The sequence below is a fragment of the Muscardinus avellanarius genome, assembly GCF_963383645.1.
Source record: "Muscardinus avellanarius genome assembly, chromosome: 10".
NCBI lineage: Eukaryota > Metazoa > Chordata > Mammalia > Rodentia > Gliridae > Muscardinus > Muscardinus avellanarius.
The window spans coordinates 68070904-68142992 of NC_137796.1; the positions used below are offsets into that span (position 1 = coordinate 68070904).

At 40.3% G+C, this 72089-nt stretch overlaps 3 protein-coding genes across 3 annotated transcripts in view; 1 reads left to right on the top strand and 2 right to left on the bottom strand.

Annotated features, from left to right (window-relative positions):
• Positions 1-15964: 15964 nt before the first annotated feature.
• LOC308268667 (vomeronasal type-1 receptor 1-like) lies at positions 15965-30958 on the bottom strand (the record flags this gene model as incomplete). The annotated part of the gene is made up of 2 exons (XM_080703777.1): positions 15965-16587; positions 30682-30958. The coding sequence occupies 2 exons, from the start codon at positions 30956-30958 to the stop codon at positions 15965-15967; spliced, it is 900 nt and encodes a 299-aa protein (XP_080559903.1).
• Positions 30959-38522: 7564 nt separating this feature from the next.
• LOC308267747 (RNA-binding protein 4-like) lies at positions 38523-39553 on the bottom strand (the record flags this gene model as incomplete). Its single annotated transcript, XM_080702640.1, is given in 2 exon segments — positions 38523-38560; positions 38563-39553. Coding segments are annotated over 2 exon segments (1029 nt in total).
• An 18517-nt stretch (positions 39554-58070) lies between these two features.
• The window catches only part of LOC308268668 (vomeronasal type-1 receptor 1-like), a gene marked incomplete at both ends in the record, with an annotated part of 21008 nt that continues 6989 nt past the window's right edge, over positions 58071-72089 (top strand). Inside the window, one exon of the mRNA XM_080703778.1 lies at positions 58071-58282. Within this exon, the coding sequence (XP_080559904.1) occupies positions 58071-58282 (212 nt within the window). The remainder of the gene's footprint in view (positions 58283-72089) is intronic.

A 72089-nucleotide genomic window follows, 5' to 3' on the forward strand; every position in this document is an offset into this window, starting at 1 on the left:
AAGCACAAATATAGTTTTTCAGTTATACAGGAATTAACTTTCACTTTTGAAGTGAAATTTAGATTCTAAGGCTTAACATAACCATAGAAAACAGGACAGTACTCCGGGCGTGGTGGTACACGCTTGTAATCCCTGCTCTTGGGAGGCGGAGACAGGTGGATCCTACAGGTTCAAAGCCAGCCGTGCTGGCTTAAGAGACCCTGTTTCCAAAACTAAAAAAATAAGTCTGGGAGTGTAGCCCGGATATAAAAGGGCTTCCAGGAACTCCAGTACCACCAAAAAAAAAAAAAAAAAAAAAAAAAAAAAAAGAAAGAAAGAAAGAAAACAGAGACAGTAGAAACCACAGGAAATTATCTTAATAGAACCTCATTTAAAATCCTGTGAATGATTTTTATGTATAACTATCTTTATCACAAATGCACTATTCCTGTTTTAAACTTCTTCCTCCACAAATATTCTGCAGTGTACTCAAATTTTCCAGTTTAGTTTTAGCCTTATGTTTTTACCCTTATCCTTCCTTTCCCATTTAAGACTATGACAGGATAAACTTTATGATACTGGGTCTTTATTTCTAAAATATTTTTTCTTTTTATCTTTTCTTACCAAAACTTTTCATACTCATGTACCTTCTTTATATTTTTCTCTCATTCCTACATACTAATTTCTTTCTGCCATAATTCCCATCTTGCCTTTACCTTTTGAAACATTTTATAAACTTTTTGTTGTGGTGGTGGTGGTGGTACTAATGATTGAATCCAGGTGCATTCTACATCTGAGCTTCTTCCCTAGCCCTATTTTTTATTGTTTATTTATTTTTTATTTTTTATTTATTTATTTATTTTTGGTGGTACTGGGGATGGAACCCTTCTACCTCTGGGGTATGCTCCCAAACCTATTTTCTATTTTTATTTTGGAAACAGGGTCTCTTAAGCCAGCAAGGCTGGCTTTGAACCTTCGTGATCCTCTTGTCTCTGCCTCCCAAGCACAGGGATTACAAGCGTGCGCCGCCACACCTGTCATACATTTTTTAAAAGCCCAGTTTTCTTAGCCCTATTTATTTTGTCTGAATTCTGTGGCCTATATGTGGAGTATAGCTCCCAAGTGGGCACTGCCATGTCCTGAGTGACTTCTGCGACAAAGGTTGGTTAATGGTTTACTTTTTTTTTTTTTTTGGTGGTACTGGGGTTCCTGGAAGCCCTTCTACCTTAGGGATACACTCCCAGACCTATTTTATATTTTTTTAATTTGGAAACAGGGTCTCTTAAGCCAGCACGGCTGGCTTCAAACCTGCGCGACCCTCCTGTCATCCGCCTCCCAAGCATGGGGATTACTAGCGTGAGCCACCATGCCCGGCTAATGGTTTACTTTTAGGTCTGGCCACTCTGAGTGGATTTATGTCAGCACTTTTCCACAGTCCGAGATCAGTGGCTCATTGCTGTGTGGTGACAAGGTGACCTGATTCAACATATCTATACCTATACATATATATATATGTATATATATGTATATATATGTGTATATATATATATATATATATATATATATATATATATATATATATATATATATCTTCTTTAGCTGTATACAAGAGTTCTCATACAGTAAGCCTGGTGTTGGTTCTTGGACCAGAATCTGGATTGCTGTCTTCCTTCTTTCTGAGACAAGGTGAAAAGCATTTAGCAGTTTCTTTTTAAGTTATTGAAAGGCTGTTGTTCTTTTTTCCCACATAAGGGTGTGTCTTTACTTTTCCCCATTGTGGGTTTGTAAAGGGGTTTTGCTTCAACAGCAAAGTTTGTAATCCAATGTGACAGGCCCCTACCACTCTCAGAAATTCCCAGGGGGGGGAGGCTCTTCAGTTGGCAGAAATATTTTGGACTCCTTCCCACAGAGACTACTAAGGACATAAATAGTTTTACTGGTGAATTCTACAAAAATAAAGGGAACAATAATACATTATTTTTTATTGTGGGGGATACTAGGGATTGAATCCCCAGTCCTATTTCTTATTCTTTATTTTGAAACAGGATCCAAATTGTGGAGGCCTCATTAAATACCCGAGGCTGTCCAGGAACCTGTGATCCTCCTGTCTCAGCATCCCAAGTAATTGTAATTGAGATTAAAAAACATGTGCTGCCACACCTGGGTGAACAATAATACATTTTATTTATTTATTTATTTATTTATTTATTTATTTATTTATTGTACTGGGGATTGAACCAAGGAGCATTCTACCTCTAAGCTGTATCCCCATCCCTGATTTATTTATTTTTGTTTTGAAACAGGGTATTATCAGGTTGTTGAGAATCTGTTTTTGTTGCTGAGTCTATTCTCAAACTTGTGCTCCTTTTATACTTTTAATACTGGGATTACAAGTGTTTATCACTTGGCTATTCCAACTCATGACATCAACGTGACCTTGATATAAAATCCTGATGAGGTGGATAAATATGTTGACTAGTGACAGAGCATGATTTTAGCATACTGGACAACATGGGTTTATCTCCAGTACCACAAAATAAAAAAGCTAACAAGTACAAGAAAAAATTACAGAGCTGTATTCCTATTTAACAGTAAAAAAAAAAACCCACTTTAACTAAACATATAGAAAATCAAATTTGGACAAAACATAATATGAATACATTTTATCAGAGAAAAATCACCTATTGGTTTGGAAACTAAATAGCCAGTATTCACTCCTGCTATCTTTTTTCTTTCCTTCAGCCACACTGATTTTTTAAGAACTGTACCAGAGCACCTCCCTGCTTAAGAGTCCATATTTATCTCAGCACATCTCCAGTTGAACTGAATGTAATGCAGACCTACTATCTCTTCCCTGAATAGGTGGCTCCAGGAGGCCTGTTCTTTAGGGCCTCTAATTGGCAGAAAGCTCCTTGACATTGGCCACATCAGGCAAGGGGTAGTCATGCTGCTGGTCAACATAGCTAGGGAAAGAATATTGGTCACCTTTAACAACACAGTGTGGAAATGGCTTGCTTGCTGATTAAATACCCAGATAGCCAACATTCCAGGCCATCTCTTCTGCCCCTGTCATGATGCCATGATGGCCCTCTGTGCCTGGACTGCCCATAATCAGAGGAATCAGGCCATGAACAGAAGAGTATGGCAGACAGTAGAAGAGGGAAGCTGCACTCTTGTACCCTGTCATGCTGAGTTGGGCAGCTTAGATATGTAAATTTTGAAAAAGAAAAAAAACTAATATGACAACATTGGAATAAAGTAAAATTTAAGGGCTTGTAATTTTGCTATTAAACAATATTGGATATATAGTAGTCTGTGCAAGATGGTGACTAAGGGACAGATCTCAGTCACTGTAAAACTTGAAATTCAACCACCTTGAATGCAGTAGCTGTTTGGCAAGAGAAAACAAAGTAGCAAAAAGTTTAAAAAAGCAAGGAAAAACTGAACTGTGGTGGAACAAAATCCAGAAATCAGAACAGGGGATAGCAAAGTGAGTCGCATGTGCCTCACCTGGGGAATGCCACTGGTAGCAGCCAACAACACCATCTTGGCCTGTCCACTCTGTGCCAGGACTGCTAGCACTGTTGCTTCTAGAAACCCTATGGCAAAGAAGCCAACCATTTGATGTGAAGCATCTGTAAATCTTTATCATTGTAAGTGGTCAGCACCTTGCTCCAAGTTCAACAGAGATCTGAGCAGAAGACTGTCCAACACAGTCTCAGTGACTCACATGGCAAGCGATAGACTCATGAGGTCTGAGACTTTGTAGTCCACACTTATGAAGGTTGGGATGGAGGTTGCTGCTGAACACAGGAGAGGTATAGGAGAAGCCCATAATACCCAGTGTGAAGTGCCTGTACAGGGCCTTTGGAGACTGCCCCATGGTTGCATTGGTCACTTGCCATTAGTTTAGGGAGGGAGGAAGGGAGGGAGGGAGAGGGGGGGGGTCCCAGGGCCTGTAGAAAGTTCAAAGTCCCACACATGGAGTCCACTTCAAGTGATACCTTCTGCCTGCATAGACAGAGCGTGGCATAGAAGCCCTGTGGAGAGTTTGGAGACCCAAACATGCCGTGGGAAAGGCACCAGCAGTGCTTTCACTGACATGGAGAGACACCATATCCGCGTCCTAATTATTGCAAAAGACCCAGAAGTGGGACTGCAAACTGACATCACTACTATAGGTTACTGAGCAACTTAGAAAGCTTGGAGCATGCTCGAGAACCTACCATAGCGAGTAGATATTAAACAGCTAAAAGTATCCACACAGACCAGGAGGCCTGCAGAGGCCAAGTCTGCCTTGTACTTGTATATTTGCAGGGTTATTTTGTTATTTTCTGTGTTTTCTCTCTTCCCCATTCCTTATACAAGCATCCTCCCTCTTTTCTCTCTTCCCACCAACCATCTTTTATTTGTCTTATATTAAATTGATATGTCACTATACTTAAATACTCTACATTGACTCTTAGAATCATCCTATATATTTACTATGTACTATATATTACCTTAATACACTCAAACTCTCATTCTATTTGATCACATCCTCTATTTTATCTTATTCTTGCACCTATCACTTCAGCTCCTCCCCCTCACACAACCTTCACCATTGAATACAACACAACTTTCCCTTGTATATACTAGTTGATATCTCTAATACTGCTGAAATTGGATCAGAAAGGTGAACCACTGGAAAGAACTGCCAAAAATTAACGATAAACTAACGACAGCTCACAGAAGGACATTCCCAACAACTTGCACATTGAGTTTTAAAAACGCATAGATCACAAACTGTCCTTCTCACACCTCTGAACCAACACTCTAAAATGAAGGTGACAGATAAGATCCTGGACCTTAACACCTGAAACTCATCAACACCATTGCAGACGGCAGAAGGAACCCCGGAGTAACAGTAATTCAGTATTGATGATCTACAGGTAGAACAACAGTGGGTGATAGTAGGCAGTTTTCACGGTTAGTATTAAAGAGTGATAAATTAAAAACAAAGAATAACCATATAGCAGAGGCTACTCAATTGTAAGGCATAGCTGGTGATAAATATCTACCTCAATATTAAGATACTATTAAGAACAAATAGACATAAGAAACCTACAAACTGAGAAAAGCTGTCATAAGCAACAAAGTTATAAATTTAAGAAACTGGAAACCATGAGAAGGAAGAATAGCAAGGAAACAATGACCCCATAACCCCACAATAATAGAACCCACCAACACAGAATTTCAGAGATTTCCAGAAAGATAATTCAGAACATTAACAGTAGAAATAGTACAGGACTTGGGAAAAGATTCAGAGAGCCTAAAAGAAAGGAACGAACAAATATAGAATCTTACATCCTTAACAGGAATCAAAAGGAAGCTTGAATGAAGTGAATCATTGACGTGAAGGCATCAATACAAACTATAATCAGTGGGCTAGACCACACAGACAATAGAATCTCACTCTTAAGAGATGACTACTCCAAGCCGGGCATGGTGGCACATGCTTGTAATCCCCGCCCTTGGGAGGTGGAGACAGGAGGATCGCACAGGTTTGAAGAAAGCCGTGCTGGCTTAAGAGACCCTGTTTCCAAATAAAAATATATAAAAAAATAAACACGTAATATAGAATTTAGAAAAAAAAAACAGGTCAACAACATGAATTGGGCACTGAAGATATCTAAGCCAATTTTAAGAGTTAACTTAATAATAAGCATAGAAGAGGGACTAGAAGCTGCAGCAAAGGAATCAGCAATATTCAAAGAAATAATATCAGAAAAATTTCCAGGCCCTGTGTCCCAGAAGGCCTGGTCTGGGTGGGGGGCAGGTGCCCTGTGACCCGGAACACCAGTCCTGGACAGGGGGCAGGTGCCCTGCTCCCTGGAAGGCCCCGTCCCGGGAGGGGGGCATGTGCCCTGCGAAGGCCCAGTCCGGGTGGGGGGCAGGCACCCTGCTCCTCGGAACTCATCCCGGGTGGGGGGCAGGCGCCCTGCTCACCAGAATTCCCAGTCAGGGCAGGAGGCAGGCACCCTGCTCCCCGTATACCCATCCCAGTTGGGGGAAGGCGCCCTGCTCCCCGGAAGGCCAGGTACTGGGCGGGTGACTGGCACCTGGCCCGCTCCTGGGAAGGTCTGGTGCCAGGCGGGGAGCAGGTGGCACTGCTTCCCAGAAGGCCAGACGCTGAGCCATGTGTTTGGAAAGAACTCAGCGCTGTTGCGCCGCACCATGCCCACATAATAACAGAGTCGCCAAGTAAACAACCTAATGACACATATCAAGGTACTAGAAAACCTGCAACAATCTAATCCCAAAGCCAGCAGAAGGCAGGAAATAATTAAAATCAGAGCAGAATGCTGCCACCGTGCATGATCAGGAATGTTGGATAACATGCTGGGTGAAAAGGGTGCTTGGATCAGAGCCTGCCAAGGGGTGAGGCTGGTGCAAGGGACAGCGAGGCTGGGATCAGACCCTGCCATGAGGCAAGGCCAGTGCAGGGGCCTCTGAGGCTGGGATCAGAGCCAGCCAAGGGGTTAGGCCGGTGCCGGAGCCAGCAAGGCCGGGATCGGGGCATAGTGTGAGGCTAGGCAGGAGCTGTGGCCTCCAAGACCAGAATTGGAGACTGCTGAGGGGTGAAGCTGGTGCCTGGGCCAGTGAGGCCAGGACCAGAGCCTGCTGTAAGGCTAGGCCGGTGCTGGAACCTCCGAGGCCGGGATCGGAGCCTGCTGAATGGTGAAGCCAGTGCCAGAACCAACGAGGCCGGGCTCAGAGCCTGCCGTGAGGCTAGGCCAGTGCAGGGGCCTTTGAGGCTGGGATTGAAGCCTGTAATGTGGATTAAAAAACACAATCCAAATATATGCTGCTTGCAAGAAACTCACCTTACAGCCAAAGACATTCATAGGCTGAAAGTCAAAGGATGGCAAAAGATAAATCATGCTGTTGGAGACCAAAAATGGGCAAGGATAGCAATGTTGATATCTAACAAAATAGACTTTAAGCTAAAACACATCAGAAGAGACAAAGCAGGGCACTTTCTTTTATTAAAAGAAACAATTCACCAAGAAGATAAAATGATAGTAAATGTTTATGCCCCAAATGTGGGTTTTTAAAACAAACCCTTCAGGATATAAGATCTCAAATTGACTCAAATACAATAATATTGGGAGACTTCAACACACCTCTCACACTACTAGATTGATGTTCAAGGCAAAAGATGAGTAAAGACTTTTCAGAATTAAAGAAAACTATAAACCAAATGGACTTAATAGACATATACAGAATATTTCAACCAGGATCAGAAGAATAAACATTCTTCTCAGTAGCTCATAGAATCTTCTCCAAAATAGATCACATCCTGGGCCACAAAGCAAGCATCAGAAATTCAAAAGCTGTAATATGATTCCCCTCATCTTTGCAGACCACAATGGAATGAAAGTAGAAATCAACAACAGGAAGACTAAAAGAAACTATTTAAATACATGGAGATTGAATGATACACAACTTAATGATGTGTGGGTAATATCAGAAATAAGTGGAGAAATAAAGAAATTCCTGGAATTAAATGAAAATAGAGACACAACATACCAAAATCTATGGGACACTTTGAAGGTGGTGTTAAAAGTTTATAGCACTGAATGCCCACATAAGAACAGAGAGTCGCCAAGTAAACAACCTAATGACACATATCAAGGTACTAGAAAACCTGCAACAGTCTAATCCCAAAGCCAGCAGAAGGCAGGAAATAATTAAATCAGAGCAGAAATAAGTGAAATAGAGAATAAAAACAATTCAAAGAATTGACAAAACAAAAAGCTGGTTCTTTGAAAAGATTAATAATATTGACAAATCCCTGGCCAACCTAACCAAAAAAAAAAAAAAAGACTCAACTCATATAATTAAAATCAGAAATGAAAACAGAGACATCACCATAGACAATGGGGAAATTCAAAGGATTATCAGAAAATATTTTGAAAATTTATACTCCAATAGACTAGAAAACATGGGGGGAAAGGGTAGATTTCTAAGCACATATAACCTACCTAAATTGAACCAAGAAGCTATAGCAAGTCTCAATTAACCAATAGTGAGGAAAAAAATAGACATAGTAATAAAAATTCTGCCATCAAAGAAAAGTCCAGGCCCTGATGGGTTTCCAGCTGAATTCTATAAAACCTTCACTGAAGAACTAATCCTAATACTTCACAACTTGTCCCATGAAATTGAAAGAGATAGAATTCTCCCAAACTCCTTCTACAAGGCCAGTATCACATTAATACCAAACCTAAATAAAGATACCTCAAGAAAAGAAAATTACAGACTAATATTCAACATATGTAAATCAATAAATCTTATTCACCACATAAATAGAACTGAGAACAAAAAACACATAATCATATCAATAGATGCTGGAAAAACATTTGACAAAATCCAATACCATTCATGTTAAAAACTGCAGAAAATTGGAAATTGGAATAGAAGGAATATATCTCAACATTATTAAGGCAATATATAATAAACCCAAAGCCAGCATTATGCTGGATGGAGAAAAACTGCAAGAATTTTCTCTAAAATCAGGAATAAGACAAAAATGCTCAGTATCACCATTCCTTTCCATTGAAGTCCTTGAGACTCTTGGCACAGCAATGAGACAAAGAACGATCAAAGAAATTCAAATAGGAAAAGAGAAATTAAAATTATCCTTGTTTGCAGATGACATAATCCTTTACCTAGAAGACCCAAAGAACTCAACCAAAAGACTACTGGAGATGATTAACCAATTCAGCAAAGTTGCAGGATACAAAATCAACCTAAAGAAATCAGTTGCTTTTCTATATGCCAACATTGAATTCACAGTTAAATAAATAGATAAATAAATAAATAAATAAACAAACAAACCAATTCCATTCACCGCTGGGACCACGCCCGCCCTGCCTGCCACTTTTTCACTGGACCACCGCTCCGAAACCGCTGCCACCCGGAAACTGCCACGGCTCCAAAACTGCCACCACCCAGAAACCTCCACTGCCCTGAAACCGCCACCGCCCCGGAACTGCAGCCGTCCTGCCGCTGCCCCGTGCCCGCCTGAACCGGGGACTGAGAGCCACCCTTTTCTGGCCCCACGTCCTGTGGCCATAGCTCCATGCCTCTCCACCTAGGCCCAACCTTCAGCATAGCTGGACAAGCGCCAAGTTCCTTTACACCTAGACTCGGGCCCTCCCGCCCACCCATATCAGACTCTGGGCAAAGGGAACTCTGGCCCAGACTCAGGATTACCCATCCAGCCTCAGCCCGGACTCTAGACCTTCCACCCTACCGTGGCCCTGACTCTGGCCATCCTGCCCTCCCAGTCAGACCCGTGGGGGCACATGCCACATGGCCCAGCCTCAGCGTTTGGCAGGCGCATGGCAGCCATTTTTTTTCTCTCCATACCGTGAACCCCATAACCACACCGTCCAATAGGCAGCTTGCCCTGAGAGCTGGCAGCCATCTTCCCCAGCTGCATGCTTGCCCTGGGAGCCGGCGACCATCTTATGCAGTCAGACACTTGTCCTAGGACCAGCTGGCAGCCATATTACCCAGTCAGATGCTCCTCCTAGGATCAGCCAGTGGCCATCTTGACTTCCATCCAGCCCAGAAACTTCCATTTGGCCCAGAGCACCAGTTGCCATCTTAGATTCCACCTGGTGGCCATCTTGACTTCCATCCAGCCCAGAGAGCCAGCCACAGTCTTAGATATTACCCAGCCAAGCCACGGCATCCATCTTGAATTCATCCAGCCCTGATTCCACCCAACAGTTCCACAGCATGCCCCCAGCTCTGCAACCTCTCAGCACTTCAGTTCCAGTCGGCACTAGCTGATAACACTACACTGTGGTAAGCTTCCCCTTCCTTGGGCAAGCGGGTTCTGGCTTTTAGCTTCTTCTGGACTTGGTCTCACAGCTGAAATAAAACCAAATATTTGGTTCCCAAGTTCTCTGGGGGTAGCCAGGCTGCCCTACGGTTGTGTAAAGGGAACAAAGACGTCCTTCTCAAACACAACCACGTTGTTTCCAGAGGTTAGGCAGGATCTTGAGATGCCAAATTCCTGTTTTAATCCTTGCCTGCTGACTAGTCATGGGGGAAAGCCAGCCATCAAAGGTAAACTCCCAGTCTGCACTAGGCTGTGTTCTGGTTAATCTCCAGACTCTAGGTTTATCTGGGGAACTGTGCCCCAAGTGGCTTATTTTTTTCTGCACAAAGGTCTGGACCACTTATGAGTTGGGTAATGGTTCTCGGTGGCCTGATGGGTACATTAGATCTTAAAATGTTGACTGATCTCAGTAACTTTTGCAAAAGGGCAGGTAATTGGTCAGAAGTTCTGTACATACAGACTTTTCTGTGCATGCGTTCCCGGTTTTCCCTTTTCACCCCTCCTGGCTCTACTGCTCAAGTCATGCTGGCTGGAGATTTCCGCCAGCTGCAGCCACCATCTTGGTCGCCATGTGGCAACTCACAGGTGCCACCTGCTGGTCTTTCTGGGTCACAAGCCTGCAATTCTGCTGACTCACGGTCACCATTTTGTGATGGCACGTGAATGCTGGAGTCTGACCTGGCCAAGTTACTGGCCCCATTTCCTGACAACCTTGACCCACAAGACCTCTCCTTACCACTGCAGTCATCATCTTATTCCGGGGCAGCCTCCCACTCTAACCCACTCCTTTCTCCTCCGCCTTCCTCCCTTAAGGGACCAACCCTTACCTCCCCCTCACCTACCCCTGTAGGTCACCATACCCATTCCAGAGACCCTACTTCTCTCTTGGTCCCGCTTCGTGAGGTGGCTGGTGCAGAAGGCATGGTCTCTGTCTATGTTCCTTTTTCCCTTCCTGACCTTACTCAACTTCAAAAGAGACTGGGTTCTTTTTCTACCAATCCCTCTGGTTTTATTAAGGAATTCCAACATATTGCACAAGCATATGATTTAACTTGGTGGGATCTTCATGTCATTTTAACCTCTTCTTTAAACCCAGATGAACACAATTGTATTCTGAAGGCTGCCAGGGAACAGGCCAATCAGGCTCACCTAACCAATCCACAGCTCCCTACCGGAACAGCTGCAGTTCCTTCTGAGGATCCCCACTGGGATTATAATGACAGGGGTGAGGGAATAAAAAGAGGAATCACATGATACTATGCCTTCTTGATGGCATGCGAGATGCCTCCCACAAAGCGGTTAATTATGATAAGCTTAAGGAAATCACTCAAGGTCCAAATGAAAACCCAGTGGTTTTTCTTAATCAGTAACAAGAGGCTTTACCCTCTATATCTGCTTAAATCCATCTTCTGAAGCAGGCTCAGTAGTATTGGCAACCCATTTTATTGGGCAATCAGCCCCTGATATTCGGAGAAAATTAAGAAAAGCTGAGGATGGTCCTCAAGCCCCTATCTGAGATTTGGTAAATATGGCATTTAAAGTTTTTAATTCTAGAGAGGAACAGGTGGAAGTGGGGCATACACTCTGATTTTGCCAGATGGCAGATTTACAGGCCCAAGCCCTGGTAGAAGCCCTGCAGCCAGCTGAGGATGATTAGCCCTCAGGGCAACGAGCGCCACCTATGGGAGGATGGCAGCAATGGCAGCCATCTCCATCCAGGAGCCTGTTTCAAGTGTGGACTCACTGGTCACTGGGCACACAGTTGCCACCAGCCACGTCCACCAACCAGGCCATGCCCAGCGTGTGGCCAGGAGGGACACTGGAAAAGTGAGTGCCCTTGGAAAAGAGGTGAGTCTCAGGTGCCTCAATACAGGGGACCCACCCTTCCAGACCAGGCCCTGACATTGGCCCTACTTGGCCTGACTGAAGATCGACACTCTCTGGCCTCGGCCACCTATATTACTCAAGCTGAGCACAGGGTCACTCTCCAGGTAGTAGGTAAGCCAATCTCCTTGAATGATATGGACACTACCTACTCCGTCTTCCCTTCCTTCTCAGGACCTAGCTTCCCTTCCCAAATCTCAGTTCAGGGGATTGGTGGCATGCCCTCTTGCCCACTTACTACAGGCCCCCTTTTATGCCATTTAGAGACCTTTATGGTTAATCATCCATTCCTGATTATCTCATCATGTTATACCTCCCTTTCAGGTAGAGACTTTTTAACCAAAATTGGGACTAAACTTTCATTTAATATCCCCATGGCTTCTGTTTCCTCTAATATACTTTTAATGGCTGCAGCTACAGTTGATGACAGGAAAGCCAAACCTTCCCTTCCAATAGATTTGGTTGACCCTAAGCCAGGCGTGGTGGTGCACATTTGTAATCCCTGCGCTTGGGGGGCTGAGACAGGAGGATCATACAGGTTCGAAGCCAGCCTCAGATACTTAGTGAGGCTTTCAGCAACTTAGTGAGACCCTGTTTCCAAATAAAGTAGAAAATAGGTCTGGGAGTATAGCCCAGAGGTAGAAAGCCTCTGGGTTCACCCCCAGTACCACCAAAAAAAAAAAAAAAAGATTTGGTTGACCCTATGGTATGGGATGCCAGCACCCCAGTTGGGGCAACCCACCACATCTCGGTCTGGATTGTCCTACGTGACCACACTATTTTCCCTGCCTGCTCCCAGTTTCCCATATCCCTCTGTCACTGACGTGGGCTTAAACCTATTATTTCTCATCTCCTGGCCCAGGGACTGCTTATCCCTACTAATTCTCCTTATAATACCCCCATTCTCCCAGTTAAAAATCCTAATGGAACTTTTTTAGTCCAGGATCTCTGTTTAATTAATGATGTGGTGGTCCCAATCCACCCAGTTGTCCCTAATCCCTATACCCTCTTATCTCAGATTCCTCCAATACCACCCACTTTTCAGTTCTCAACTTGAAGGACATGTTTTATACAATTTCTCAGCATCCTGAGTCATACCCCCTTTTTGCCTTCACTTGGGAGGACCCTGATACCCAGGTTGCTCAACAACTAACCTGGACCTTCCTCCCCCAGGGTTTTTGAGATAGCCCACACCTCTTTAGACAGGCTCTAGCAAAGGACCTCCTCCAGTGCCCCTTGGAGCCTAGTTCTCTGTTACAATATGTGGATGACCTTTTACTTTGTAGTCCCTCCCTGGAAGTGTCCAAATGGCACACTACCCTTCTTAATTTCCTTGAAAGCAGGGGTTACAGGGTGGCTCCACATAAAGCCCAGTTATCAGTGCCTGAGGCGTGGTATCTAGGCCTACATCTCACCCCAAACAGCCGAGGAATAACTGTTGACCGGGTCAAGGCCTTACGAGACTTGCAGCCGCCCACCTCAGCTGACCAGATCCAATCTTTCTTGGGTTTTGTAGGATTTTTCCAACATTGGATCCCCAACTTTGCCATTCTAGCTAAGCCACTACACGAGGCAATTAAAAAAACCCTGGTTGGCCTCCTTACCTTAATTAAAAAGCTCCTAGACTCCCTTTCTTTAGCATCTGAGCTGACCATCATCTACTGTTGGGGCCACCAGACAGGATCTTCCTTAGTGGAAGAAAACAGTAAAGCTGATTATACAGCAAAACAGCTGACACAAGCTCAACCAAGCCCACCAGCTTCGGTGCTATTTTTAACCCTCCCCTCAATGGCATCTAATTATAGCTTGGCTGAATGCAAACACCTGATCAAACCTGGGGTGTCCAGCACAGGGGATGGTTGACCCATGATACAGGATAAGATTGCTCTGCCTGAGTGAGGCTCAGGCCGAAAAGGTCATTAGCCTAATATACAATTTTCTTCATGTGGGACCTATGGCGCTGAAGCATTTCCTAAGCCCCTTGTTTTATTCTCTTCTCCTGCAACAGCTGATTAGTAAAGTCAGTGCCTCCTGTTCTACTTGTGCTGCTGTGTCTCTGCAAGGAGGCCTTTGCCCCTCCTTTCCTACCCACCAAATGAGAGGACACTTGCTAGGTCAAGACTGGCAAATTGACTTCACCCATATGCCGCCTCACAAAAAACTTAAATTTTTCATACCATGGTCAATACCCTAATAGGTTGGGTAGAAGCTTTTCCCTCAAAGGACGAGACAGTCTGCACAGTGGCTGATGTTCTATACTCGAACATCACCCCTCAGTTTGGATTCCCTAATTCCTTACAGTCTGATAATGGACCAGCTTTTATTTCTAAGGTTACTCAACAGGTGGCACAAGCTCTTGGCATTTCATGAAAGCTCCACATCCCATATTGACCGCAGTCATCAGGAAAGATAGAAAAAATAAATGGGATCCTTAAAAACCACCTAACAAAACTCTCTCTAGAGCTGCGAGTATCATGGCATGAACTTCTTCCACTAGCTCTGTCCCATGTGAGGGCCACCCCTTGAAGCCCCACCTTTATGAGCCCCTTTGAATTGCTATATGGTCACCCTTTCATGCTTAATCACGCTCTCCCTTCAGACCCCCCTCCTTTGTCTTCCTATCTTCCTTACTTGTATTTTCTCAGGCACCTTCTTAGAGAACATGCTGACTGGTACCTTGCCCAACCTGGGACTGAAGAAGCAGCTCCACACCCTGCAGTCAAGGCCCTTAAGCCAGGGGATCAAGTCCTCCTCAAGTCACTTCAACCAAAACATCTCCAACCACAGTGGACTGGGCCCTTCACAGTGATCCTCACCACACCTACTCCAGCCAAACTGCTGGGGGACCCAACTGGCATCATCTTACCCACCTGAAAAGGGCTTCATTACAACAGTCCCATGACAAATTCTCTTGCACAGTGTTGGGGCCTACTAAGCTTCGTTTGTCTTTGCATAATTCTCTTTGAATTTTTTATTTTAGCAGGTCCACTTGTTTACATACTACTGTGCCCTCCCTCTTTGGATGCCAAACTGCCATAACTCCTCGTCTGCTAAAGTCTCCTGGAACACACATCACCAAGCTGTCCAGGGTAACCTCCGATTCACATGGCAGCCATACTCCCACCTGTCCACTTCTTGTGTTTTTTTTTTTTTTTTGTGTGTGTGGTACTGGGGGTGGAATCCAGAGGCCTTCTACCTCTGGGCTATACTCCCAGACCTATTTTATATTTTTACTTGGAAACAGGGTCTCACTAAGTTGCTGAGAGCCTCACTCAGTAGCTGAGGCTGGCTTTGAACCTGTGCAATCCTCCTGTCTCAGCCTCCCAAGCGCAGGGATTAAAAGCGTGTGCCACCACGCCCGGCTCTTCTGGAGGACCTGACCTCTCCCAGCTGAGGGGCCCCCTTACAATGTCCCTTGACAGCAGGAAGTAGTTTAAGATTCGATTCTCTGCCTATTATCACCAAAAGGCCAGGATGACAAATCGGGTCTTTCCCCTCTTCCCTGCAGGAGGCAGAAGCCTGGAGAAGGAGGAGGCGATATCGCAAGGCAGGCAATATCATGAGAGAAGTGGCATTCCCATGCATAGTTCCACCCCCAAGACATATACCTTAAAAGAGAGGCATTTTCTCTCTAGCCTCAGATGGGCCTGCAGGTCTTCGGGACTGTCCAGCCTCCAACCCCGAGAGGACCGTATTAAACTTGTACCATGCTTCCTGGTGTCTCTCGTGCCTTTACTTCCTGCTCACAAACCTAACAGTTTGATATTTAACAAATGGTCTTTTCAAGAGGTCTTATCTCTATGAGAAAGATAGAACAAATTATCCTTAGACATTGTATTTTTTGACATTGTATTTCTTAAGCAAAAAGCATATCAATGCATCTTCAAAGACTTACAGTAATAGATGTTTCCTAATTGCCTAAATTTAGAAATTCCCTTCTATTTCATAATGTAAATTTTCCCTGAGTGTTTCTACTGAACCTAACACAAATTTAGTACTCTTTTTATATTTAAGTACACAATGTTCATTTTTATTTCTATTAGGCAATCTATGTGTGAAGGACATTACTGGTTTTATTTGTCCTGTCATCTCAAATACCTACCAGTGATAGTTATTCAAAGGTTAACCAATGTTGAAATAACTGAATGCAAGGCAGAGAATAAACTCACTGGTAATTGAAGTATATTTGAAAAGTTAATTTTCCTAACCCTTCAGGCAAAGCAGAGCTGAGAGACGGGTATCACTGATAATGAGCAAAAAAGGGCTGAATGCTGGAAAACATGAGGCCACAAGTACAGAGCTGTTCACTTTCCACTGGCCTGGGTTTGTAGCTGTGGTCATCCAAATGGTCAAAATAGTATAAACTGAATAAAAGGCAACAAAGGAGATCACCAGGATCAGGATGGTCCGTGTGGCTCTGGCTTCATGAGCAAGTCTGGAAGAACGGCTTTGGCTGTGGATGTGATGGACACGCTGCTTATGTCTGTGCAGGAAATGTACCATAGAGCCACTAGCCCAGGTTATGAACACTAGACTCATAATATCAGGGAGATGGTGTAAGACTGCATATACTGTCTTAAGCTCTGTCAATGTCCAGGAACAGTATCCATAATTATTATTCAGGGTAAAATTCTTGTTATTCAATGGACCATTCACTACTACAACAATAAATGAATTCATCAAGAGATGCAGGACCCAACACAGGAAACAGCAGAATGCAATGAACTTGAGGGATCTAATCTTGATTTCCATCCAACTGCAAATACTGGGGTTGAGCTTAATTGCCTGGAAGCCATTAAGTAGGCACACAGTGCTGAAGGACACACCTGCTGCCACTCTGTGGGAATAGAAAATGAATTTACATCTACCACCATCCAGAAAATACTTCCATCTTAAAACCAGTATTGTCTGAGGTATTCCTTTAGAGAACAGGAATAAGGAGTTAGCTAAGGCCAGTTGGTTGAGAATTAGATCTGTGGATATCATCTTGTGTCCAGTGAGCAAGAAGAAGTTGTAGAAACAAAGGAGAAAGAAATTTCCAAAGATGCCAACTCCAGTCTGTGTGAAGAACATGATTCCTAATTTCAGATTTCCAGCATCCATTGCATCCATATCTAGGGGGTGTTGATTCCAACCAAACTCAGTGAAAAAGAGGCAGAAATTAATGACCCTCCAACATGATGAGAGGACTTTTTGGCACATATTCTAAGTTCTATTATGTCATGTTGAGTGGACCTTAACCCTTTATGTTTATAGTGACAAAGGCAACTTACTAAAAAAAATGACTTGGAAGTAGTTCTGAAGTTTTGGGTGAGTGAGCAAGATCTCAGGGTTTCATAGGCCTCTATAACCACAGTGATGAGTGAGGTTTTCTGTATGCTGGTGCGTTCTGTGTTGCTTCATAATTTTTTTCGACATGACTGAGAGATTAGAAGATGGTTTGAGCATTAGACATATTTTATGTTTGCCGATTGGCATTTTGTCTGCAAGGAAGACTGGGGAATTTTGAAAACTGCACTCAGCTGAAATGTTCTATATTGTCACAGAAAAATGCACACAACCACAGAACTAAAATATTTGCAGGTCACCCCAGTTCACCACGTAGTGTGAGCCAAATGCATCCAGACTTGGGGTTATGGCTTCCTGTCCCATTTTAGGCACTCTCCTATCACTGTTCTACATTAGCTTACAATCTACAACCCTTCAAACATCCACTTCCACAAGCCATAATTGTTATAATTTGTTTATCTTTCTCAAATGTTTAACATTAGTAAAACTGTATTGACATACTTACTAGACTTTTCCTCTACTTTTGAAAATTTTCACTGATGACATTTTTGTCATAATAAGCTCTGGGATCTCTATGTTGAGGTTTAGTTAGCTCCAGGGGTTTTCAGAAATACATAGATTGCACTACAACAGAACTGACTCCAAGTTTTTTCAAGATACATGATTAAATAAAAATAATGGTTTTCACGCACAAAGCATATGTTTCTGAAGGAAGTGGGAGAGAGATTATCCCTTTTGGTTTTAAAGCCATTTGCAGGACCTTTTATTTTCTGGTTGACACACAATCATTTTTATTTTATTTCATTTTATTTTCAATTTGTGAACTTAAAATTTTTATTTTGATTTATATTTGTTTAAATATTTGATAAAATACTTAAATTTATATCAAGGCAAAATTATCACACAGAAATTTTATCAATTTTCATTCTAGTTTCTCCAATATGTCAAATATCTCTCTCTCTCTCTCTCTCTCTCTCTCTCTCTCTCTCTCTCTCACACACACACACACACACACACACACACACACACACACACACACTCCTAAATACCAGTAGATAAATGGGAAGAAAATTAGTAGATAGGATAATTTTAATAGCATTCTACCATGACAGAAAGTAGATAAAGTACTCAAGGGAATCAGTCTATATTATTTCTTACAACTGAAAGTGTTATACCACTTGTCACAAAAAACATTTTAATTAAAATAGCCATACCAAGCAAAAACTTCTGCAAAGATATTTAGTCCTTTCCAAGCCGGGCTTGGTGGGCACACTTGTAATACCAGTGCTTGGGGGGCTGAGACAGGAGGATTGCCAGGTATGAAGCCAGCCTCAACTACTGAATGAGGCTCTCAGCAACTTAGTGAGACCCTGTTTCAAATAAAGTATAAAGCCGGGCGTGGTGGCGCACCCTTGTAATCCCCGCGCTTGGGAGGCAGAGACAGGAGGATCATGCAGGTTTGAAGCCATCTGTGTGTGCTGGCTTAGGAAACCCTGTTTCAAAATAAAAATATAAAATAGGTCTGGGAGTGTAGCCCAGAGGTAGAAGGACTTCCAGGAACCCCAGTACCACCAAAAAATAATAAAAAAAACAAACACAAACAAATAAAGTATAAAATAGATCTAAGATTATAGCCTGGAGGTAGAAAAACCCTTGGGTTCCACCCCCAGTACCACACACACACACAAAAATAAAGTCCTGGCAAAATTCACTAGTACTGATATATTTTAAAATCTAATGCTTAAATTTTATTAACATGAAATATCAAAACAGGCAATTTTACAGACCTTAAAAGCACATCTTAGCTGGCCGTGATGGCGCATACTTGTAATCCCAGCATTCAGGAGGCTGAGACAGGAGGATTGTGGTTCGCGGACAGCCTCAGCTATGTATTGAGGCCCTTTGCAACTCAGTAAAACCCTGTTTCAAAATAAAGAATAAAAATAGTGCTGGGGGTGTAGCTTGGAGTAGAATGCCCCTGGGTTCCATCCCCAGTACTGCCACAAAAAAAGCCAATCTTAAAGCTCTATTCAGTTTTGGTGTGGTGGCACACACCTGTAATTCTAGTACTTGGTAGGCTGAGACAGGAGAATCACAGATTCAAAGCCAACCTGAGGAACGTAGTGAGACCTTGTTTCCAAATAAAAAACAAAACAGGATTGGGGGTGTAGCTCAGAGGTAGATTGCTCCTAGGTTCAATCCCAGCAAAACACACACACACACACACACACACACACACACACACACACACACAACTTATTAAATATGAACACTAGGACATGGTTGCAATGATACATAGCTGTAAATCTAGGTACTCAGGAGGATGAGACAGGAGGATCATGAGTTGAAAACCTCAATAACAGTGAATCCCTATCTCAAATTAATGAAGATCAGAAATAAATAAAAAAGCATAGGCTAACAATAGTTTAAGAGCATATATAATTTAATTTTCCCAATGGAATTATTTATTTATTATTATTTAAAATATATATATATATATATATATATATATATATATATATATATATATATATATATACTGTGTGTGTGTGGTACTGGGGATGAAATTATTTATTATATATTTATATATATTTATTATATATATTATATATATATATATATATATATATAGTGTGTGTGTGTGTGTGTGTGTGTGTGTGTGTGTGTGTGTGTGTGTGGTACTGAGGATGGAACCCAGGGGCATTCTACCTCTGAGCTACACCCCCAGCCCTATATTTTATTCTTTATTTTGAAACAGGGTCCTCACTAAGTAGTTGAGGCTGTCCATGAAAAGCCATCCTCTTGTCTCAGCCTCCCAAATGCTGGGATTACAAGTGTGTGCCACTATGACAAGCTTGTTATTATAAATAGTAATATTTCTAATATTTTTCAAGTTATACTAAGATAAAAAATGGATCTAAATAACAACAAAAAGAAAATTAAGACAAATGGTACTAAGTGCTTTATATCTTTATATAAAAATGTAAAAGATAGGAAAATAAAAGTCCTGATCAACCTGTGGGATCAGGAGTCCTTTCTGGGTGGTGTGTTACCCTGGGCAGCAACCTCATGTACCCTGAAGATATCTAGCAGGATCTTGGATAGTGAGCACAGAGCAGGCTTCACTCAACACCTGATCTGGCAAAAGGGAGACTCAGAAACCACACAAACACTTGCAAACAGATTATCATATATCTGGAAGAATCCTCACCAGTTTTGAATAGTGATCCTTTTTCGAGTTTGGACTTGATTAGGGACAATGGGGATAGTTTATCAGTGTGATTTTTCAGTTTAAGTTTATTCACATGTAGGTTGTTTCAAAATACTCACAGTAAAGTTGGGCGTGGTGGCGCACGCTTTTAATCCCCGCGCTTGGGAGGCTGAGACAGGAGGATTGCGCAGGTTCGAAGCCAGCCTCAGCTACTTAGTGAGGCTCTCAGAAACTTAGTGAGACCCTGTTTCCAAATAAAATATAAAATAGGTCTGGGAGTATAGCCTGGAGGTAGAAAGCCTCTGGGTTCCACCCCCAGTACCACCACACACACACAAAAAATACTCACAGTAAAAACTTTATGTTCTGCTGGGCATGGTGGTACACTCTTGTAATCCCAGTACTTTGGATGCTGAGATAGGAGGATTGCAGGTTTGTGGCCATCCTCAGCTACTTAGTAAGGTCCTGTTTCAAAATAAAGAATAAAAAATAGGGCTGGGGGTGTAGCTCAAAGGCAGAATTCTCCTGGGTTAAATCCTTAGTACCACAAAACAAACAAGCAAACAAACAAAACCCAACAACAAAAGCCTGTATGTTCTATGATACTATTTAAGGATGAAATGAAAAATAGGAATTCATTAGCATAATGAAAGTAGGTTACAGAACTACAACAATAGGCTAAATGAGAGAAAATAAGAATGGCAAAGTGAAATAACAAAAATGTGTGCCAGTAGAATTTGCTATAGCAATTTTAAGAGGACCCCAAGCCCCAGTCTTTTTTATTTTCTAATTTTTATTGATGCGTTATATCCATACATCATATTGGGATAAATCAAAACCCCAGTCTTGATCCTGCTGGGATTTTGAGGTCACCAGCACCTTAGAGCTGCAGTGACTCATGAGTGTTCTCCTTTCCCTGACCAGGTTCTGTGAAGACACAGGAAGGAGCTACATCAAGAGCTTTGTGAGCCGGGCATGGTGGCACATGCTTGTAATCCCTGCGCTTGGGAGGCAGAGACAGAAGGATCGTGCAGGTTTGAAGCCAGCCACGCGTGCTGGCTTAGGAGACCCTGTTTCCAAATAAAAATGTAAAAATAGGTCTGGGAGTGTAGCCCGGAGGTAGAAGGGCTTTCAGGAACCCCAGTACCACACACACACAAAAAGAGCTTTGTGGCTTAGAGTGACAGTGGACCTTGTCCCCCAGTAGAGTTTCTGGTCAGAAAATTTGGCTTCTGCATAAAAAAGATTATCTTATAGATGGGATATGAGGTTGAGCAGAATGCAACTAATATTTAAGAGATACTAGAGAAATAAAAAGCTTCCCCTTTTAAAAAACAGAGATACTAGAGGGATGATAGGTACAGGAAGGCATGGTAGCACAAATCTGTAATTCCAGCACTTGGGAGGCTGATATCAAATGATCACAGTCTTGAGGCCAGCCTCAGCAACTTAGAGATACCCTGTTTTAAAAATAGTGCCGGGGTGCAGCTCAGAGGTAGAACTCCTCAGTCACCCTACCCACTCACTCACCCAAGCAGATTGTTAGACATATAGAAATGTCAGCAAAGGCCCTTGGAGACTATAGTGTTGCTTAGTATAAGGGCATCACAGCCCTTTCCAAATAATAAATGTCAGGATAATACTTGTACGATGAGATTCAAGTCCTAGTCTTTTTTACATACCCCACAATATTTTTTCACATTTGTCTTCATATAACATAACATTCTATAACTGAGAGACAAATGAGACTTTTCCTGGTCTAAATGAGAGATGTGCTCAACAGCATTCCAATGAAGAGAAAATTAGGAGCACATTATTAAAGATTCCACTTGGCACAAAATACCTATACAAATCAGCAATCACAAAGCAAAAAGAAAACAACAGGCATATTCCACACCAGCAACCAATCTCACATGGGTACTTAGTGTCTGCTCAGATTGGAGGCCCACCTTCATTATCTACTTTGTTGACACATCTGTGTCCTGACAACTTTAGTGAGGACCCTGTGGTGGGCAGTGCATTTTGTGAGAGGGAAGTGAGGAGTTTCCAAAGAATGTGAACAAAATAGGGGAGAGGAGGCAGGCGTGGTAACACAGGCTTGTGATCCCAGCATTTGGGAGGCGGAGACCAGAGGATCGCAGTTCATGGACAGTCTCAGCTGCTTTGCGAGGCCCTTTGGAACTCAGTGAGACCCTGTTTCAAAACTAAAAAGATTAAAATTAGGGCTGGGGGAGTAGCTCGGAGGTAGAATGCTTCTGGTTTACATCCCCAGTACCACAAAAAACAAAGGGACAGAGTGTGGGGGGGAGATACCAGCAAACCCCAAAGAGTGTTCAGAGGATTGGCTATATAACTTTGCATTCTCTTAGTTTCATTCCTTCCTGCTTGTTTTTGGATCTTTTACCTAAGGGTTTTTATTTGCAATCTCAGAAAGCCATTATTAAAGACTGGTTACTATTGGATTTCCTGAGGCAAATAATTATTCAGATTCTGATACTTCCTGCAGAGAAAGTCTACTTACCAAATGTAAATTTGCTCCCAGGACAGGAATGTAAAGGCAGCCTGGATAGTGTGTGGATGAGACAGAGTAATGTCAGATAAAGGTCTGGGCCCCATGATCTCACCTCCTGCTGGGGAATGATTATCATGTCACCTGCAATTGCCATGGCAGAGTCTTCAAGGGGACTGGGGATTATCTCTGGAAATCATTTGGGATTGCACAAAGTACTGGAAGTTATTAAAAAGTGCTTCATCAAACTTCCACCAAGAGTGTAGAAATCTGATGAGGGAGAACTTGCTTTTGAGATAAAACAACCAGAATCCCAATGGACTCTGAGGAGAGGAACCTGAGGTCTAATGGGTGCCCATTGGATTCCTATAGGGTCTTCTTAGTTCATCTGAAGCTTATTTTTCTTTTTCCTTTTTGCCAAATGTGTCTGAGGAAGTGGCAGTGATCTACACTGAGGCAGCTGCCTTGTAATCTATGACTGATTCTGCTCAGTTTTCAGCCTACTGAACACAATTCCCAGCAGACATTTAAGGGTAAAGAACAAGGGTGATCAATGCAAAGGTCAACTGTATTTCAAATTTAGAGATATAAAGCTTGAGAATATATATCATAGTGAGAATTAAGAATGTGGGCCCATGGTGGGTAGAACATAAACTTGAATCAGGCAAAATTCCTTGATACACACCCACTAAGCAAAATATTAAATACATTTAGTATTACAGCATGGGGGATCAGAAAGGGCTCTTATAATATTATTGGTTACTATACAGAAACATGGACTACAGCTGGCCTACATAAATGAGGCTGAAATTCTAGAACTGACTTTAGTATACTATAAAGAGCAAGGTCCAAAGGCTATGGGAAATTGCTTTATTGGTATTGCACTTCCAGTTCCATCACCAAACCAGTATCCAGAGTCTTGGCCATTAAATTTCCCTCTTTCCCCTGCCATCCTCCTCAGGTCACCTTATTTGCTCATCTATGATTTTACCTTCTTCCTCTAGAGTTCCTCCTATGACCCTTTTTCTCCCTAGCTTCTGCATATTAGAGAGAATATCTGATTTTTTATTTTTTGTGATTGACTTGCTTTTTCATATTATATACACAGGCCTTCTAAAAATGGCCAGTCATCTTCCCAAAGGGTCATGGGCATTTTTGATGGGCAGATGTGGTTGGTTTCTTTACCAGTTCTCTCTTTCGTAGAACAAAGACCAGGTGCCTGATGGGCAGCTCACCGTCCATCTATCCTTGCTGGAGTGGCTCACCTGCCAGGATAGCTAAGGCCCTTGTTCATCCTGGTTGTCAACAGGGATGAGGTGGTTTCCTTCAGTGGGCGCACAGGCCACCCCAGGACCCAGGTGTGTACCACTCCACTCTACTGCAGTGGCTGCACTTTCACCTTCTTGGGCACTCCAAGCCCTGATGGCTTCAGCGGTTCTGGCCACCCCATCCTTCTCGCACATCAAGCCCACCACCATCCAAAGCCGCTGCCCAAAGGCAAGGTCTCCTGGGCCTGACAGGGTTGGGACCAGACCCAGCAGCTGATGGAGAACTTGGACGAAGCCTGAGGAATGAAAGATTCCAAAAGAGTTAAGGTGGTTTTGATGAAAGGTCAATTTCCCCCAAAACTCTAGGTGAAACTCCTGTCCCCTCCAGAATTCGTGCCCCAAGTCCCACCAGTGAGAGTAGGAACTGATCTTAATCACATTTTCAGTAATCCTTTACTAAGTTGTCTTGCCCTCCCCCGTGTTTTCTAGTTTCCTTTGATGATTGAGTCTTAGTGATTTATGACACCTGCCCTATGCCTAACACTCCCTATTGTATTTCGGTGTTTGCCTTTTCCCGTGAAGATGTGATACTTAACCTAGATGAAAAAAAGGGTATAAGAAACCTGGTTTTAGAGAATAAAATTGTCAATTGCATGAGAAGCAATTGTCCGTGTCTTTCATTTCAGGTCTCTCCCTCTCGAGAGCCAGAGAGGAATCTCCGACAAGCAGCCTGCAAAGTGGGTCAGGGCTCCAACAGGCCATCAGGTCACAAAGCGGGGGAAGGCAAGAGGTTTGTTGGTGCTTCACTAGCTGGCCCTGACAGTGGGCAGTACAGCGAGGAGTCCGGGGTCTGCAAAGGAGGCCGCTGCCTTTCCGGCCGTGAGGTTGGCATATTTCTTTTCTGGTTTTGAGCTCTGTTCTGAGTCCCTGGAGGGCATGCTAAGCTTGGCCACTGGGAGTTTTAGATGTTCTTTGTGCTACTGCTGAATTACACTCAGATCATCTGCAGCTGCTCACTTCAGCTCCTTGTTTACCTTTCCTCTCTGGAGCCTGGTGGGTTGTTGAGTGAGCCGATCTGGAGCTGTCGTGGGCAGGCGCAGTGAACTTGCCATTGCTGCTGATATATGGCGCTGCTGGCGCGCCCTCGGCCATGAGGCTGGCGTATTTCTTTTCTGGTTTTGAGATCCATTCTGAGTCCCTTTCTTCTCTGGAGCCTGGTGCTGTGAGGGAAGATGGCGCTGGCGTGGCTCTGCCGCCGCAGTGTGGGCTAGTTTCTTTTCTGCTCTCTGGTTGTTCTTCTAGCCTTCCTTTTCTCAGTCCCTTGTATTTACAATTTTTATTTCTCTGCTGATGGTGTTTTCTGACTATGAAAAGCTCTGATTTTGTAGCAATAGAGATCAGGTGTTAGCGGGACTCATAAATGCTGCTTTTCTCAGTCGCCATCTTCCCGGAAGTCCCCAAGGAGAGAATCTTAAAGGTAACAAAAATAAAAGGCCAAGTGGCCAAGTGACATTCAGAGTCAAACCAATTAAAATCACTCCAGACTTCCCAAACCAAGTCATGAAAGCCAGAAGGGCCTGGAGTAACATATTCCAAATGCTAAAAGAAAACAATTTCCAGCCAAAAAATTCCTACCCAGCAAAACTATCTTTCAAATTAGATGAGGAAATAAGAAGCTTCCATGACAAACAGAAGCTGAAGGAATTTTTGTCTTCAAAATCAGCTCTAGAGAAAATACTCAAAGAGATTATCTCTAAAGAAGAAATAAGTAATACATGCCAGAAGCAGAGAAACAAGAATTTCCATCCAGCAGACAACTAAGCAAGAAAGAACAAACAGTATCTCAAACAGAAATAAAATCTTAACATGTTAGGAATTAAAAATTATCTCTCAATAATCATACTGAATGTAAGTGGCCTCAACTCCCCAATAAAAGGACATAAATGGCAAAATGGATTAAAAAACAGAACCCATCTATCTGCTGCTTGCAAGAAACATACCTTACAAGTAAAGATAGTAACAAACTTAAGGTAAAGGGCTGGAGCAAGGTAATCCATGCTAACGGAACATGAAGGCAAGCAGGAGTATCAGCTATAATATCAGACAAGTTAGACTTCAAGCCCAACCTTATTTGAAGAGACAAAGAAGGTCATTTTTACTGGTACAAGGATCAATCCATCAAGAGGAAATAACAATAATCAACATTATGCCCCAAATATAGGTGTAACTACTTTCATAAAACAAACTCTCTGTGACATTATATAACACATAAATCCCAAATGCAATAATGCTGGGAGACTTCAACATCCCTCTGACACCATTAGATTGATCTTCTTAACAAGAGGTTAGTAAAGATGCCTCGGAACTAAAGAATACCATTAATATGGAACCTTCTCCAAGATAGATCACATCCTGGGCTACAATGTGAGCACTAGCAAATTCAAAAAATGTGACATACTTCCCTGTCTCTTTTCAGACCATAATGGAATGAAATTAGAAATCAACTCTAAGAACACCCAGAGAAATCACATAAACATGTGGAGACTGAACATCACACTTCTGAATGAAGAATGGGTCATAGAAGACATAAGAGGTGAGATCAAGAAATTTCTAGAAACAAACAAAAATAAAGATGCAACATATCAAAATGTCTGGGACACTTTGAAGGCAGTATTAAGAGGAAAGTTTATAGCTCTCACATAAGAAAATTTATAGTGCTTACATAAGAAAAACAGAAAGTCATCAAATAACCTAATGACACACCTCAAAGCCCTTAAAAAACAGGAACAGTCTAACCCCAAAGCCAGTAGGAGACAGAAAATTATTAAAATCAGAGCAGAAATCAACAAAGTAGAGAATAAATAATACAGAAAATTTAAAAAAGCCAATAGCCAAAGAAAAAACAAAACTGCTAAACAAAATACTAGCAACTCACATTAGAATCCAAATAAAGAAAATTATACACCATGACCAGGTAGGCTTCATCCCAGAGATGCAAGGCTGGTTCAACATATGAAAATCAATCTACGTAATTCATCATATAGACAGAACCAAAGACAAAAATCGCATGATCATTTCAATAGACACGAAAAAAGCATTTGATAAAATCTAACACCCATTTATGATAAAAACACTGCACAGAATTAGAATAGAAGGACCATATCTCAATATCATAAAGGCAATCTACAATAAGCCTACAGCCAACATCATATTAAATGGGGAAAAACTTCAAGAATTCCCCCTAAAAACAGGAACAAGACAAAGATGTTCATTATCACCACTTCTCTTCAATATAGTACTTGAGACTCTAGCCAGGGCAACAAGGCAAGAAAAGGAAATCAAAGGAGTACAAATAGGGAAAGAAGAACTCAAACTTTCACTATTTGCAGATGACATGATACTATATTTAGAAAACTCAACAAACTCAACCAAAAGGCTTATAGAACTGATCAACAAATTCAGCAAAGTGTCTGGATAAAAATCAATCTTAAAGAATCAGAAGCTTTTCTGTATACCAAACATAAATCCACTGAAAAAGAAATTCAGAAAACACTTCCAATCAGGATCTTTCACACAAAAAAATACTTAGGAATAAACTTAACCAAGGAGGTAAAAGATGTCTACAAGGAAAACTCTAAAACATTGAAAAAAAAGAAATCAAAGAAGATCTTAGAGGATGGAAAGATCTGCTATGTTCATGGATAGGCAGAATAAATATAATCAAAATGGTTATTCTTCCAAAAGTGATCTACAGATTCAACGCAATGCCCCTTAAATGACCAAGATCATTCCCCACAGACATAGAAAAATTAGTACTTAAATTCATTTGGAACAACAAAAAGCCCAGAATAGCCAAAGTAGTTCTCAGCAACACAAACCATGCAGGAGGAATCACAATACCTGACTTTATTACAAAGCCATTGTAATAAAAACAGCATGGTACTGGAAAAAAACAGATACATAGACCAATGGAGCAGAAGAGAAGACCCAGAAACAAGTCCACATACTTACAGCCAATTGATTTTTGACAAAGGGACCAAAAACATACACTGGAAAAAGATAGCCTGTTCAACAAATGGTGCTGGCAAAACTGGTAAACCATATGCAGAAAACTGGAAATTAATCCCACTTTCTCACCCTGAACAAGAGTCAATTCAAGATGGATCAAAGACTTGGAAATCAAATCAGAGACCTTGAAGCTCTTTGTAGAGTGCATAGGTCCAACACTGCAACACACAGGCACAGATAAAAATTTTCTCAGCAATACCCCAAAGGCACAACAAACTAAAAGGCTCATCAATATGTGAGATTGCATGAAATGGAAGAGCTTCTGTACAGCAAAGGAAACTGTCACAAACCTCAATCGGAAGCCAACAGAATGAGAGAAGATTTTTGCCACCTACTCCTCAGATAGAGGACTAATATCTAGAATATACAGAGAGCTCCAGAAACTCAACACTAAAAAAACAAGTAATCCAATTAAAAAATGGGCAAGTGAACTAAATAGACAGTTCATGAAAGAAGAAATTCAAATGGCTAATAAATGCATGCAAAAATGTTCAACATCATTGGCAATCGGAGAGATGCAAATAAAAACTATCCTGAGATTTCACCTTACCCCAACTAGAATGGGAACCATTCAAAACACAAACAACAATAAATGCTGGTGAGGATGTGGAGAAGTTGGAACTCTAAAACATTGTTGGTGGGATTGCAAATTAGTGCAGCCGCTTTGGAAAACAGTATGGAGAATCCTCAGAAGAATGGGAACAAATTTACCATTTGATCCAGCAATACCACTTCTGGTTATCTACTCCAAAGAAAGGAAACCAAACTACCAAACTAATGCATGTGCATCTATGTTTATAGCTGCACAATTCACCATTGCCAAACTATGGAACTAGCCAAGATGTCCATCAATAGATGAATGAATTACAAAACTGGGATATGTATACAATGGAATTTTACTCAGCCATAAAAACACAATTGCAGCATTTACAGGGAAATGGATGGAACTGGAGGACATTATGCTACGTGAGATTAGTCAGTCGCAAAAAGTTAGAAATTGGATGCTTTCCCTAATATGTGAAAGCTAAGGTGAAATGGGTCATAGGAGGAATTTTAGGTTAAAAAGGAGATCCTATAGAGGAACAAATAAGACAACCTAACTGTGGGGAAGGGAGGGGGGAAGGAGGAAACTTTAAAGCACACGATGTACTTATTCATATCATAGTCAACCACTAAGCCAAGCATAGGAGGGAGTGATGGGGAGGGATTGGGATTGGGACTTGGTAGGGCTGGCTGGGTATTATGTGCACTTATGTATATACAAGTTTTTTTTATCCCATTTTGATGTATAAATATAATGCAAAAATAAAAAAATAAAAATAAATAATAAAGAAAATGAAGATGATTGGTACTGTTTTATACTAAAATTAAAAAGAACCATCAATGATACTGAATAAGAAACATGTAGAGCCAGTCTGCACCATAAATATGGATTAAGTTTTTCTGATAAATATAAGATATAAATTTATTGAGAAATTATTAAATGTTAGTACCATTATTTATTAAAGATAGCATCATTAGTTTAATAAAATACAGGCAATTTGATTACATAATGACAACTAAATGGCAAGCTGGTTCTTAAATATAAAAAACGTCAATCTCCTTAACAGAAATATTGGAATGCATTTTCATAAGGCCCACAGTGATAGATGTCTCCTAATTTCCTAACCTGAGAAAGTTTCTTCTAGGTTACTATGTAAAACTTCTCTACATTTCTCCACAGAACCTAGCACAGATTGAGTAATTGTTTTATAATTAAGCACCCAATTGTCATTTTTATCTTTATTAAACAATCTTTCCTGAGAGACATTATTGGCCTTATTGGCCTTGGCATCCAAAACTTCTACATGTGATAGTTAATTAAATGTTAACTATTGCTAAAATAACACTATTATGATAACGAGAATAAACTTACCGTACTTTAACTATGTTTTAAAAATAACTGACCTCCCCTTGAAGGCAGTGCAGAACTGAGACACACGGTTGTCACTGATGATGAGCACAAAAGGGCTGAATGCTGGAAAACAGGAGGCCACAAATACAGAGCTGTTCACTGTCCATTGCCCTGGGTTTGCAACTAGAGTCATCCAAATGTTTAAAATAGCATAGATGGAATAAAAGGCAAAAAAGGAGATCAATTGGATAAGGATGGTGCATGTGGCTCTGGACTCATGAGAAAGTCTTGAAGAGTGGCAGTGGCTGTGGACATATTGGATTCGCTGCTTGTGTCTGTGAAGGACAAGGACCATGAAGCTACTGGCCCACACCATGAACGCTAGACTCATCATGTTAGGGGAATTATATAAGACTGCATATACTGAGTTATGATTCTCTGCCATTTTCCAAAAACAGTATACGTAATTGTTTTTTATAGTAAGGTTCTTACTATTCGATGGTCCATACACTAATACAGCAACACACGAATGAATCAAAAGATGCAGGACCCAGCACAGAAAACAGCAGAAGCCGATGAACTCGAGGGATCTAATCTTGAGCTCCATCCACCTACAAACATGGGGGTTGAGCTTAATGACCTGAAAGCCATTGAGAAGGCACAGGGTGCTAAAGGACACACCTGTGGCCACTCTGTGAAGGTACAAGACAAGTTTACATCCAGTACTATCTAGAAAATACTTCCATCCAAAAGACAGTATTGTCTGAGGTATCCCTTTGGACAACAAAACCAAGAAGTTGGCTAAGGTTAGCTGGTTGAGAATTAGGTCCGTGGGTCTCACTTTATGTCCAGTGAGCAAATAGAAGCTGTAGAAACAGAGGAGAGAGAAATTTCCAAAGATGCCCACTCCAGTCTGAGTGAGGAACATGATTCCCAATTCCAGATTCCCAGCATCCATTGCATCCACGTCTAGATAGGTGGTGAATTAGTAAAAGGGAAGCAGAATTTAATGTCTCACCATCACAACAGAGAGAACTTTTTGTGTTTATCCTTTCTCTTATTTTCTTTCTTTTCTTTTTTCTTTTCCTTTTTTGGTGGTATTGGTGATGGAACCCTTCTACCTCCGGGATACACTCCCAGACCTATTTTATATTTTACTTGGAAACTGTCTTTTAAGCCAGCGAGGCTGGCTTCGAACCTGCATGATCCTCCTATCTCTGCCTCCCAAGTGCGGGGATTACAAGTGTGTGTCACCGCGCCTGGCCCTCTTATTTTCTAATTAAATTAATTAATTAATTAAGTTTTGCAGGTTTGGGGATGGAACCCAGGAGCATTTGATCTCCAAGCTACACCCCCTGCCCTATTTTTTATTTTTTTTTAAATTTTGAAACAGGGTCTCACTAAGTTGCAGAAGGCCTCACTAAGTAGCTGAGGCTGTCCGCGAACGGTGATCCTCCGGTCTCTGCCTCCAGAATGCTGGGATTACAAGCATGCGCCACCACGCCCGGTTTCATTTAATTTTTTATTTGTTGTGGTACTGGGGGTGGAACCCAGGGACTTTCTACTTCCAGGCTACACCCCAGCCCTATTTTATATTTTATTTGGAAACAAGGTCTCACTAAGTTGCTGAGAACCTAAGTTGCTGAGGCTATCTTCAAAACTGAGCGATCCTCCTGTCTCAGCTTCACAAGCGCTAGGATTACAAGTGTCCCCCACCACACCCAGCTTCTTTCTTTCCTTCCTTCCTTCCTTCCTTCCTTCCTTCCTTCCTTCCTTCCTTCCTTCCTTCCTTTCTTTCCTTCTCTCTCTCTTCTTTCTTCCCTCCCCCTCCCCCTCCTCTTCCTCTTCCTCCTCCTCCTCCTCCTCCTCCTTCTTCTTCTTCTTTCTCTCTCTCTCTCTCTCTCTCTCTCTCTCTCTCTCTCTCTCTCTCTCTTTCTCTCTCTCTCTCTCTCTCTCTCTTCTTTTTCTCTTTCTTCTGTTGGTACTGGGGATGGAACCCAGGGGCTTTCTACCTCTGGGTTACACTCCCAGACCTATTTTTTATTTTATTAGAAACAGGGTCTCATTAAGTTTCTGAGAGCCTCACTAAGTAGCTGAGGCACCTTCACAATCCTCCTGTCTCAGCCTCCCAAGTGCAGAGATTACTAGTGTGTACCACCATGCACAGCATTTTCTAATTTTAAATGAACAATAGCCCTTTGTGCCCATCATTGCAAAAGCAACTCACTATCTTGGAACTAGCTCAGACCTGGGTGAATGAGCAAGAGTACAGGGTTTCACAGGCCTCTGAGGCGGCAGAGATGAGTGAAGCTCTCTTCGTACTGGTCCATTCAGTGTTGCTTAATAATTTTTCAACATAATAGAATAATTAGAAAATTGTTTGACTATAAAAACAAATTCTATGTTTGATGATGAGTGTTTTGTCTGTGAGAAAGACTAGAGAAATGGTGGAAACTATTCCTAGCTAAAACAAATTAGTAAAAATATTTGTTGTCACATCAGGACATAATTTAAGTCTACCAGCCACCTCAGTTCACCTAGGATATGAGCCAAACCTTTGTCCAACATTTTATAGTAATTTGTAAACTGTAACCCTCTGAAATCCACTTCCTGAGGCATATTTGGGGCTTTTTATAGTATCATGCCATATTATATAGTATTTATTAATTTTTAATATGTGCAAACTACACTGTTATATATTACACTATATTTTCTTCTTTATGTCATGCATGATATTTTTTAGTGTCCCAATAAGCCCTGTGATTTTACTTTGGAGTTTGCATAGGTTAGAGGTTTTCAGATATGTATAATTTGTTTACAGCTGCACTTATTCTTTGAAATTTTCTCCAGGATAAATTCCTAATTAAAGACTTCAAGTCCAGAGCAGTATAAAAGTATGTTATATTTTTGGAAGCAAGCATAACATCCTAAGTAGTAGGACAGTGTTTTCGCAATAAAAAAGCAGAAATGAAAGCTTATGAATTTTGTTATATCTCTGTCCTTGTACAAATGTAAATATTTCATATAATTTTAATTAATATTAAATAAAAAAGAAACTTCAGAAATCCATAAAATGAAATGTGAAATGAATAAAACATTGAACTATTGTGTCAGTTTAGTGGTGTATCCAGACAAGTAAATTGCTTGTATGTGGCTTTGAAACCAGATGTAAGAGAAAGAGAGAAAGAGAAGAGAGAGAGAGAGCTAAATGTAAACACAGCGTTAAATATAAATAAAAACAGTTAAAATAGCAGACAGTATCATTGTCATTATCCTTATTTTGGTATTATAATATAGTCTTGCAAAATGCTGCCACTGGAGAAAACTAGATAAAATGTATATATGCTTTCTCTATATTATTATTATTATTATTATTATTATTATTATTATTATTATTGGTGGTACTGGGGTTCCTAGAAACCCTTCTACCTCTGGGCTACACTCCCAGACCTATTTTTATATTTTTATTTGGAGACAGGGTCTCTTAAACCAGCCTTGGCTTTGAAACCGCGTGATCCTCCTGTCTTGGCCTCCCAAGCGCAGGGATTACAAGCATGCACCACCACACCTAGCTTTCTATATTACATCTTATACAACATGTAAATCACCAATTACATTTATAAAACTTTAATTAAAAAATCCAAGGAAAGGTGAAGTTTAATGATAGTTCAAATACCTAGCATATACAGGGCCCTGGGTTCCCTGCCTGGCAACACACACACACACACACACACACACACACACACACACACACACGGAGTATATACAAAGCAGAAATACTTGAGAAAATAGAAGTACAATCAAGTTTTGACAAAATACTTTGATCAGATACATTCAATAAAAAGGTTTTTTACTTAAAATTTGACATTACACTAAAATTATGTGATTTATGGCACATAGAAGTGAAATTCAAACTCTTAAAATGTGAGAATCAGAAGTAAGCACTAGCAAGATAAATGTTATCTCAAGACAAAATTTATAAAGATATTTTTACAATGTAGGTGTATTACTAATTACAATCTAAAGATATGATTTCTAACATTTTTCAAGTAACTATGAATATCAAAATTATACAAATAAATAAAAACTAAGTGGAATAAGACAATGGTTACTAACAAAAGCTTTATGCTGAAAATGAAAAAACAGAAAAGCCTACGATACAAAATAAGCATTGCTATGATCTGTTACACTTTTACATATCCATCTTCTTAGAGATGGGTGATCTTCAATTGAGAAACTCACACACAGGCAAGGAGAGGGCTGCTTGCCACTCTAACTCTACTAAGAATATAGCAACTATAACAGCAATTAGAAGTCTCACTGAATTATTACAACAAAGAAGTCTTTATGTGTAGATATAAAAGTAATTTCATGGGAAAAGCTTGGGGGAAGAAGAACTAGGTAAGTTTCACATGGTAATCTACAAGGACACCTGCAGTTTTTCTGCCAGGTAGGACTCCAAGTCACTGGGCAAGGTTCTAAGTTTCACTGAGTCCTGTCTTCAGGATTTCTCAGCTATGTTCAAGGCCAGCCTTAGTTCTCAGAGTTTAGCAACACTGTCAAAAATACATTATGGGTCAGGGTCCCTTCAAAGCATAAAAACAAACACATACATGTATATAAATACATTTTCTGGATAAATATAATTGATTTCATGGGAAATTATTTATTCTATTTTTGAAGGCCAAAATAAAATAACCAATTACAGAAAAAATATTTTTGTTTTAAATAGAAATACCTCTATTTTATTCTTAGAATAAGTAACATATTGAATCTAAAATACAAATGACAACAAATATTTTGGGAAAATACTCATTTTCCATTCATGGCCCAAACCGAAAGCCTTTGCATTTTATAACAATTAAATAACTATATAAGTAGGAATTACATATAAAAATTAAATGCAAAATATTTTAATTAATACATGTAACAGGAAGCTACCAATAATCTTATAAGTGATACTAATTAGTTTATTAAAATACCACAGATAAATGATATCAAAGTATACGAAGAGGCAATATTTAAGAGACATATTCATATGCTTAAAAAGTAAGTTTGTGCTGGTTATGTTGACATATGCCTGTTATCTTGGGAGGCTAAGAAAGGAAGATGGAAGGTTTGAGGCCAATGTGTGATAACTTAATGAGACCCTGTTTGAAAATAAAAATAAAAAAGCGCTGGTGATGTATCTCAGAGGTAGAATACCCCTGGGTTTAATCTCTAATACAAAAAAAATCTTTTTTGTATTCCTATGATACAAAACTTAAATCTTCATTCCTATCACAAACCACAATAGTCATATATGACTTAAAATTGGAGTTCATTAAAGTCTCATGACAACCATAATATATTTAAAATTTTTGTGTATATGTGTGCAGAAAATAGAGGTTTGCATCATATTTTAAACTCAATTCTGCTAACATCTTACAACTTAAAAGGCTTTTTAAGCATCTAAAAGTTAAAATTTCTTCATAGCTGTTTATTTTGGATTGAGATCTAAATTTTTTTGCAATCTTATTTCTGCTGCATTTATCACTATAGATACATTTTGTAATTCAAGTCACTAATGCTCAGAGGGGAAAACTGAATTAATATTTCTTTCAGTGAACTAGTGGAGACAAAAGTGTGGGGGTGGGAAGGTTTGATCTGACACCTTCCCCGGGCCTGTCAGGACCTTAGAGCATGTGCAGCTGGATCCCTTGTGCACTGGGCCAAGCAGAGAGTTTCAGAGCTCCTGCTGGATATGTGAGGACCAATTTCCAACACTGTTCTTTCTGAAGGCTGGGGTGAAGCAGAGATAGGAGATAGAGAGTATGTCAAAGTAAACAGTTAACTTTATACACATGTGCATTCAAAATATTCATACAGAACTATAGTTCTTAAAACACAACTTAAGGTTAAAACAGAAAATAACAGGGAACCACTAGTGTGTTGAAAAATAGAATACAAAACAGAGATGATGATGTAAAATAAAGAGACATAAAAAGGATTAGATACCAGCTATAAGAGGAATCACAAAATGAAGGGCAATAACAAAAACATCTATCAAAATAATCGACCTTGGCAATTTATAAAATCTCCACAAACCAGGGAGCCAGACAATCTTGACACTGCTGAGGGTGTTGATCTTAGCCTCTAAGACCTACAGTGATTCACAGAAAATAACAACTCATAATTTGTCTGATGTATAGTTCTGTGAAGATGGAGGAAATCTCTAAAAACCTTGTGCTTATAGGAAGAACTCTAGACAAAAGAGAAACTATAGATGAGAAAATAAGGCAACCTTATGAGGAAGAGGGAAATTCCCTAATGTACATGATGTACATTCACAAACATATCAAAGTCAATCACTAAGCCAAACATGAGAATGAGGGGATGAGGAAGGAATGGGGAGGGAATTAGGGAAGGGCTAAATGAGTGATGTGTGCATGTATGCTTCTATCCTCTTGTACCCTATTAAGATGTATGACTACAATGCACCAATAAAAAATAAAAAAAAAACACAAAAAGACCTTAGGCTCTCAGAGCGGAGAATGGATTTGATTTTCTAATTAGGTGATTGAAAGGAATTTTATTTTTTTCTTTGGAATATAATTATCTTATAAAATTGGACATTACAATGTGTAATTACAATGCACCAACAAAAAAACGGATATGTGGTTGGTATAGGAGTCATGTAGTTAATAAGCAGTAGGGATACAAAGATGGAGATGTGAGACCACAATGCGCCAATTAAAGATATATTAAAAAGACGGGAGATTCCAGGAAACCCTGAAGCAGATTTGTGGGAGTAGCAACCTGCCTCTACTTCCTCTAGCAAATGGCTTTCCTACTTGTATTTGGAAATACATCTATCCTCTAAATATCTATCACCCATCTATCTACCTATATATTTATCCATCACCTATCATTGACCTATTTTCTATCTGTTATCTACTTAAGGTTTTGTTTCCAACCCCAGAAACCCAAATTTTATTACTAATTTTGGATTTTCTGAGAATCTGATACTTCCCCTGCAGAGAAAAGCTACTTACCAAATATGGAGTTGTCCAAGAACAGAGACAGAGGCAGCCCATATGGAGTCTGTGGATGAGACACAGGAACCTCATATAAAGGTCTGGGTTTCATTATCTCACCTCCTGCTGGGGAGTGATTATCCTATCACTTCTAAGTGCAGCAGAAGTATTTGCAAGGGGACTGGAGATTACCTCTGGAAAGCATTTGGGATTGCAGAAAGCTCTGGAAGCTATTAAAAGTGCTCTATAATACATCCATCAGGAATGACAGAAATATGCAAGGAAAGTACACTTTTGAAATCAACGAAATCCCCATGGAATGTGAGAAGAGAACCCTGAGATCTAGTAATTGAGACAAGGATGCCAATCAAATGTCTCTCCAAGATTCTTAATCCGAAGGCTGTTTCCAAGGAAATTCCTCCCCATCCTGAGAGCACTGAGGGTCATGAAATGAAAGGGGAAATCTAGGCATGGTGGTATATGCCTGTGCTCCAGTACTTGGGAGGCTGAGACAAGAGAACCACAGGTTCAAGGACAGCCTCAGCAACTAGTGAGATGCTCATCAACCTAGCAAGACTGTTTGAAATAAAAATAAAATGGGGCTGAACGTGTAACTCAGAGGTATAATGCCCCTGGATTCAATTCCTAGAGAGAGAGAGAGAGAGAGAGAGAGAGAGAGAGAGAGAGAGAGAGAGAGAGATGTGCATGCAAGGGAAAAACACTTTGTCCAGAGTTATCCAAATTAACAGAATATCCACATTTTTGCAAATACTTATCGTGTAGTCTGTGTGTTTCAGGCCTGTTTCTAGGCATATGGAATATGTCAGTGCACAAAATATAAACAGAAATACATCTTCTGGAAGCTTATTGTGTAGTTGATGAAAGAAACAATAAGTCACATGGTAGATGAGGGTGATGGGTTCTAAGGAAACAAGAACATTGTACAACTGATACAAATTCCAGAGTAGTATAATGGGCTGAAGTTGCAAATTGGTGGCCTGTTTGAACTAAAAAAAGATAATATTTAAAGAAATATTTTATTTCTAAGTTGAAAAACCATTTACTTCACCAGAGTGAAAAAAACTGATCCAACTCTAAATGTCTAAGCCTTTAGGCCAAAAGAAGCCCAGGAGCAGTGACAATCTCACTCTCACTCATTTATTCCTAAATCTAAGATCCACAGGAGGTAGCAGGTGTGGAGGAGACAGCAGAGCCCCTACCACAATCTCTGCAGACAATGAAGCCTACTGGGAGCATAGAACATGAATGGGAAACTACAGAATCACTGAATGATAGGAAGAACAGGAAAATGAACAGGAAAAGTAAAGGAGGAAGTCTGAACTTAGCAAGGTTACCGAGAGACTGAACACACAGAACTGAGCCCGTCCCAGAGTCAGGGAACCACGAGGGTATATTCTCATGCAAAACCGCAGCCTGAAATTTAAGCCTACACACCTCCCACCTCAAGTTTTAAAAGGCTGAGTACTACGCCCAATCCGCATACTGCTACCTCTCATACCCTGCCATGTTGTACAGGGATTCCACACAGCCACTGAAGCTGGGGACGACTCACTCTCATGCCTGTAACCATATCTCTCTCCAACAGTGGGAACTGGGGTTGTAGTACGATGCAGGGGGCTCCGATCCCGCCAGTAATATGAAGCCGCATTTGCAGTAACAGCAGCAGCTCCTGAGGTCGGCAACAGGTGTCTACCGGAGGGATAAGGATCGAGAGCGCTGAAGGTGAGGTGACTGGCCATGGCTGTGTTCTGGACTTGTGGCAGCTGGGATGGAGTCTGTTCTGTGTAATTATATGCAGGGGCTGCTGCAGCCGCTACTGCCTCATAGGACCGGGCCGCTTGGCAGCGCAAGTAGTAAGCATCAACCGGTCCATAGGCGTGGTTTTGATACAGTGATGCCCCATAGCTCATAGCATATGGTGTACGCACTGCTCCATATTGCTCATTATATTGCTTGGTCAAGTCTTCCCCACGGCCCAAACGATCTACTGGACACTCTTTGGACCAGTGCCCCTCTTTCCCGCACCGATAGCAGCCGCTCTGGGTTCCCATCCCGGGTGCAGTCCTAAGCCGGCTGGTAGACAACTGCACGTACATTCGTTTGCCTTGAAACTCTGTGTTATCTAGGCCCCTGATGGCCTCCACTGCATCTTCTGCCAGCTCCATGTGGACAAAGGCGTAACCCCTCACGACGTCACACTCGACGACTGGGCCATACTCTTCAAACTTGGCCCGAAGATCCTGGTTGGTGCAGGTGGGGCTGATGTTGCCCACGTGCAACTTTGTTGAGGTTCTGCCCTTATTCTTGCTGGCTTCCACATTAATGTTCACCCCATGAAGCTTGTAGTGGTGCAGGTCGCGTATAGCATCCTCAGCTGCAGTTTTATCTTCTATGTGCACAAAACCGTAGTTCTTAATGATGTCACATTCCAGCACTTTCCCATACTGCTCAAAGAGTGAGCGAATCTCTTGCTCCGTAGCCTCCCTGGGCAGGTTTCCAATGAATAGCTTCACCATCTCACCAACGCCCGAGCAGCAACCGGACCTCTTCCTCGAAGAGTGGACGCTTCTGACAAAAAGCCAAAATGGCCGGCCGGCTGGCAGCCGTGACACGAAGAGAAGGCGAGATGAACCTGTTCACCGATTGGCTGGCCAGAAAAGTAGACAGTCGGTTCCAGAGATCCTCTTCCTTATTGGCTAACATAAATGCCAATTACCTCTATGACATCACGCTCGATGACGCATGTCCGGTCACCGGAAGAGGGCATGCGCACGGAGGCCAACTGCTTTCTTTTTCTTTTTTTCTTTTTTTCTTTTTCTTTTTTTGGTGGTACTGGGAATGGAACCCAGCGGTTTCTACCTCCGGTCTATACTCCCAGACCTGTTTTATATTTTATTTGGAAACAGGGTCTCTTAAACCAGCTGAGGCTGGCTTCGAACCTGTGTGATCCTCCTGTCTCAGCCTCCCAAGCGCTGGGATTACAAGTGTGCGCCACCACGCCCGGCTCAGGCCAACTGTTTTCTGACAGCGCAGCTTGAGACCACGCAGTAGGGCGCCAAATGGGTGAGGAATTCCATAAATATCATTTTACTGCCATGGCCTCTTTTCCGTAGTGCACTTCCAGCAACAGGCAAGACGTCTGTTCTGACAGGCTAACGGTCCTTGGCAATCTTTATTTATTTATTTATTTTTTTGTTGTAGAACTGGGGGTGGAACCCAGGGGCTTTTCTACCACCGGGCTATACTCCAAGACCTATTTTATATTTTATTTGGAAACAGGGTCTCACTAGGTAGCTGAGGCTGGTTTCGAACCTGTGCGATCCTCCTGTCTCAGCCTCCCAAAAGCGCTGGGATTACAAACATGCGACACCACGCCTGGCTCCTCCCCAGGAATTTTAAGGGAATATGCTGTGTGGTGCTGGAGGACATAGTTCTTCCTTTCCAACTGTCAAATAGTTATTTTCTTGTCTTATTGCATGAATGAGACCTCCACTATAATGCCCAATAGAAGTTATAAGAGCAGTTCCTCTTCTGTTTTAAAGGCATGGAAATATTTTTGTGTGTGGTTTTGGGGATTGAACCCAAGGGCATTCTACCTCTGAGATACACCCCCAGCCCTATTTAATTTTTTTTTCTTTTTTGGAAATAGGGTCTTGCTAAATTGCCACCTGCTGGACTCAAACCTGAGATCCTTGTGTCCCAGCCTCCCAAATACTGGGATTACAGATGTGAACCATCATGCCCGCCTTATGGGAATATCTTAATAGTAGACTTATGGGAATATCTTAATAGTAGACTTAGGTTTGGTATTTGCCAAAGGATATTCATACATATTATTTATAATATTAAGAAATATGCCTATCTTGTATCCTTATATGAATGTATTTGTGTATATACATGAATACATGATTTATATTATTATTATTTTGCATGTGGTACTGGGGATTAAACTCAGGGACATTATACTTTTCAGCCACACCCCCAGCCCAATTTTATATTTATTTTGAAACAGGGTCTCACTAAATTGATGAGTCTCACTACTTGCTGAAGCTGGCCTCGAACCTGTGATCCTCCTGTCTCAGCCTCCCAAGTACTGAGATTATAAGCATGTGGCACCACACCCAGCTGATATATATTGTTTTTGAACATGCTATCATTTTTGGCACATTTGATAGTATGCTGTGGGATATTGTACCCTTTGACTAATGAATACTTTGGTATGCATTTCCTAAATAAATAGATGTTATTTTATGGGGCCTAAGTATAATTCAAAATTAGGAAACTCAACATTGATCAATAGGATTATTTAATTTACAGCCGATATTCAAATTTTTCAAATGTTATATTAATATCTTTTATAGTTAATTATTCCAGTCCAGAACCAAATCCAGGATCAAGAATTGCATTATTTTCTCATTTGCTTTTATTCTGTAGGGATTGGAAACAGTTTCTTACTTTCTTTGGAATTCTTTTTTTTTTTTTTTTTTTTGCTACTTAAAAACAATTACAGGCCAAACTGGGTGTGGTGGTGCCTGCTACCACAATCCCAGTACTAGGGAGGCTGGGGCAGGATAATTGCAGGTTTAATGAAACCCTCAGAAATTTAGCAAGACCCTTGGCTACTTAGCAGGACCCTATTTCAAAATAAAAAATGAAAAGGACTAGGGGTATAGCTCAGTGGTAGAGTACTTGTGGTTTTACCATATAGGCCAATTAGTTTGTAAAAGTTCCCGTCAGTTTGGGTGTTGTGTGATATCCTGATGATTAGTTAGTTCAAATTTGCATTTTGTTTGCAAGACACCACTAAGAGCTGAAGCTGTCCGTGAACCGCCATCCTCCAGTCTCAGCCTCCCCAATGCTGGGATTACAAGTGTGTGCCACTATGCCCAACGTTTAAGTAATTTTTTGTGTGGGGGGGTTTAGTGGTGGAACCCAGAGGCATTTGATCTCCGAGCTACACCCCCTGCCCCATTTTTTATTCTTTTTTATTTTGAAACAGGGTCTCACTAAGTTGCAGAGGGACTCACTAAGTAGCTGAGGCTGTCCGCGAACCGCGATCCTCCAGTCTCAGCCTCCCGAATGCTGGGATTACAAGCGTGTGCCACCACGCCTGGCTTTAAGTAATTTTTGAATACCAGCTACCTTAATGCAGATACAACATCCTAGCACTGATATACTTTCTGCACAGTTCTCACCTGTTTCAAGCAGATAGATCCTGATGAAAACCATTGATACAGGAAGGAGTCATAGACCCTGCTGGTCTTTCTGCCACCATACCCTGGTCCTTGTTTTCTTGATGCTTGTGGGGTCACCCCACATGGTGACTCTGGAGGCCCACTATCAAACATTGTTGTCTTCCTTGTCTTGACTTTGGCTCCCTTGTCTTGAAAACAAACCCATAGACTCATGCCTCTTGTGTCATACAAGTACAAGTCCTTGTAATAGGCTGTCCCCTCCCATCTCACTTTTATTCTTATACTTCCAGGTTGTTGGCATGGAATAGATCAGGAGGCCCATCCAGAGCAGACTTTTTCCACAGGAGCATCACAGGCCAGGACCCCAGTGCTGTCCATTCCATATTCTCATCTCTGTGAGAGATGTATCTTGGTCACAAAAGGCATTTTGCCCCTGGCTGGACACCAGGGAATACTTCCTGATCAGAAACTATATATATGTTTGGCATGTGGAAAACAGTTCTCATTCAGTTTCAATGTACACCATAACCAGAAGCAGCACAGTAAAGAGAAGCATGCCAGAAGGGAAGAGAATGGGGTCTTACTCGTGAATAGCTGTGGCTTTTCCACATGCAAAGATGATAAGGATCTTCTGCCTAACCCAGGCCTTCTCCAGTATCAGACCACCCTTGGTGGAGGATGTCCACTGAGAAGCAGAGAGACCTTTCATGCTCAGCCAAGGCAGTACAAGCATAGCAGATGCAATTCAACAAGTGGGTTCAAGCTATTGATCATCAGAAAGTTTACACTGAAGGAAAAACTTGTGAACACAGTGAATGTGGGAAATCCCTGAGCTCCAAATGCTTACTCATTGAACACCAGAAAAGAAAAGTCTTATTGTGCAACATATGTGGTAAATCATTTTGCCACAAACATGCTCATTGGGCACCAGCAGAGAATTCACACTAGAGAAAGGTCTTATGTGTGTGTTGAATGTGGGAAATCCCTGAGCTCCAAATACTCACTTGTTGAACACCAGAGAATACATAACAGAGAAAAACCTTTTGTATGTAATGTATGTAAGAAATAATTCCGTCATAGACAAACATTTGTTGGGCACCAGCAGAGAATGCACACTGGAAAAAGGCCTTATGTGTACATTGAGTGTGGAAAATTTTTCAATCCTCCGACCACATTCGACGCCTGCAAATTCTCAGTGGAGAAAGGGCTTATGAGTGTAGTGATTGTGGGAAATCCTTCATCTACAAACAATCATTTCTTGATCACCAGAGAGTCCACACTGGAGAAAGGCCCTATGAGTGCAGTGAATGTGGGAAGGGCTTCATCCATAAGAAGAGACTTCTTGAGCACCAGAGAATTCACACTGGAAAAAGCCTTATATGTGTGTCAAATGTGGGAGGTCCTTTATTCGGTCTTCTGACTACATTCGGCACTAGAGAATTCACATTCTTACGGTAGAGCGTGCCAACAAGTGTAATGAATGTGGGAAAGCCTTCATTTGCAAACAAATACTTCTTAAGCACCATTGAATCTACACTAGAAAAAAACCTTACCAATGCAATAACTGTGGGAAAAGCTATCTTGAGAATAAACTTCTTCAGCACCAGGGAATCCACACAAGAGAACAAACTTACAAGTCCAGTGAATGTGGAAAAGCCTTCTTCAGCCACAGCAAAAGACTTCTTGAGCACCAGGTGGTCCACACGAGAGAAAAACCCTATGAGTGCAGTGAATGTGGAAATGCTTTAGATACCTCACCAGCCTAATTCAGCACCAGAAAGTTCACAATGGAGAGAACTCTACACCTGCAGTGCTTGTGGGAAATCCTTCATCTAAAAAACAAACTCATTGAACACCAGAGGATCCACACTGGAGAAAAAATATATGAGTGCAGCGAATATGGAAAAGCCTTCGACAAGAGATATTTCCTTGTCAGGCACCAGAACATTCATGCAAGAGGAAGGCCCTAGCTAATCATAGGATGGAAGAGTCACTATGAGTTCTAAATACTCAGTTTTTTAATCTAATTTTCACCTTGTATCTGCCCAGCTTGGCCACAGTGTCTATCACCCCAATGGACTGGCAAAATGCAAATTTTTGTTTGTGCTTGTCAAATTCCAAAGGGAGCCATGGATAATGTAAGGCTAACAAGGTCCTTTTCCATCCTGCTGAACTGAGCAGTCTGGATTCTAGTGGCCAACAGAAGTTTACTTTCTGGATGGATATTGTTTTTCCACGTGATTGACATTGTGGAATTTTTCTGTTTCACATCACTCAAGAGGGAAATAGCCTGTCTCAGCATGTGCTGACATATGCATTAATAAGTATCTTATTGTCTAAGCCATCTTTAATCTTGGAGGTTGTGTGCACTGTGTGGGTTGAGCTTGGAATAGAATTGTGTTCTGCTGATGTAAAGGGTGAGCAGCTTTTGTGGGATCCCCAACTTTCTGTGCCCCCCACAGAGTGCATTATGACACCAGAAATAGTTGTCCTATTCATCTTCATTGCTACTGCTTCCTGAGGCCTGCTAGGAAAGACTGCAGAGCTGTCTAGTCATGTAGTGTGGATGCAAGATGTATTTGTATGTCCAGAAGTCTCCCCAAGAACCATTTAACCGACTCCAGTTTCTTTGTTCTCAGTGCTGTTCCATATCTCTTAGCAATCTTTCAGTGTAGTTATGTGCACTGAAAGACAGAATTGGGTAAGTAGGTGTCACTGGTTGTAAGGTCTAATGGTACCAGGTAAGAATAATTGGTTTAGAAATCTAGAGTAATTAATAGAGAGTGGAAAAGATTGCAGCCAAGAAATCCAGAAATGTCCACATTACTATGGTGTCATCCTTTGGGGAAGCATAGGAATTCTCAGGTCCTCCAGACCTTTGTTTCTACTAAGGTTATTCTTTGTCAGTGTATGTGAACTAAAGCTTTGGTGGACTATCGTTTTTCTTTTTCTTTTGTGGGACTGGGGATGGAACCCAGGGACATTCTACCTCTGAGCTACACCCTCAGCCCTATTATTTTTAAATTCTTTATTTTGAAACCACAATCCTCCTGTCTCAGCCTCCCAAGTGCTGGGATTACAAGGATGTGCGACCAGACCTAGCTGGACTATCATTTTTAACTGAAATTGAGATGAATGCTGCACAGGCAATAAAAGGGGGTTGGGAGAAACCAGATGTGGGCCCAGGTATATGACTTTGTGACTACTAGATGTCCAAGTGTTTCAGGTGGGAATCATCATCATTGCTTTCCATCCACAATTGGGGCATCTCTGTCACTAGATAGTCTGGTTTTTTAAAAAATGATAACATATTTTTGCATAGAACCATTTTTTGCATAGAACCATTTTTTTTGCATAGAACCATTTATTTTCAAACATTGAGGTGCAGTTTTCACACACAAAAAATCTTTTATCTTTTTATAAGTTGAGTGTAGTAATACCTTCCTGTATACTCAGTGCTTGGGAAGCTGAGACAGGAGGATTTTAGTTTTGAGGCTAGTCTTAGCAACTTAGTGAGGCCCTGTTTCAAAATTTAAAACTGCTGGGGAAGCCAGGCATGGTGGTGCATGCTTGTAATCCCAGCATTCTGGAGGCTGAGATCAGAGGATCGCGTTTCACGGACAGCCTCAGCTATTTAGTGAGACCCTCCGTAACTTAGTAAGACCCTGTTTCAAAATAAAGAATAAAAAAAAATAGGGCAGGGGGTGTAGCTCAGAGGTCAAATGCCCCTGCGTTCCATCCCCAGATCCGCAAAAAAAAAAAAAAAAAAAAAAGAACTGCTGGTTATATGGCTTGTACATAGAATGCCCCTGGGGTCCAATCACTACCACTTTTTCTTAAAAAGAATTTTTTTTGGTGGTACTGGGGTTACTGGAAGCCCTTCTACCTCGAGACTATACTCCCAGACCTATTTTACTTTTTTATTTGGAAACAAGGTCTTTTCTGGCTTCAACCCTGCACAATCCTCCTGTCTCTGCCCCCCAAGCGTGGGGATTACAAGTGTGCGCCACCACACCTGGCTTTAAAAAAAACTTTATATTAATGTAATCCTGATAAAAGTTGTGTATTAGAAATATATACATATAATTTCTCCAAATTGTGCCTTTAATTCACTTCATTTAGCTTTTCAAAGAAAATATTAATTATAATGAAATCTTATTTGTTCTTTTACTGACTATTCTTTTGGGGAAAGAAATGTATGCCTAAATTAATGATAACTGGCAGCCCTTGGAAGAGAGGTATCATCAGAGGTAGACAATTCTTGAGTATATATGAGAATTGCAAGATATATACACAGGAAATTAAAATACTGCAAACAGAAATTAAGATCCACTCAAGATGAGAAGTATCTCATGTTTAGGGAATGAACACTAATTATGTCCTAATTTGATCTACAAATTGAATGCAATCCCAGTCAAAATACTAGTATTTTTTTTCTTTGTGTAGAAATTGACACCAGTATCTAAAATTGATATAAAAATGCAGAGGACTAAGTTCCCAAAGGATTTTGAAAGAAGAAAGTTGGTTTCACCACATCCATATGTCATATTTATAAGATAGTTCTTTTTTATATAGAAACCAAAATATCAGACCAGACATCCTTTGAGGGAATCACGTTCACACTCTGCCCTGGGACTGGAGTCTTTTAATGTAGATCCTCCCTGTGTCTCCACAGAAGCAGGTCAAAAAATTGAGGAGGCATGGTTACCTGAGAGTCACTTCAGCTCTTAGGTCCTAGAGGGATCAATCTTCCAGAAATGCTAAGATTGCCAGACTACCAACTCATGAGACTTCTTGTAGGTAACTTACATAAGTTACTTCATTTAATTTTCTGCAACCCCTCAGATGTAATTTCCTAGTCAGTTTGATACGTTAGGAAGCTGAGCCTCCATTTCTTCAATTTACACAGTTGGACTTGAAATACATGAAAAAAATTACTCCAAATTAAGTGTTATTTCTTATTATCTGATCATTTAATGGATTTGGCTGTTGTAAATATGAAAATATATTAATATTTTTTCTTTCTTATACTTGTATTGTACATGGTAAAATCATGGTGAGGTTAAAAGTGACGCCAATATACATGCACACAGCATTTGGTCTGTTTCCCTCTGGATACCACCCTGCCCTTTCCTACCTACCAAACAGAATGGTGATATTGATAGGATACTTCAATGTATGGATATAACTGTATCTGAAGCGTAATACTTCAGACAAATGAGAGAAAACAGAGGGGTAGAAGGGAGTTGGAGGAGGGATATGGAGAGCAGAGAAAACAAGAATTGAGGAAGGTAACAGTTCAAATAATGTTATGTCCATATATGAAGGTATCACTGCCAATCTCACCATTGTGGACACTTGAAATTCCCACAGAAAATTCTTAATGACACATACTTTTTGTTATTTAACTCTGTGATTCCTCTTTATTTTCAATTTGCTTATTGTTTGAGTCCTATAATCTATTTTTACTACATTAATGATTCACGATGTTCTCATTTCATCCTCAAACACTACCGTAAAAGTTACAATTTTCACTATTGATATTTTGAAACTGCCTATGTGTATATAAACTTAAGTAATCACACTGATAAACCACTCTCCTTGCCCTTTACAAAGTCCCCAACTCATGGAAGAATCACTGTTCACAACTGGTGAGGTTTTTTCCAGACAGGTTTACATTTGCTTGCAAATGTTCTGTGTGATTTCTGAACCTCCCCTCTGATGGTGCAGCTTCTGAGAGAAGCCTCCTCTGTACCCTCATTCCCAGGTTCTTGTGGACATTCATGGGTGCACAATGTCTCTGCAAGTAGAATCAGCACCTCCCAGACAGGACTCTTGTCTCCACAGGTTGATCTGTGTTCACCACGATCCATCCAGTGGCCTTCTTTAAACCTTTAATTAGCCGGGCGTGGTGGCGCACGCTTGTAATCCCCGCGCTTGGGAGTCGGAGACAGGAGGATCGCGCAGGTTCGAAGCCAGCCGCGCGCGCTGGCTTAGGAGACCCTGTTTCTAAATAAAAATATAAAAATAGGTCTGGGAAGGGCTTCCAGGAACCCCAGTACCACCAAAAAAACAAACAAAAAAAACTTTAATTATTTGATTATAACAACTGAGGTTGCAAAAATATAAAAATGTGGACATTCCTTCTCTTTATTTTATTTATTTATTTTGCGGGTCTGGGGATGAAACCCAGGGGCATTTGACCTCCGAACTACACCCCCTGCCCTATTTTTCATTCTTTATTTTCAAACAGGGTCTCACTAAGTTGTGGAGGGCCTAAGTAGTAAGTTCACTGTCCCCGAACCGCAATCCTCTGGTCTCAGCCTCCTGAATGCTGGGATTACAAGCATACGCCACCACATCTGGTGACATTCCTTCTCTTAATCCAAAATTAACTTTGGTTAAAAATGCAATATTTAAATTCTAAAACAAAACTGCTTATAAGGTAAAGGCATAGGAGTAAAATGGGATGTTTTAAGAAAAGTATGAAATAAACCTAAATGCATTCTGTATTCAAAATAGAAATAAAATATCTTCTAATTTTAAGGCCATACTAATGAGCCCTAATTTTTCAATAGTATTTTTTGGTCAATTATGGCTTGTGATAGAATAGGAAAGAAAATATAAGATTCATACCATAGAATTTTAATTCATAATTATATTGGGACAAATATACATCAGGTTAAAATCAGCCTCCTGAGGAGCTGAGTTTACAGATATGCTCCACTACAAATAACCCCTGGTTATTAAAATGCATCTTTTTAAATAAAGTTTTTAAACCTTATTTTCCTTAAAGGTTTCTAATTTTTATATTCCCTTTTGCCAACTTTTAATTAATAAGCTTTAAAAGTATATTGCTGTGTGTGGTAGCGCACACTAATAATCCCAGCATTTGGGAGGCTGAGACAGGAAGGTCCCAGTTTGCGTCCAGCCTCAGCTACTTAATAAGGCCCTTTGCAACTCAGTGAGACCCTGTTTCAAAATGAATAAAAAATAGGGCTGGGGGTGTATCTCGGAATTAGAATGTCCCTGGTTTCCATCTCCAGACTAGCAAAAAAAAAAAAGAAAAGTATATCAATACTGCCAGGTGTGGTGGCGCATGCTTGTAATCCCAACATTTGGGAGGCTGAGACAGGAGGATCGTGGTTCATGGACAGCCTCAGCTATTACTTAGGCCTTGTGCAACTCAGTGAAACCCTATTTCAAAATAAAGAATAAAAAATAAGGCTGGGGTGTAGTTCAGAGGTAGACTGTCCCTGGGTTCCATCCCTGGTACCAATAAATAAGTAAATAAATAAATAAAATAGGTCTGGGAGTGTAGTTGGGAGGTAGAATGCCCAGGGTTCAATCCCCAGTCACACACACACACACACACACACACACACACACACACACACACACCTTTGCAGGAGTTTGCTTTGTATAAATATTTAATTTAGATGTTTGTTGTAAAAATTGGTGAGACACATTCTATCGTAAGAAATACAGATTGATCTCATGAACATTTCAGCCACTTTCTCCTGTGTTAACATTTTACAAGACTGTATTATTTTAATTTTATTTTTTGTATGGTACTGGTGATTGAGCCCAAAGACATTCCACCTCCAAGCCACACCTGTAGTACCCCTATTTAATTTGTTTATCATTTTGTCATTGTTGTTTTGTTTTTGGTTTTTGAGACAGTCTTGCTAAGTTGCTGAGGCTGGCCTCAAACCTGTGATCCTCCTGTTTTGGCCTCCCAAGTACTGGGATTACAGGTATGCATCTCCATGTTCAACTAAGACTATACTATAATATCACAAGAAGGATATTGAAATTGATGTGTACTGAATCCAGATTATCCTGTTTATACTCAGATCTCTCTCTCTCTCTCTCTCTCTCTCTCTCTCTCTCTCTCTCTCTCTCGTGTGTGTGTGTACATGTGTATTGTGTGGACCTGAGGTCTTTCTTTTTCAGGATGACATGCAAAAATTTTCACTTTTTATTTTATTTCACTTTTGATTATATTGATTTAAATTTTTTGCTTTGGTTTGGCACTGTTTAAACATTATATAAAATAATTAAATTTGTATCAAGCCAAAAAAAATCTCAGAGACATTACATCAGTTTATATTCCTGTCTCTCAAACCTGTCAAATTTTTGTCTCTATAGTACACTCTACCACTTGCCTGAAACATAGTATATTTATTAATAATGTATCTTAGAACTTTATGGAATCAGTTCTGCTGTAATGTAATATATGCATTTTATCAAACCAATGAGGTATGCAAATTTCAGCATAGAAATTCCAGAGCTTATTGGAACATTAAAAATGTGAATTTTTTAAATTAGAGAGAAGTATAGTAAATATGGTAGCATAGTTTGTTAAACATTTGAGAAACATGTAAAGATTATAAGAACTATGACTTTTTTCTTTTCTTTTTTTTTTTTTTTTTTTGCAGGTCTGGGGATGGAACCCAGGGGCATTCAGCCTTTGAGCTACACCCCTGCCCTATCTTTTATTCTTTATTTTGAAACCAGGTCTCACTGAGTTGCAGAGGGCCTCACTAAGTAGCTGAGTCTGTCCGTGAACCGCGATCCTTCGGTCTCAGCCTCCAGAATGCTGGGATTGCGAGCGAGTGCCACCATGCCTGGCTGACTTTTTTCTTAAGAAAGCCCACTTTGCTTGTTGAAGTGAATGTTGGAAGGATTGCAGCTTTTGAGCTAATGTAAAGTGGTGGTAGGATACTGCCTAAAATCAGTCAGGAAGCTGTGATACCAGTTGTGAGTGAATTTGGATCATACCACATGTTGAATTGGTGTAGCCTGTAGATGTTTGAGTTTTGTGCTCCTGGGTGTTTGTGTATCCCAAACACAAGTAGGAAATACTATTACTAAGGGAACTAGAGGCATATTGCCACTCTTCTGAACTCTCTTTGGAGCTTCCCAGTATCTCCCCTATCCTATATCATTAATCTTCTTCAGAAACTCCTCATTTCCCTATCCGAAGATGCACTGCCCATAAAAATGTCCACACTAAAGTTTTTAGGACACAAACATGTTTCAAGAAAGTAGTTAGTCAAGGTGAGCCTCCACTCTGAACAGACACTGAGTGCCTATGTGAATTCTTTTGTTGGTGTGTGGATGTGCCTGTTTTGGTTTTTTGTTTGTTTTATGATAATTGTGTGCAGAGACATATTGTTCTATGGGAAATATTCAGTCATGAGCCTCTAATTTTCTATCATCCATGGAATGCTATTAAACACATTTCCCATTTAGACCAGTAATATTCATCTGTCTCTCAGTTCTAAAATAAAAACTCTTTATGAATATATATATATATATATATATATATATATATATATATATATATATATGCTGTGTGTATGGGAAAATATTAAATAGGAACTTTTATCCCAAAATATAAATGTCATCTGACATGTAAGACTTTAAAAGGGTGGAGATATTATTACTAATTAATGTTCTGTAAGAGCATGTGTTGTGATTTCTATATAATAATGAATCTCTTAACTGTTTGATGGAGTCTCTACAACCACATGAACCATTCATAAGACAATACTTGTGTATAAGGAAACCACAATTTTTTTTTTAATTTTTTCTTTTTTCTTTCTTTTTTTTTTTTTTGGTGGTACTGGGGTTCCTGGAAGCCCTCCTTCCTCCGGGCTACACTCCCAGACCTATTTTATATTTTTGAAACAGGGTCTCTTACGCCAGCACAGCTGGCTTCGAACCTGCGCGATCCTCCTGTCTCCGCCTCCCAAGCGCGGGGATTACAAGCGTGCGCCACCACGCCCGGCCAGAAACCACAATTTTTGAGCAGGCATCCTACTAGGTGACCAGGTTCACCCTCAACCCTGAGACCTGAGGCTCTTTAATGAAGTCCCTCCCTGTGTCTCCACAGAACCTGGTGGGGAAAAAAAATGATGTGTCACCATTGGCCGTGAGTTTCTACAGGTCTGAAGGACTGGAGGGATCAACAACCCAGCAATGTGAAGACTGCCAGGCTCCTTAGCTCATTGAGACTCATACAGTTGCCACTGTGAATTCTACCACCTATTTGTTAATCCCTGGTTCTTTCCTTTAACCTTTCTGTGATTTTGTTTATTGTTGCAATTCTGTAGCCTGTTTTCTTTCTTTTTTTGTGGTACTTGGGGGTGGAACCCAGGGGCATTTTTTTTTTTTACCTCCAGGCTATACACTCAGACCTCTTTTTATATTTTATTTTGGAAACAGGGTCTCACTAAGTTGCTGAGAGCCTCACTAAGTAGCTGAGACTGGTTTCAAACCTGCACAATCCTCCTGTCACAGCCTCCCAAGTACTGGGATTACAAGCGTGAGCCACCACTCTGGCTTATTATTTAATTATTATAAAAATGTGAGGCTGACACTAGAGGATCTCAGTTTGCGGACAGCCTCAGCTACTTAGTGAGGCCCTTTGCAACTCAGTAAGACCCTGTTATAAAAATAAAAAGACTAAGCTGGGCGTGGTGGCGTACGCTTGTAATCCCAGTGCTTGAGAGGCAAGAGACAGGAGGATCGTGCAGGTTTGAAGCCAGTCACGCTGGCTTAAGAGACCCTGTTTCAAAATATAAAATAGGTCTGGGAGTGTAGCTCGGAGGTAGAGGGGCTTCCAGGAACCCCAGTACCATATCATCATCATCATCATCATCATCACAACACTTATTATTATAATAAAATAAAAAATAAAAACACAAAAAAATAGGGCTGGAGGTATAACTCAGAGGTAGAATGCTCCTCAGTTCCATCCTTAGTGCTGCAAAAAACAAACAAACAAACAAACAAAAAACCTCTTCTTTTAGCCATACACAAGATGATTTTTTGGTTCTTGTTCTTAGCTATGTGTAGAAAACAGTAGCCAGAACACCTCTTTTTTGCTTTAAGTTTAAATGATTTTATTATTACAAAGATGGAGAGATAGAGATATTAAAGCCTTATACCCAAAGTGGAGGGTGTAGGGGAGTGACTTAAAAATAAGTCACTGAAGTTTTGGGATACAAAGCAGTTTTATACCAGTAATCTTCTGACCCAACCAGATCTACCTCTTCTAGGGCAGGTCTGTCTTTTGAGGAGGGGATTCCTTCCTGTAGGCCTGCCCTGTCTCTGATACAGACCCCAAGCCTTTTGTTACACCCAAAAATGTGTTAATTGATTATCAGAGTCTGGGATCTCCTGAAGGCTATGGCATCCTCCCACATCCTTGTTAAATTTTAGCTTGTTTTTACAATAAAAAAGGGCCCTGAGACTATCTCTGTTGTTCTTCTTGGTGCTGAGAACTCTGCAGGGTTCCTTCTCTGTCTGAGTGCATGCCTGCACTCAAGCTGTCTTTCTAATACCAGAGCTATTTTCAAATACATTTTGAAGTCAATTTCCAATACTGGCACAGAACCCAGGGGCATTCTACCTCTGATCTACAACCCCACCCCTATTTTCATTCTTTATTTTGAAACAGGGTCTAACTGAGTTGCAAAGGGCCTCACTGATCCTTTATTTTTAAAGCAATTTCTCAACCATCAGTGTCTGCCACTTCTAGTGAAATTTTGATGAAACACTTTCACTTGCTGCCTATGCTTTGTGCAATCCCAAATGTTTTCCAGAGATAATCTCTAGACCCCAGGGCTATGAAGCTGCTGCACTTACAGGTGACATGATAATCATTCCCAGCAGGAGGTGAGATCATGGATCCCAGACCTTTATCTGAGGTCTCTGTGTTTCATGCATAGACTCTACACAGGCTGCCTCTGCATCCCTGTCCTGGAAGCAAATCTACATTTGGTAAGTATCCTTTCTCTGCAGAGAAGTATCAGATTCTAAGAAAGTATTTATTTTGGGGGGAGGGACTCGGGATTGAACTCAGGGGCATTCTACCTCCATGCCATACCCCCAATCATCTTAATATTTTTGTGGTGCTGGGGATTCGAACCTAGAGACATTATACCTCTGAGCTATGCACCCAGACCTTTTTTTAAATTTGTAAACAGGGTCTCACTAAGTTTCTGAGAGCCTCACTAAATGCTGAAGTTGTCCTTGAACCTGTGATCCTCTTGTTTCAGCCACCCAAATGCTGGGATAACAGGCATGTGCCATCACGCCCAGCTTGTGATTCCTCTTGAAAGCAGTGCCTGATACTTTCCTTTTGCCTTCTCTCATTTTACTTAATATAGTTTTTTGTTAACATATTTTTATTACACCATTGATTTAATATTTTGTCATTGCATCCTTAAGCACAACCACAAAAGTTATAATTTTTACTATAGGTTATTTTGTAAGAGCCAAAATATGTATATGCTTACCAAGTTTTTAACCCAGGGAAGGATCACTGTTCACAACTGGTGAGGATTTTTACAGCCAGATTTACATATGTTTGCAATGTTCCATGTGGTATCTGAGCTAGTGGAACCAGTGCTAATAGAGCCAGCTTTGTGTCCTCTGGCCAAGTCCTGGGTGCACAATGTTGCGACCTGTAGGACCAGGACCTTCCCAGGAAGAAATTTTTTACCTATAGGTTGATCTTTGTTTATCATCAGTTCTGCCTTCCTTAAAATTTTAGTTGCTGAATTTTTCAATCTACCATGATTAAAACAAGTGAGATTACAAAAACATGAGGCTTCTACTTCTCTTAATCCAAAATTGCCTACTCTGATAAAAATACAGTGTTTATATTATAAAGAAAAATGCTTAGGTAAAGCCAAGTGAGTCAAACAAGATGAGTTTTAAGAAAACATGATATAAGCCTGTGTATATTCTGAACACAAAGAAGAACAAAGTATATCTTAATTTTAAAAACATTGCTAATGAGCCTTGATTTCTCATTGTGATTTGTGATTGGTAAGAAAATATAAAATTTTCATCAGAGAATTTTGACTCATCGTACTATTTTGTCAAATGAAGATGTATTATGATTGAAGCAATAGAAATCCTCTTTAAATTTCCTTGGAATTGTTTAATCATTTGTAAGACAAACATATTTATAATCATATGAGTGTGTTTAAGTCCTACACATTTATAAACACAACCATCAACTGTTTGTAAATTAATTATTACTGTTGTTGAAGGTACTGTTGAATATTCCCCTTATATGTTACAGTTAAAAATAGGGTTATTTAGTCCGGGTGTGGTGGCGCACGCTTGTAATCCCTGTGCTTGGGAGGCGGAGACAGGAGGATGGCGCAGGTTCGAAGCCAGCCGCGCTGGCTTAAGAGACCCTGTTTCTAAATAAAAAAGTATAAAATAGGTCTGGGAGTGTAGCCTGGAGGTAGAAGGGCTTCCAGGAACCTCAGTACCACCAAAAAAAAAAAAAAAAAAAAAAAAAAAAAATAGGGTTATTTAACTCAAGTATGGAAATAATTGTTTAAAGTCTTTCCTTTTGTCAGTGGGTTGGGAATAGGGGAATATATTTAGTTCACAGAAATTAAGTTCATGGGGAAAAGGTCTTTTAATATTGCTTGTAGCTGAGTCAGGATAGAGGAGGGAGCTGTATTAATATTGATAACTAAATTTCACCACATCTCTTAGGAAAGTTTTTCTCTCAACAATTTGCAGCTTATTTTGTTAAAGAGTCTTATTTGAGATGCATTGCTTTTATTTTAATTAAAAGTGGTTTTCTCCGCCGGGCGTGGTGGCGCACGCTTGTAATCCCCGTGCTTGGGAGGCAGAGACAGGAGGATCGCGCAGGTTTGAATCCAGCCACGAGCGCTGGCTTAGGAGACCCTGTTTCCAAATAAAAATGTAAAAATAGTTCTGGGAGTGTAGCCCGGAGGTAGAAGGGCTTCCAGGAACCCCAGTACCACCAAACCAAACCAAACCAAACAAAAAAGTGGTTTTCTCCTAAAAAAAAAAAAAATAGGGCTATTTAATTTTAATTTGTTACCGTCAGAAGGATCCTGAAATTGATGCTATCTACTTGCCTTATTCAGATTCTCCTGTGATTCTCCTGTTTGTATTCAGGGGTGTGTGTGTGTGTGTGTGTGTGTGTGTGTGTGTGAGAGAGAGAGAGAGAGAGAGAGAGAGAGAGAGAGATGGAGAGAGAGAGAGGAGATATTATCCTTCTTGGTTTAAAATCCATTTGCAGGGTCTTTCATTTTCAGGCTGACACATAATAATTTCCATTTTTTATTTTATTTGATTTTTTTCTTTTTATTGCAGTACTAGGATTACAAGCATGTGCCACCATACCCGGCTTCAAAATGAAATTTCAATGCCCATTGAAATTTTATTTGGGCTGATTTTTTCATTTTATGGGCATAACATTTCATTTTGAAGCCGGGCATGGTGGCACACAATTGTAATCCTAGTACTTGGAAGGCTGAAACAAGAGGATTGTAGGTTCGCGGCCCCCCTCAGCGACTTATGAGGCCCTCTGCAACTTAGTGAGACCCTGTTTCAAAATAAAGAATGAAGAATAGGGCTGGGGGTATAGTTCAGAGGTAGAATGCCCTTGGGTTCAACCCCAGTACCACAAAAAAAAGAAAGAAATTTCATTTTTATTTAATATTGTTTAAACACATAATGAAATATATAAATGTATATCAAAGCCAGAACTATCCACTTAAATTCCATCCATGACCTCCAAACTTGTCAAATTTCTGTCTCTATATGTTTACTCTTCTACTTACTTCAAAACATAACATATTTTGTGTGTGTGGATCATAATTTTTACTTAAGAATGTATTTTTGAGAAAATTCCATGCAGTTAATTCTGCTGTAATGTACTATGTATTCTGGAAAACAATGGAGCTAGCTATGTGAACTTCAACATTAAAATCCCAGAGCTTTATTGGAACACCAAAAATGTCATCAGTGAAAAATTTCAAAAGTAGAGAAAAGTCTAGTAAGTATGGTAACACAGTTTTACTCATGTTAAACATTTGAGAAATGAGTACACATTGTTAAAAAAATACGTCACTTTAGAAGAGTCTGATTTTATTTTGGAAGTGGTTGTTAGAAAAGTTATGGCTTGTGAAATAACATGAAGTGTTGATAGAATATTGCCTACCTGAAACATCTGATATTGCCTATTGCTGAAACAGGAATCTGTAACACCAATTGTGAATGGATTTAGCTTATACCATATGGGGAACTGGGGAAACTTACATATGTTTGAGTTCTTTCTTGTGTGCATTTTTGTGTTACAGCACAGAACTTTTTTCTCTTTTTTTGGTAGTACTGGGGATGGAACTCAGGGGCTTTCTACCTCCGGGCCATACTCCCAGACCTATTTTATACTTTATTTGGAAACAGGGTCTCACTAAGTTGCCAAGAGCCTCACTAAGTAGCTGAGGCTGGCTTCGAACCTGTGTGATCCTCCTGTCTCAGCCTCCCAAGCGCTGGGATTATAAGCGTGCACCACCACACCCGGCTAAGCACAGAACATTTCATCTCAGTGAATTTTTCAACATTTCTATGAGTTTTCTTACAGACAAAATGGCAACCAACAAACATAAAATGTGGTTTATGCTAAAATCTTTTCCTAATTCCTCAATCATGTTGGAAAAATTCTGAAGCAACACCAAGTTTCCAGTATGCAGAAAGCTTTACTTATCTTTGTTGTCACAGAGGCTTTTGGAGGCCCAAATGCTTGCTCTCTCAACCCAGGTTCTTGGAGATAAAGCCTGTGCTATTTCCAAGGCCGAGCTTCAGAGAGTTACCTTTGCAAATCTAAGCATGAAGGGCTAAGGGTCACTAAATGTGAGATAATATGAATTAAGATAAGCACAAAAAACTACTGTCCATCATGATGGTGAGTTATTACATTCTTTTCCTTTTTTACTGATTCCTCAGACTTTGGTTGAAATAACCACCCCCCCTACATGTGGATACAATGGATGTTGGGAATCTGGAATTGGGGATCCTCTTCCTCGCTCAGACTGGAGTTGGCATCTTTGGAAATTTCTTCCTTTTTTGTTTTTACAGTTTTTCTTTGCTCACTGGATACAAGGTGAAACCCACAGACCTAATTCTTAACCAGCTGGTCTTAGCAAACTCTTTGGTTCTATTGTCCAAAGGGATAACTCAGACAATAGTGGCTTTCAGATGGAGATATTTTTTGGATGATGCTGGATGTAAACTTATCTTTTATTTTCACAGAGTGGCCACAGGTGTGTCCTTCCGTATCGTGTGCCTCCTCAATGGCTTCCAGGCCATTAAGCTCAACCCCTGTATTTGTAGGTGGGTGGAGCTCAAGATGGGATCCCTCAAATTCATTGGCTTATGCTGTTTCCTGTGCTGGGTCCTGCAACTCTTGATTAATTCATTTGTTATTGTATTAGTGACTGGTCCATTGAAGAGCAAGAACTCTACTGTGAAAGAGACTTATGGCTACTGTTCCTGGACAATGACAGAGAATCATGTGTCAGTACATACATTCTTATATTATTCCCCTGATATAATGAGTCTAATATTCATGGCCTTGGCCAGTGGCTCTATAGTCCTTGTCCTGCACAGACACAAGCAGCAAGTTCAACACATCCACAGCCACAAACATTCTTCTAGACTTTCCCATGAGACCAGAGCTATACACACCATACTAGTCCTGGTAATCTACTTTGTTACCTTTTATTTAATCTATATTATTTTGACCCTATGGATGACTGTAGCTACAAACCCAGGGAGGTGGAGTGTAAACAGCTCTGTGCTTGTGGCCTCGTGTTTTCCAGCACTCAGCCCCCTTGTGCTCATTGCCAATGACAAACGTATCTCTCAGTTCTGCTTCACCTGCAGGGTGAAGACAATTAGATTGTTAAATATCCCCCAAGTAGGATGAGGTCATTATCTCCTCTTTACAGTTATTTCCACATTGGTTAACATTTGATTAACTATTACATGATGGAAATTTGGAATGCCGGACAAATAAGACCAGTAATGTCCCTTATACTCAGATTGCCTAATTGAGCTAAAAATGAACATTGGGTACTTAATTATTGAAAGAATTCTTAATCTATGTTAGGTTTGGTAGAGAAATCAGGGAAGTTTCACATAATGAACTGCAGTAATTAAAGATATGCAATTAGGAAACATCTACCACTCTGGATCTCATAAAGATGCATAAAAATGCTTTTTTTGTGTAAGAAATACATTAAATGTATTTGGGTACACTTCTTTCTGATAGTGGAAATAACATTTGGAAAGACTCTGGGTTAAGGAATACATGTGCAGCTTCAAAGGGTGGGAAGAAATCTTTTATGCTTAGAGTGTGTAGAAATGGGGAGAGCAGAAGAACAGGAATGAAGAAAAGAAGCTGACAGAAGGTTCTGGAAGAGCACTCAGGATAAGTAAAAAAATCCAAGAAGGGGATAGAAGGAGGAGGGAATGGGATAGGAACTGGGGAAGGGTTAAGTGAGTGATGTTTCCATATATGACTCTACCATCTTGAATCCCATTAAGATGTATGACAACAATGCACCAATAAAAAAATCCAAGAAGGGTGACACTGTGGGTTGAACTGTAAATTATCCTTAATTTCAGTTATTTGTAAAACATTTCATTCAACCTTTTTATGTTTAATATTTCATAAATTACAAATAAATTTTAATCTTCAGAAAAATGTAGTTATGAGTCCAACATTAGCTTTATAATATTTAGAAAATATTTTCTTAGCTATTTTTACATAATTCACAAATTTCAAATGAGAAAGGCTGACTTTTCTAAACTTTAACCATTTCTTTAGTAAATTGAATATACTTCAGGATTTTTCCTTTATATTAATATCTGGAAATTATGAATTTTTAGTACACTTTTTATTTATCTGCATAACCTATATTCTATAATATACATCTTAAAACGTCAAGTATGGTTATCTTTACCCAATTAATGAGTCTTTTAATGTTCCTTAATTTAAAATATGTTACTTTTACTTTTATCTCTTTACTTTTTTTTTTGCAGTACTGGGGATGGAACCCAGGGGCATTCTACCACTGAGCTGCACCCCCAGCCCTATATTTTTTTTATTCTTTATTTTGAAGCAGGGTCTCACTGAGTTGCAAAGAGCCTCACTAAATAGTTGAGGCTGTTTCTGAACCGCGGTCCTCCCATCTCTGCCTCCCAAATGCTGGGATTACAAGCATGCTCCACCACACCTGGCTTCTCTTTACTTTCTTTCTTTTTTTTTTTTTTTTTTTTTTTTTGGTGGTACTGGGGTTCCTGGAAGCCCTTCTATCTCCGGACTACACTCCCAGACCTATTTTTACATTTTTATTTGGAAACAGGGTCTCCTAAGCCAGAGCGCGCGCGGCTGGCTTCGAACCTGCGCGATCCTCCTGTCTCTGCCTCCCAAGCGCGGGGATTACAAGCGTGCGCCATCACGCCCGGCTTCTCTTTATTTTCTTAAAAAAACAATCTCACAAATATTTCTTACATTTGTTAAAAAAAATAAGTATGTGTTTCTTCCTTTCCTTCATGCTACCTTAGTTTTCATTCACACTAAAATCAATAGTCTGGTGAGTATCATGCACATTACAACTTGAAGTATAAAAATCTGAGGGGGCAGAATTGATATGGGAGAGGGTGTAGGTCATGGGTGGTATACTGGCTCAAGATAATGGCATTGAATATGATGCAGAAAGGATGACCTGGGATAAGTTAGGAGGCAGAGATCACAGGACATGTGCATAATTGTAAAGTTGGAGTGAGTCCCAGGAAGTGACTTTTTCTCCTTCAGATCTCAAGAGGGGCCCTTTGCAACCATATAAATGTAAAAAATGGCATTTCCCCATCTTCTTATTCTCGGTAATCACAAGGAAAGTGTGTCAGTTAAGGAATTAAAACTGAAGTCTTCCCTTCTTGTACCATTTCTCTCTGTCCCCACGACAAGAGAAGTCAGTTCAATCAGCAGTTCAATTTTTAATGACCTCGTTTCTCTGACCCCAAGGGGTCCCTGACCATGTGTAGATGAGATGAGATTGGCAGGTAAATGTAGCATGCTGATAAGACTGATGTCACAGTGGGTGCCACTTCCTGCTGAGCTACTTACATGCAGTCATGACTCAGGGCAACTCAGAGAACTTTGTGATCTCATTTTCCTCCAAAGGAAACTGGGTAATCAAATAATTATTGAAGCTTCAGCTTCATTATCTATGGAACAATAGTGCAGAAAGACTTACCTCACCATGTAATTTTCTGGGTTCAAGGAAGTAGTGTAAAGTGCCCGGTAGTGTAGGGTATATGGTTATGTTTCAGTGTCAGCTGTTGTTATGACTACTGTCACACCCATTTTACCTCTTGACATTCTATCCCTCCCATCTCTGTCCTCACCTAAGATGAGGTGCTTACTTTACCTGGTAAAATTATGTCAAAGATACTGAAAAGCTCTCAACTGATTTGAGGCTTTAAGAAGCTTATTAATGGACTCTGTTGGCCTTAAGCATAAGGTCTTTGTTCCACACGAGCCAAAGCCAGGGCATTCTTTGCTGCCTGGTTTCTTTCTCAAAGGGATAGATGGGAGTGGCTGAGCATGCCATGGAATATTAGTTGTGCTTCAAATGAAAATATATACCTTTATGTATATTGATAAAAAATAAACACCTAGTGAAGGGAGCTTTGAGATGTCAAAAAATGTGGTTAATTTAAACATTTACTCATTTGACATAATAGTTTGTGTTTGAATGTAAACATGTCCTCTTTTTTTTTTTTTTTTTGGTGATACTGGGGTTCCTGGAAGCCCTTTTACCTCCGGGATACACTCCCACGGGCTACACTCCCAGACCTGTTTTTTAACTTTATGTGGAAACAGGGTCTCTTAAGCCAGCGAGGCTAGCTCTGAACCAGCGCGATCCTCCTGTCTCTGCCTCCTAAGCGCGGGGATTACAAGCGTGGGCCACCACGCCCGGCTAATCATGTCCTCTTAATTTGTGTTTCTCTTACTCATTTATTTGTGTGTATGTGTGTGTGTGCATGCATGCGTGTGTGCATGCTATAGGGAATTGGACTCAGGGGCGTTATATACATCCAAGCTACACTCCAGCTCTTTTTAAAAATTTTTTGTTTTGAAACAAGTTCTCACTAGGTTGCTGAGAGTCCCGCTAAGAAGCTGGGGCTAGTCTCAAACTTGTGATCCTCCTGTCTCAACCTCCCAGGTATTGAGATTACAGGAATATGTCAGCACACTTGACTCCTGACTTGTTCTTTATCTGATTTTTTAAAATATTTGTATTAATGACCTTCACACCAACCAGATTTTCTTCCAGTTTAGGAAGCATATGCTGTGATTGTGATTTTTATCAGTTAAGCTGAAATATAAAAACATTTATGTAAAATAGTAGAACAGAAAGTTACTATTTTTCCTGCCTCCTAGGCTATCTTAAAATAAGATTACCTAACTGAGGGGGATGGGAGGAGGGAAGAGGGAAATGCTCTAATGTATATGATGTACATTCACAGACACATCAGTCAACCACTAAGCCAAACATGAGAAGGAAGGAAGAGAGAGGAAATGGGGTGGGATTTGGGGAAGAGCTTAATAAGTGATGTGTGCATGTATGCCTCCACCATCTCATACTCCATTATGATGCATGGCTACAATACACCAATAAATTTTTGTTTTGTTTTGTTTTTTGAGGGTCTGGGGATGGAACCCAGGGGCATTCAACCTCCAAGCTACACCCCCTGCTCTATTTTTTATTCTTTATTTTGAAACCGGGTCTCACTGAGTTGCAGAGGACCTCACTAAGTAGCTGAGGCTGGCCACCAACCGCGATCCTCCAGGTCTCAGCCTCCCGAATACTGGGATTACAAGCATGTGCCACCACGCCTAGCTCCAATAAATTTTTTTTAAAAAGAGATAAATGAGCTTTGAACTTCATTATAATGTGAGATTACAATGCACCAGTAAATGTATAAAAGTATATAGGTTGTAATCCAAAGGGTAAATACTAGTGGGTATATAGAATAATAAAATGGGTAAGTGGTGACCAAATTTATGTATTATATTAGAAACTGGACAGATGGTCTCCAATTCAATTTTGTCTTTCTTCACATAATATTTCACTTATACTTAAATTGGGCCATGCAAAAAAGTTGTGGCAATAAAATGTGTGCAAAATTATAAAATTAGGTCTTCCTTATATTTATAAGGCTTTTCTTCAGTGTGAATTCTGCAATGCTCAATAAGGCTGGAACTTTGGCTAAAGAATTTCCCGCATTTCCCTTTCTCCAGTGTGAACTGGGGTTTGTTTGTTTGTTTTCCTCCTCATTGCTGATCATTCATTAAATTATCTCCTTGGTCTTTGTGATTTTTACTTTTGCACCTATTTAGGATTAAATATTCTCTTGAAGACCTCAGGTTCAGTGCATAGACTAATGGTGTAGTGGACTCACATACACATATTTTAAACAAATTCCCAGGCCATCCTGTTGATACTACTGATTTGTAAACTATCAACTTGGTCCCATTTTGCCACCGCCCACCTCGGCATATAGGAGCGTGACAAATGCTTGTATCAATCGGCAAGGTCCATGGAGGCCACGCCCCGAGGAAAGAGGCATCATCTCTGGCAGAAATACTCCCTGCTCTTAGATTTCTACTCTAAAAAGCTCCAATGATGTAAAACAGGATCCCAAGAATTAGGACTGTGGAAAAAATTGAGTCCATGAAAGATACATTTTCTTGTAAAGGGCAGCCAGAATTCAGGGGCTGCAAAATTCCTTTTGGTTTTTTCTGAAGGCAAGTCCTTTGATCTAAAGATTAGCTCCCAGGACCTCTCAACCAGCAGGGGAAGCTGCAAACCCATTTCCCAAAGAGATGCAAAACTGTCTCTGGAACCTGGGCCATTTGTTTTTCCTCTTAAGAGATGCTAATAAGCTCTTATCTGGCCTTAACAAGCCTATCCTTAGGACTCAGCAGCAGTACAGTAAAAAACTCGAAAGTCTGCTCCAAAATCATGCATTAAAGAACAATTATAGAAATCCAATCACCTGTGTTATAATGTTTTTGCCCTGTTTTACTAACTGTAATATATTTATTGCCTCATAGGGGATGGTGGAGCAGACAGGACCGGACAAATCTGCAACACAGCCCATGGATCTTGATCAAAGAGGGCCTGGACTAAGCCCTAGTGACAAAAAGACTCTGGAAGGATCAAAGGAGATTCTAGAAGACTGAATTTCCCCAAAACGGACTTTGGGTGTGAACCCCCACCTTTACAGGTGCCTGCCTGTCCTGGATGCCTTTCCAGACTCCAGACCTTGCTCCCTAAGGCTCACCCAAGGCCAGAAACCTGATTCCAATGACAAAGGCCAAGGGGGCTGACTTTAATCACCTAGTCCCAGACGAATCTTAAACTGTGAAGCCATGGATCTTCTTTTATCCTGTTTATCTTGTTTACAATTAATGCCTCACTATTGTCCTTTGGTGCTTACACGGGGTCTAGGGTATAAATACTGGTGGCGGTTGTCCATGTCAATAATTATTTCAGATTTTTTCCCGGAGAGGAATCTCCACTTTTAGCGCCGTGAACAGGAACTTAAAGTTTATTTCATAAAAGGGAAAAAATTGCTGCAGATAAGTGGCTGCAGAACTGCAACCTAAGCCCTTGTCCATCTTTCTGAGGATCTCAGTTCCAAACAGACTCAGTACCAGATTTGCCCCCCAGGACTGAGCAAGTTCGTTTCAGCACCATTTAGTGTTAATACATGGTACAAAAGAAGTGTTATCTTCATATTTTACTTGAGAGTCTGAGGTGAACAGGAGGCTGTTGTTTCCAGATAGACAAGGACTGCCAGAAGGGGAAACAGCTTGCCGGACATGGTGGCGCATACTTGTAATCCCAGTGCTTGGGCGGCGGAGACAGGAGGATCAAGGATCACGCAGGTTCGAAGCCAGCCGTGCTGGCTTAAGAGACCTTGTTTCCAAATAAAAAAGTATAAAAATAGGTTTGGGAGTATAGCCCGGAGGTAGAAGGGTTTACAGGAACCCCATTACCACCAAAAAAGGGGGAGACAGCCATTAAGGTACTTAGAAAAGTAAAATAAGCTGAAAATATAGATTATAATATTACTTAAAGGATGAAGCACTGAGTCAGGGGATCCCCAATCTCCAAACTCAGTAGAAATGAATGATCTGTGGGGGCAGATTTATGCAGCATGATCAATAATAACTCAAAAACCTATAACAATATAATCACAGCTGAAACCATCCTATAGTACTGGCCAAAGATAGAGAAATTAATATAGTTGCAGAAATTGAGAACAGACTTCATGCAAGCTGACAAAATACAAGTAGACTGGCTTTGACATTTGTGGGATAGTAGAGCAAACATGATTTCTCTTTGGGGCCAAGAGTTATAACAAATACCTTTTTGGCTGAAAATCCAAATTTAAATTGATGCATATGTGAATATATAAAGTCACATAAAATCTCCTAGGTCCCTTTTCCCTGTTCTTCTCTCTTAATCTGTAGGTGCAAAAAGGCCCTCAGGATTCTCAGCTGTCTGTCTGTGTTTGATAAGCCTTCTATCTAAGCATGAGTTGCCCCCCAAGACTCCTTTTAAACTAAGGAGAAAAAAGAAGGGAGATGATATTTTTAAATTCAAGCTTCTAGGTATGGTTCTTGAGGTGTTTTCTTTTTTATTTCTATTTTCCTTCTCTCTCTCTCTCTCTCTCTCTCTCTCTCTCTCTCTCTCTCTCTCTTCTCTCTCTCTCTTTGGCCAAAGTCTTCTTCCTTTAAGAGACGGGTGCTTGTAAGCACCAAAGATAGGGCATACCTGATAGGCCAAGATACGCTATTCCTGGATCAAAGAGAATCTAAGTTGCCGTCCAGAAGATTTATGTAACAAATTGGCTTCCCAACATCTGGAGCAGCCTCTCGGTTCATCAATTGTAAGGTACTTATGAGACACAGTGTTGAAAGAAACCAGTCCTGATGTGAAAGTCAGGAAAGCTTCTTTCTCTAAGCACCACATATTCAGATCTGATACACTTCAATGGACAGTCATATAACTCTAGTAAAATGTTTGTCCTGTACAGTTACTGTCAGATAGGGAGAATTTCCATAACTTTGCCTTAACAAAGTATGTTGATTTTTCTATTATTTGTATTTGTGGAAATATGTGAATCCAATATTGTCACCTTAAATAGATATAACCAGAAAGGAAAGTTCCCTCCTCTTTGTCTGACCTTTTGTTTTAATTGAGATAAATTCCTATCCTGCTGATGTTAATTAAAAAATTAAAAGGGCTATACATTTGAGGAGCACTAATTGCTGTATTTAAGTTGTATTTTGTTATCTACTTAACTTTGCTTTTATCTATGTATGTTTTATCTATGAATGTCCTCAACTCCTCTTAAGATCCTCTACAAGTTTTTGTGTCAGCATATCATCAAATTGTAAATTCCTAAAGTGCACCTAAATTACTTGAGATATCAGGTAAATTGTTTTTCATAGAAATTTCTCTTTTTTTCCTGAGAATTCCAAATAAGGCTCAAAAAATCCAGTAGGAACTAATAGAGTACACCGGAGTGTTGAATTAAAAAAAAAAACCACTGATATTGAGGTCAAGGATACTTGAATAGCCAATAATGTACAGATAAAATAAGCCAGTCATGTTTATTAAGAGTAGGCTGGCCAAGTGTGGTGGCGCACGCTTGTAATCCCCGTGCTTGGGAGGCGGAGACAGGAGCATCACGCAGGTTCAAAGCCAGCATGCTGCCTTAAGAGATCCTGTATCCAAATAAAAAAGTATAAAAATAGGTCTGGGAGTGTAGCCCAGAAGAAGGTTTTCCAGAAACCCCAGTACCACCAAAAAAATGTATTTCTATATTTGTGAAAAATAGATTAAGATTTCTTTCTTTAGGTTCTTCACTAAATAGAAGATTGCCATGAGTTAAATTCTAATTAACAGCCGGGCGTGGTGACGCACGCTTGTAATCCCAGCATTAGGGAGGTTGAGACTGGAGGATCGTGGTTCACGGACAGCCTCAGCTACTTAGTGAGACCCTCTGTAACTCAGTGAGACCTGGTTTCAAAATAAAGAATAAAAAATAGAGCAGGGGCTGTAGCTCGGAGGTCTTGGCCTGAGGTTGGTGGGAGTCAACTTCAAGTGACCACCTGGTTAAACCTGTGATAACACAGTGTCTTCGCTCCATCTTTCTTTTGAAAGGACCAAATAGGCAAGTTATATGGGGATGTGGTGGGAATCACCATCCTGCATCCTTCAAGTCTTTCACGAAGGCACCCACCACTGTTATCCCCCAGGCATGTGATATTGCTCTGGTTTACAATTTTCCTAGGGAGAGAGAGCACTAGTTCTCTTCACTTGACCTTTCTCAGCAAAAGAACCCTCAAAAACACCTCAATAGTCATGATGTACATACACAAACTTATAAAAGCTAATCAATGTGGGGGGAGAGTGGAGAGGGAACTGGGCAAGTGATCAAAAAGTACCTCTACAACCCTGAACTTTATTAAGAAGTATGATTACAATGTACCAATAAAAAGAACCCTCAATCCAGAGGTCAAAGAACCAGTGTGGGAATGCTAGTTTTCTGGGGATGTGTATCCTAATCATGCATGCCAGAACTTGAGAAATAATCACAGGAATGGTTCAGGAACCCACTTGATCTACTGTGAGATGAATCTGGTATAAAATTCATGAATCTTCTGACCTCCACCAGTTCCTACTCTATCTGGGCCACAGTAATATCTCGGGTCTCTAGGAATTAGTTCATAAGTACTGTCCTGTATTTCAAAAAACATCTGATTTACTTTTTCTTAATGAATAGCTACCCTGGTAAAAGTCCATATCACCTAGAGAAATGATATCATGTAGGTTTTTGGCAGTGATGTGGATCCTTTGGGAGGGGACCATGCCTCATTCAGGGGGTTCTGGTTCTATAAACTGACTCAGTAGAGAAATGGGTTCAGGAATTATGTTTTTGATTCAGGTTCAACTGTTGTTTACATGTTGGAGAATACTTTCTGGTTATTCAGACCTAGTAAGGATACAGACTTTCCATCTATGTCACATCTAGGAATACTATAAACAACTATCCAACACCAGAGTCTTTATGAGTCAGACCATTCAGATTGCTTCCTTAACTTAGCTGCACACTACAGTAAGTAACTCAACCTACCTTGCCTTTGGCCATTAAGTGCCACCACCTGGTTCTTGCAACCCTGCATCCAATTTCCTGCATTGCACTTAGGTTTCCCAATTCACAGGCAGTGATTCCTATTGTGAATTTTGAACTACAGAGAACTATTTGAGAGGGTTTCTCAAATTCTGGGGCACCCCCTCACATACTAATTTCTCATAGTCACAAAAAATATGTTCTCGAGACCTCCCAGGGTGGAGAAGCATAACTTCAGTGACAAATACACTCTCTTATTCCAATTTCACATGGCCTTTGGCTTTCATTCTCTATAGTATACTAAAAGCGTATCTGCATTCCAACCTCATCTATGTAGGCCATCTTTAGTCCATTTTTATAACCATTTAGTCCATTTTTATAGCCAAGCTACTATACTAAACATATAATTTTAATGGATAATACACATGCTACAATACTAAATAAATAATCTTGAATTAGTGAGCCTGTGTCAAGGAATTTTGCCTGATACAGGTTTATGTTCTGACCATCATAATCTCATACCCTTAATATCCATTAATATATATTAATATATATTATATTAATATCAGAGCTTATATTTATGCATATTCTGAAAGCCATGGCATTCTTTTGAAATGCAGTTCACTTCTATATTTAGCACTATTGCCCCCATCCGTCAGTGCCGCCTTGAACCTATGTTAAGTTGTTGATCTAGAGGAAAAGAGGGATGTTAGGCTAGGCCCTGAGCAGAATCAGCTGTAAATTACAGGGCAGCTGCCTCATTGATGGCCACTGCCACTTTCTCAGACATATTTTGGAAAAAAAAATCTTTTTGGAGAAGATCCTGTGGGAATATGATTTACATCCTTCCATTTATTAAATCCTCATGGGGCACTAGTCTTATTGTTTAGTTCCAAAACATTTTCTCCCCCATCACTTTCTGCCACTCCTGCCAGAAATTTTCTGAAGCATTTCAAATAACTTTCAGTGCTCTGTGAAATCCCAAATGCTTTCCAGAGGTAATCTTCAGTCCCAATGCTGCTGCTGTACTTGCAGGTGAAACTTATAATCACTCCCCAGCAAGAGGTGAGATCATGGAGCTCAGCCCTTTTATCTAAGGTTCCTGCATCTCATTCTCACAATTCAGAGGCTGCTTCTGCATCTATGTCTTGGAATGCACATCCACAATTGGTAAGTAGCCTTTCCAATTGCAGGGAAGTATCAGATTTTCAGGAAGAATTCATCTCAGGAAATCTAAGATTAGTAAGTCTTTAAAAATTGGCTTTGTGCCGGGCGTGGTGGCACACACTTGTAATCCCTGCGCTTGGGAGGTGGAGACAGGAGGATCGCGCAGGTTCGAAGCCAGCCTTGCTGGCTCAAGAGACCCTGTTTCCAAATAAAAAGTAAAAAATAGGTCTGGGAGTGTAGCCCAGAGGTAGAAGGGTTTCTAGGAACCCAAGTACCACACACACACACACACACAAAAAAAAAACTGGCTTTGTGAGATTGAAAATATAAAAAACAAACTTTTGTTGGGTGATAGGTAGGTTGGGGGAGAGAAGAGAGATAGAGATGATAGGTGATAGATAGATAGATAGATGATAGTGGAGCAAAAGAAGAAGGAGGAAGAAGAGGAGGATGAGGATGAGGAGGAGGAGGAGGAGGAGGAGGAGAAGGAGAAGGAGAAGGAGAAGGAGAAGGAGAAGAAGGAGAAAGAAGAAGGAGAAGAAGGAGAAGAAAAGATTTTTTAAATACAACGAGGAAGGACTGTTACTAAGGGAATTAGAGGCTTCCCAGAGTATTGTGCCCAGTGACATCAATAATAATGTGTCCCTAATTTTTTATCCTTAGGAGAATGCTTAAAAGGTTCCTTTGCCTTTCAGTTCTAAAATTAAAATCTTATATAATGATGAATATGAATAAATATTGTGGCTGTATGTAAAAACTAATAATTAGCATTTTATATCTCAAAATATAAATTTTGCCCTAATGTGGAAGTCTTTAAATGTGACTGGATATTCTCATACTAATCAACCCTCTCAACCCTCCAAGTGTTTCCACTATGATTTTTATCTGTAATAATAAATCTCTACCTGTATCTATTATCTCTCTAGTATACCTTAGATATTGGTCGATTTCATCTCAACCACATGTCCCATTTATATCACAATCCTCATTTATTCAGAAACAACAATCTCTGACAAAAGTCTCTATTGGGAGATCAAGTAAGCCCCCCACCTTGAAACCTGAGGCTCCTGATGTAGCTCCTCCCTGTGTCTCTACAGAACCACTTCAAGGAAATTATGCATCACTGTAACCTGTGAGTCATTGCAGGTCTCATGGGCTTGTCGATTCAACCCAGAAGTGTCCAAACTGCTAGGCTCATCAGCTCATGGAAACTATTAAAATTTCCACAGCAAATTCTATTGACATAATTTCACTGAAATAACACATTTTGTTATTTCACTTTGTGATTTCTCTTGAAGATGATTCCTGGTACTTTCCTTTATGCCCTTTATCAGTTTGTATGTTTTTCTAGTTTTGTAGCCTATTTTAATTACACTAGTGATTTACTATTTTCTTATTTCATCCTGAGTAGTGTTATAAAAGTTACAATTTTTACTAGAGAGCCCATGTGCATATAAAATTAAATTGAATAGTCATACTGATAAACTACTCTTGTCTTTTATCAAATCCCAACTCAGATCACTGTTCACAAGTAGTTAGTATTCATCTAGACAGTTTTATGTTTGTTTGCTTGCTGTTATGTTTGTTGTGTGTGTTCGTTGAGCCCTGCCTCTGTTGGAGCTGGCACTGGGTGACGCCTGCTGTGCATCCTCTATCCAAGGTCCTGCTGGAAGTCTGTGAGGCACACAGGGTTGCTTCCAGGATGACCAGTGCCTCCACAGCCAGGAATCTTGTCTGCATGGGTTGACCTGTGCCTATACCTTTCTTAAACCTTTAATTATTAAATTGTATAATCCATCACAATGAAAACAACAGAGGTTGAGAAAACTGTGGATATTACTTCTCTTATTTCAAAATTAACTATTCTGAAAAAATGCAGTGTTTAAATTATGAGCAAAAAACGTTTTAAAGTTAAACGCATACAAGTCAAACAGGATGAATTTTAAGAAAATTATGATATAAGCCTGTGTATATTTTAAAATCAAACAAGGACAAAATGTCTTCTAATTTTAGGTCCATGCTAATGAGCTCTATTTTCTCAGTAATGTTTTATTAATTATGGTTTGCGATAAGTAAAATATAAATATTGTATCAGAGAATTGAGCCATGATATAATAATAATAATAATAATAATAATTATTATTATTATTATTATTATTATTCGTGGTGGTGGTACTGGGGTTTCTGGAAGCCCTCTACTTCTGGGCTACACTTCCAGATCTATTTTTTATATTTTTTAAAATTTGGAAACAGGGTCTCTTAAGCCAGCGCGGCTGGCTTCAAACCTGCACGATCCTCCTGTCTCCACCTCCCTAGCGAGGGAATTACAAGCGTGCGCCACCATGCCCGGCTGAGCCATGATATTATTTTAACAAATGAATATTTTATAAGTATTGAAACAGTAGAAACCCACTTTACATTTTCTTAGAATTTTTTGGTTATTTTTGACACAAACATTTTATTAACATATAAATTTGTTTAAGTCCTACACATGCACATATATTACCATCATCTGTCGAGTGGTATGGTTGCTGCCAATATTGTTGAATGCTGTTTCTTATATGTTGTGGCTAAGAATGAGAGATTTAATTTTAGTTTGTTTTTGTAATATAAT